This window comes from Diplotaxodon limnothrissa, linkage group LG1, assembly GCF_057381915.1.
Source record: "Diplotaxodon limnothrissa isolate DT_005_m linkage group LG1, D_limnothrissa_male_GT1.1, whole genome shotgun sequence".
In the NCBI taxonomy this organism is placed as follows: Eukaryota; Metazoa; Chordata; class Actinopteri; order Cichliformes; family Cichlidae; genus Diplotaxodon; species Diplotaxodon limnothrissa.
In genome coordinates, this window is record NC_140596.1 from 39,947,477 (window position 1) to 40,019,565 (window position 72,089).

At 43.4% G+C, this 72,089-nt stretch overlaps 1 protein-coding gene across 1 annotated transcript; it reads right to left on the minus strand.

Annotated features, from left to right (window-relative positions):
- Positions 1-23,355: 23,355 nt before the first annotated feature.
- LOC146640193 (uncharacterized) lies at positions 23,356-29,864 on the minus strand. Its single transcript, XM_085351530.1, has 4 exons — positions 29,760-29,864; positions 29,233-29,388; positions 25,930-26,022; positions 23,356-23,739 (listed from the first exon to the last, which is right to left on the minus strand). The coding sequence occupies exons 1-4, from the start codon at positions 29,862-29,864 to the stop codon at positions 23,356-23,358; spliced, it is 738 nt and encodes a 245-aa protein (XP_085207656.1).
- Between the last annotated feature and the right edge of the window lie 42,225 nt (positions 29,865-72,089).

The window sequence follows — 72,089 nt, forward strand, 5'->3', positions numbered from 1 at the left end:
GCTTGAACGACCTCTGGATTAACCACTCCAATGTCTCCTGGGTCAGATAGGTGATGTTGAGTGAAACGACGTATCCTGTCCCACTCTTTCTGAGATGGTAGGTCATCACGCAGATTGCCGTGAGGGCGTCGCAACAATGCGTCAGCATCTCCATTTTGTTTCCCAGGGCGGTAGTGGAGCTTAAAAGAGAAGGTGGAGAGTGCAGCCAGCCACCTATAGCTGGTTGCATCGAGCTTGGCAGAAGTAAGTATATAAGTGAGAGGATTGCTGTCAGTGACCACCGTAAACTGATTGCCATACAGATAGTCACTGAACTTCTCTGTCACAGACCACTTTAATGCCAGGAACTCGAGCTTGTGAGCCGGGTAGCGGGATTCACTACGTGATAACCCTCTGCTAGCTTAGGCAACAACACGCAGCTGCCCCTCCTGCTCCTGATACAAGGCCGCTCCGAGGCCGGTGGAGCTTGCATCCGTGTGTAGGATGTAGGGCAACGTGGGATCTGCAAAGGCTAGAACTGGGGATGTTGTCAGTTTGTCTATAATCATTTCAAAGGCCTGCTGGCAAGCGGGTGTCCAACGGTCCAGAAATGGTTCTTTTGGGTGGTAGTATTGCCCACTCTTGTCTTTTGACTTGGGATGCTTCTGAACAGGTGGGTACCCCGATGTCAGGTCATTCAGAGGCTTTACTATGCTTGAATAGCCTTTGATGAACTTCCTATAGTACCCGCAGAATCCCAAGAAGGCTCTCAGCTCTTTTAGGCGGTGAGGAACTGGCCAGGTCCTTAATGCTGCTATCTTCTCTGGGTCTGTTTCCACTCCCCGCTCCGACACCACATGTCCCAGATAACGAACCGAAGACTGGAAGAACTTGCATTTTTCTGGAGACAGCTTCAGCCCGTACTCCTTCAACCGGTTGAGAACCTTGATGAGTCTGGCTTCGTGTTCTTCTAAAGTCTTTGAAAAGACTATCAGGTCATCCAGAAAAACTACAACCTCCTTCAGGTTCATGTCACCCATGCACTTTTCCATCAGCCTCTGGAAGGTACTTGGGGCGTTCGTCACTCCTTGAGGCATGCGATTAAACTCCCAGAAACCAAGCGGGCAGACAAAGGCAGTCTTGGGCTTATCAGCTTCATCAACCTCAATCTGGTAATAACCAGACTTGAGGTCGAGAACACTGAACCACCTGGAACCAGAGAGTGCTGTGAAAGTGTCGTCCATCCTTGGGAGTGCGTACGCATCCTTCACTGTCTGCAGGTTCAACTTCCTGTAATCAATACAGAGGCGAACTTGACCATTTTTCTTCCTGACCACAACAATGGGAGATGAAAATGGAGACTCGCTCTCACGAATCACTCCAGCATCAAGAAGTTCTTGAAGATGTTTTCTGACGGCTTCCACATCGTTTGTGTGGATTGGCCGGGCCCTGTGCTTGAATGGTGTTTGGTCAGACAGCTTGATGTGATGCTTTACTTTATCTGTCCTCCCAAAGTCAATATCATTCATGGCAAAGACTTCAGGCATGCCATTCAGCTTTTCCACAATTCTGTCTCTCCACTCTGGAGAAATGTGAGATTCCCCAAAGTCAAAGACCAGCTCAGGTTGATCAGGGGACTTGGATCCAGGTAGCTTGGTTGGCTCCTGACCCTCCGTCGCACTCTGTTTGTGCGGTAGAATAGCCTGGATTGCATTGAGCTCAGCAATCACGCTCTTGGCCGGAATAGTGATGTCGTGCTCAGACGCATTAGAAATCACAACTGGTAGCCTGCATGGGGATCTGGTCGGTATGTTAAGGAGGCAGGTCTTTACTAGAAGTCCTCCAGGCAGAGATGATGTAGGGTACTCCACAATGGCACACTTCTCCGACTGGAGTCCCTTGACTGCTATAGTTCCCTCTAAAACAACAGTTTCTCCAGCCGGAACAACCTTCTTGTCTTTCCCATGCATCCTCACCACTCCAACGTTACTGTCATGACATTGTTCATGTCGCAGTTGTAATACTTTCAGCACAGTCTTGTAGCCATCTGCTGAAGGGTGGTGGATCACTGGACCTTTCTCTTTGTGCATGTTATATGCCACATCAAGGGTGTTAGTACCAATCAGTACATGAAAGCCAGATGTTCCACTGTCTGGGACCACTAAGGCCAAGGTTGGGACATCACACTCCTTCCCCAGGAATTGTTCTGGGAAGGTGATGGTGATTTTAATGTAGCCCAAATAAGGCACGGGTAACCCATTGGCACCTTCAACTTCCAATAGGTCATACAGTGGCTCTATCTGTGTTTTGAACAGATGTTGATCAAAGAAGGACTTGGTAACCGTAGTCACTTGTGAACCTGTGTCCATCAGACAGTTAAACTGTTTATCTTGGATCATCACTTGGCATGTACTCTTTGTACCTATCAGTTTTGGGGAAACCTTCGAAAGGTGTTTCCTGACATTACACTGGTTCAAAGCAGCACTTAATTTAGGTGTAGCGTCTTTATTAACAGGGCGCTGGTGAGTTGCTACAGCCTCAGTTTGCCCTACAACTGAGGCTACATCTAAAAATTTTCATTGGGAGTCAGATGGTCGGTTGCATCCCAAAGACGCTGCTTTTCTCTTAGCTGACTTCTTTTTTCATCAACGAGAGTGGGGTTTGGTTCGTTAGTGCAAGTTGAGGAAATGTGGCCATCCTGACCACACTTGAAACAATACCAGGCCTTTGGCCTTGCATTCTGTTTTGGGTTGGATGGCTTCCAGCTTGGTGCTCTAGGGTTAAGTTTAGGTGGTAGTGGTTGGCTGGATGTGTGCTCAGCGCTCCCCTTGGGTTTCGAGGTCTTTTGGGGTTTCTTTGACATCAATGCGGTAAGCTGGCTCTGAAGAGATGCGACCTGCTGTTTGAGTTCCGTCAATGTGTTGGACTCGGATGGAATCACTACTTGCTGGCTGCAGGCACATGTGCTTTGCGAGCTAGTAATGGCCCGCTGTCGATTTGAGCCGAGGTGCTTCTTCATGCGTGTGACTTTGGCTGCATGTCTATCCTCTTCAGTACGGATCTGTAACAGGAGCTCTGCAAACGCTGGAGGGTGACTTTTCCTTTCTTCTAGGTTGAGGTCAGAGAGCAAGATGTTGTCCCAACAACCACGGCAGAATTGCTTGAGAATATATTTGTCTGCTTCTTCAGCAGCAATTCCTCCCCTCTTAACAGCAAGGTTTAGAACAGCCTGGAGGCGGCAGAGGTAAGACGAAGCCTTTTCACCAGGATCCTGAAGAGTGTTCATAAACTGGGCGAAAGGTTCTTCGCCATCTTCAACAGTTCCAAAGGCTGCATCCAGCAGTTGAAGGTAAGTTTCAGGGGTAGCTTCAGGACTTAGCCTTTTAACAATATCTGCTGCAGGGGAGAGCAAGCTTTCAACCATTTTCCGAGACTTCTGAAGATTGGACAGAGTGGGATCTTTCCTGAGAAGCTCAGCATGTGATCGCCATGTGTCGTAGTCGGTCTCATTACTGGGTCTTGTGGTTTTTCCTGAAAATGGGTGAAGCTTGATGGGAAAATGTGGATATGTGTTACAGTCACTTTTCCTTACAATGTGTTCAACGATGACCTTTTGAACTTCAGGTGGATGCAGGTCACTCTCCCTGATGGGTAGATTTTGCCTCAGGATGGTGGGTGGCTTTGGTTTGGGGCAATCCTGACCGGAATCTGTTAAGGAGGGATTTCTGAACATCTGGTGCTCTGAGGTTTCAACTGTTTCAAGAGATGTGTCGAACGGTTTGGCTACAGATGCCTCATCAATGCTGTCTGTTCCAATTGCCTCACTGATCTCTGACATCATGTCTCTCAGCACTTCTTCGTAGTCTTTCCCACTTAATTTTGCCAATTTCTTTATCTCATTGAGGTAGGTTTTGGTAACATTGCAGCCAACCTTCGTAGTGTAAATGCTAGCCAAAGCTTGAACGAGATACCTGACACTTGGGTTCTCTTTGAGTTCATGTGTGTAAGGCAAAAGAGAAGATAAGGCTTCAATGGCGGCACCATCTTGATATTCAATAATCAGGTTTTTATAGAACTCTGATTCAGCATCAGTTACTGAAACAAGCCTAAAAGAACCAAATTTCTTCAGAAAGTCTATAATCTCCTCATCTTCTGGCGATCCAAGCAACCCACTTACAATCACTGCATTAGGGACTTTGATACCTGAGTTAGCTATGAACTCCATCTTTGGCAATGACGCTAAAACATTTAAACAACTTTTTTTTTTCTTTTTTTTTTTTTTTTTATACAATTCCCCAAACTTGAGATATGTTTCACTGCTGACACTTAACTAGGCTCCTGGCTGGCTCGCCACTTTTGTAACAGGTATTACAATTAAACAACATGAGATATGCATTAAATTGTTGTCTCGACAACTTTGGACCAGTATCAGAAAGTTCTAGGTAAGACTATGGAGCCTTGAAAGGATCAGCAGAGAAGGAACCACACAATGATAGATAAGATGTGATTTGAATAGAAACTGTATTGAAAGTTGTAAAGTTGGTGCGGCCCCAGGAATCCCCTCCCGTCGCAGGGAGAGCAGGGGGTGGCTGTTCCGGGGCTCGCTGTGGCCCTCTGGCTGCCCCAGCTCGGGTCTTCTCCGCTGGGTCTCGGCAGCCATGCTTTCCAGAAGCGAGCTGTTGTCTCGGATTACACGCTCTAATTCGCCTATGGTCGGCTCCATAGTGTCTGCTAGACACTCATGAATCCCACTTCTGACACCAATTGTAACGACCGTGGGTTAGTGGAGCTAAACTGGCTAAACTGCTCACTAGCTAAAACGGCTAGCGGGGCGCTAGCAGCTATCGCTAAACTTCACAGCGAATGGAGAGCGCTCGTGCCTCATACACCGCACGACCCCGAGCGTCTCAGCAGCAGACTGATAATCCCCGAATGATCCAGCAGGAGGCAGTAGTGGTTCACACCAGTCATTTATTTACCATCTTTTTCAACAACGTAACGCTGCTGACACCGAACCCCTTTCACGCTACCACCACATAGAGTCGCGGTGTCAGCCAACCATGCCAATTCAACCCACTCCACAGAACACACATCAACTTCACTGTGGCTTACATTAACATAACACTAACACAACATGCGAATCAAACACATAGGAACTAGCAGAATGATAGAAAACACAGACAACACAATACCCAGAATGCACCTGGCTAACAACCCCAGCCAGGTCATTACAATATGTTTAACCTGAGTAGTGAAAGACGGCGTTGGGTTTGAAAACGATTTGCCGGGAGTCCGGTGTTCTCACCGGCTCTGGTGAGCCTTGAACCCCGGCTCGCTATCGAGCTGGTGGGTAACAGACGTCTCCGAAAACGTCGGCGCGCTTTTGAAAATACGTGGTGTCTTGATAAACTGAGCAGATATTTGAAGTTTACACAGCTACATTCTCGCCTGAAAATATGTTAAACGTTTATTTTGTGACCCAGAAAGAATAATAAGAGTAACATTAAAACTAACTAGCTGCCGCCATTGTTGGAAACTGAGCAGGGCTGCGCTACGAATTCTGGGACAAGGCTTCCTCTTCTTCAAGGTTTAACGGCAGCTGACATCCTTGTACATGCAGTGCTGCCATCTTCTGCTTCAGTCCGTTATTACACCCTTAAATACTACTACTTATTCCTGCGTCTTTTGGGATCTTACAAAGCTTCAAACGACACATCAACTATTAAATTAGTCGTCGACGATTTTGATAGTCGACTAATCGTGGCAGCCCTAGTCCGAATCAGTCTTCCAGCATGATGATGACCTAAAACATACCGGCCAAAGAAGTAGTACATTAAGGTCATTGAGTGGTCTAGTCAGTTTCCAGACCTCAATTGTATAGAAAACCTGTGGAGGGAGCTTAAGCTTTGAGTTCCCAAGTGGCAACTGAGAAACCTAAAGGACTTAGTTTCTGTAAAAAGGACCGGGCCAAAATCACTCCAGAGATGTGTGCAAACCTGGTGACAGACTATACGGCTGTACTGGCCAAGAGTTCCTTCACAAAGTACCCACTTGTGTTTTACTTGTGTATCAAATACTTTTTTCACTCAGTGACATGTGAATCCATTCATAACTCTGATATAATGTTTTTTTTTTCTGTATTTGTTAAAATAAAACTGCCATTAAAAATTAGACTTCATTTCTGTGTAAGTGAGCAAACGTATAAATTCAGCAGGGATCAAATAATTTTCCCCGACTGTGTAAATGTCACTGACTTTGGCATTGTGTTGGTCATGCCTGATTGTTTTTCTTTGTGCTTTAGGGGATCATCAGAGTATGGAACGCCAGGACTGCCATAATGAATTAATTAAATACACCATTAAATAATTAATTAAATGTGGCAATAATTAATTAAAATTGGAATTAATTAATTAAATAAATAGTTATGACACATGTAATTAATTAATTATTGACACATTTAATTAATTATTTATGTATTTCACATTTTAATTAATTATTGACACATTTAATTAATTAATTATTGACACATTTAATTAATTATTTATGTATTTCACATTTTAATTAATTATTGACACATTTAATTAATTATTGACACATTTAATTAATTATTTAATGATATATTTATTTATTTCATTTTGGCAGTCCTGACGCCTGGCTCTCGTCATGAAATAATTTTATCTGTCAGCCTCACCCATCAAACTCAGGGGGCGGGGTTAACGCTGCCCATGCAGCTTCTCTAACATTTGATTGGTTGCCGTGCAAAGTAAGTCAAAACAGGTCGATCCTAGATAATCGATTGCTTGTGCAGACTTGGGGCAGCCAGTTATCCCAGAATGCAGATCAAATCACAGGCCGTTTTTCTGTCACCAGCTACACTTTTAACAGTGTTTTAGCCGCGAATGTCGCGCCGTATGTCTGGTCAGGTTGTCAACATAGAACATGTTTGCAAAAGTGCTCAGATGTTTTCAGAGATTTCACTAGCTCTGCTAACAGTTAGCATGCAGAGTGCACCGAGGGGGTACATTAACCGGTTTGTTTACATATTCCACTCTCCGTGTTCCACATGTTGCATTCGCAGATTCTCATTTTCACCGAACGATCGTCTCTTTCCGCCTGGTCTTGTGTCTCTGTGCTTCTGTAACATAAAGAAGAGCTGACATTTTTCTCACGAAACCAGCGATCAGCTCAGCAGACCCTCAGTTTACCTGCATGCATCCTCCTCCTCATCTGTCAGCTGTTTAACACCTGCTGCTAATTCAAGAAACACGCCTAGTTACCTGGTGATAGTCACAGTTTAACTGCACAAGATAAGTAAATATAGTATTTTCCCCGAGCGCAGAGCTGCTGGAGCTTGTTTCCTTACAGAGCACTTTATAGGCGAGCCAGCTTTATCAGCGGCTGATGTCCAATCACCAGCACACAGCTTTCAAACCTCAGCTGAGTTTTAGCTCTCAGTGGTTAAACGCTGGACTTCATTCACTCAGGTTCTGTCTGTCGGGTCACGTTTACTTCGCTGTTTTATTTACAACTGAGCAAATCGGTTTGGCTGAGGTTAAAGTTACGTTTCATAACTGCATAGTTTCACAGACGTTTAATGGTTCACTGGCACATGTGTTAGACTGAACTATCATCTAAATATCATCTGTTTTTTAATAGTTATTCAACTGTATTCTAAGCACCAGCTGTCTGTTAGAATGTGATTTTTTTTCTCTCTCTGTTGGCAGAGGTATAAAAATGCGCAGGAAAATCTGACGTGCATGGCGAACTTCACCGACGATATTTAGGGAGGAATAAACACACATCAAACATAAATGAACCATTTGCCTGTCTCCATAATTGAGAGCATTTTCTCTTCTTATGTCAACACTCTCTCTCTCTCTCTTTTTTTTTTTTTTTTTTTTTTTTTTTGCTTTTTCGGTCATGTTATGTTTACCTGTCAAAGGCTTGTTACAAACTATGAAACACATTGTGCAGACTTCTGGATGTTAGAAGAAAACGAATACTGCTCATGAATGAGACTAAAGGCAGGAAGGTGTCCTTTAAAACTAAACATGTTAATAGGACCTCCCTGTTTATATCATAGTTTATGATATAGCACGTGTATTTCAGTAATAGCCTGCTGAGGCCACTATACGTGCTGGCCTCATATCAAATGTGAAGGCAGACTGAGTCTATGTTTGACGTTTGTTTATATCTAATCTTCCTTTTCAAACATTTAAACAGCAGCGAGTCTGCAGCTGAGGGAATACAAATTCAAATTGTCGGAACAGGTTTGCTCGTTTCTTGGATTCATTTGGTGATTTATTAAATGTATAACTGTGTGGTGGGGCGTGGTCTGCGGTGCCGTGCAGGGAGGGCGGACGCACCTGCACGGCATCCTTAATCACGCCCGCCTAGTTAAAAACACGGGGGCTGAGGGGTTTGGGGGTGTTGTGGTGTGGTGAGATGTAAATAAAGATGACTCTGAACGTTGCTCCGTGGTCCCGCCGTGTCTTATTCACGCCACATTGGTGCCGAAACCCAGGAGGCAGCACGGCGGGTCCATATCGGAGCCAGGGAATGGAGGAGCTGGCCCAGAGGGTGGCCGAAATGGCGGCCGCCCAGCGGGAGCAGGCGGCGGAGGTGCGTCACCAGCAGGAAGAGCTGCAGGACCAGTCCGAGCGGCACCTGGAAAGGATTGGGGAGCTGGCGGCGCTGCTCTGGGCCTGGGCGCCACCCCCACAGGTGTGTCCCGAGGACAGTGAAGCGGTGGAGGAGCCGCGTGAGGCACCTCAGCAGCCGGAGGTGGCAGACGAGGCGCGCGGGGATCTGCGCCTGCCGGAGGAGGGGGAACAGCCAGGTGAAGGGCTGCTCCTGCCGGGAGTGGTGGATGAGCCGCTCCAACCGGAGGCGGCAGACGAGGTGCGCGAGGGTCTGCGCCGGTTGGAGAAAGAGGAGCTGCACGAGGGGCTGCTCGAGCCGGGAGTGGCGGCGGAGGGAGCAGTAGTGACGGAGGAGTCGCGCTATGGGCTGCTCCAGCAGGGAGCGACAGCGGTGACGGAGGGGCCGCGCAAGGAGCTGGAGGTCCCAGTGCCAGGGGAGCTTGCTCGAGTGGAACTGGCGAGCGAGGCGGGCGCCACGCTTGAGATCGCCGTGCTCGCCAGACCGGCCTCACCACCAGAGGCCTGTACACGCCACACCTCTGCCCAGCCACCTGTGAGCTGGGGCTCACGCTTGTGCCGGCCGCGCCGGGTGCACCTGTCACGTGTCCGACTTCCGAACCAGCTTTGCCTGCGCCGCTGGATTCGCGGGCGGCCGCCTGAACTCGCACCTCCCCGTCGCTTGGCCGGGGCCTGGGGGTGCCAGCTGTCCGGGCTGATTCCCTCTCCCACTGGCGGTGGGGGAGTAGGTTCGGCCGGATGGCTCCCCGGCCTCAATCGGGCGATGGGGGTATGTGGTGGGGCGTGGTCTGCGGTGCCGTGCAGGGAGGGCGGACGCACCTGCACGGCATCCTTAATCACGCCCGCCTAGTTAAAAACACGGGGACTGAGGGGTTTGGGGGTGTTGTGGTGTGGTGAGATGTAAATAAAGATGACTCTGAACGTTGCTCCGTGGTCCCGCCGTGTCTTATTCACGCCACAAACTGTTATTCTAATCTGCTGCTGAGTCTCTTACACTTTTCTTTATGCTGTATATTTTCACGTCTCTGGAATAGTTGGCAGTTAGATAGTCAGCTGGGAAACTTTGTGTTAACTCATGGAGCTGAGGATATCGTGGATATGCTGACCTCGCTGCGTGGTGTACAGAGCGAGGTCAGCATGATTAATATTCACAATAAAAATATTAGCCGAACATCATGAAGTCTGTATGTGTTTCATAGTGTCGAACAACCTTTGTACAGTTAAAGCCAGCAGTTACTACATGACGGAAACACCAACGTTATCTCTTTTATGTGTTTATACACAGGTCACGCTGATTACTGAACAAAAACCCAAAGATCAGATGTTAAACAGATTTATTTGCTCTCTCTCCTCCTTAAACATGTTTTTAATGTTAGTTATAATTCAGAATTGGCGACTGAAACACGTAGGACACATAAGAACATCAGGAAATAAAACACCGATAAATATAACCTCAGTAAAAGAAGTCAGCGGGGGTTACTACAGCTGTGTACCGGGGCCTGCGCTTTGTCGGTGGGATTGCTTGCGAGGCGAGCAGGTCTATCCCACGCTTTGCCGTGAGACTGGGACGACATCTCCGAAATCATCGAAACACTTTTGCAAAGAGGCTGTATCTTGACAAACCGACCAGACACATGAAGATTAAACCACTACATTCTCGGCTAAAAAAATATTAAAACGGTATTTGGTAACACACAAACAGGGTTTTTCAAAGCTCAGTTCTGTTAGCTTCCACATGCCGGTTGTTGTGTGCTAGAAACAATGGCCACCAGGCCAAAGCAATGGTTTTGACTCGATCAGCGTTAACCCCGCCCCCTGAGTTTGATGGGTGAGGCTGACAGATAAAATTATTTCATGATGAGAGCCAGGCGTCAGGACTGCCAAAATGAAATAAATAAATATATCATTAAATAATTAATTAAATGTGTCAATAATTAATTAAATGTGTCAATAATTAATTAAAATGTGAAATACATATATAATTAATTAAATATGTCAATAATTAATTAATTAAATGTGTCAATAATTAATTAAAACGTGAAATACATAAATAATTAATTAAATGTGTCAATAATTAATTAATTACATATATCATAACTATTTATTTAATTAATTAATTCCAATTTTAATTAATTATTGCCACATTTAATTAATTATTTAATGGTGTATTTAATTAATTCATTATGGCAGTCCTGGCGTTCCATATCAGAGTGCCTGCTCCCTGCCAATACGCCCACAAGTTGGCTTTCCTTGTGGGTCAGAGCATCCACAAAGAGCCCAATATGAAACTGGATGACCAGCTTTTCTACCTTTAAAGGCCCAGTTTACATAGAAAGTCTTATTTTGTTGTTTGAGCATAGTAATTGTTTGAGCGTAGTTGTTGTTTGAGCTCATTGTTTTTGACCCTATGCTTACATAGAAGGCCATATTTCTAGCAAAAACATAAAGAACTTTGTTTGTCCTTCAAGGGTGTCTTTAACTTTTTTTGTGACTCAGCCTTTAAGCTTTTTTTTTTTTTCGAACACAAAATTGAAATGATAAAAGCATAAACACTTTGAACATCTGTCCAGACGTGGCAACTGGATGTCCTGATCATCCATTGGAACTGTGACACCCATGTCTTCTGGCTATAACACAAAAGCAAAAAAGTAAAGACATTTAGGGCATGTGACCATTTCATATAACAAAGATGCTCACATGTAAATCAGTGTCTTCTCAATATGTCTTGTAAAGAAGGGAGGATCTGTGTATGGTTACTCAGTTAAATCTAACTAAAGCCATGAATGTTCCCAAAGATTTTAACTTTTATGTTTTAATTTGGTGTGAGTTAAGCCACATGCACCCAACAACAATTCATAGTCTCCACTACTTAATAATCTGACAGTTGATTACTTGCATCAGATTTCTTTATCCTGGTAAGCCAAATCCTAGCTTAATGTGCTAAGACGCGATCTCTTTCATGGCATGCATTTTTAATTTCTCTTTGCTATTTGGGCTGATTGGGACCTGATTAGTGTAAAAAAAAAAGATTTACCAGATTTTTGTTTCTGAGAAAAATGAGACCCACTCATGAGGACATTTGTTTTACATTTTGATAGAACAGAGGCAGTATAATGTTCTCGTAAGTGGAATTGAGACCCTCGTAGAGCAAAATTTTGTATTTTTGTCTAGACAACCTAAAATGTGACGTCCACATATGTGGAAGCAAGGTCCTACAAGGCTAAAGAAAACATCTGCAATAGCCCATGATGCACCCAGAAAACTTGGATTCAGAACAACTACAACACAATGACCAGACTGACAGCACTCTCACCATCTTTTTTGGGCCTCAGAGAGAAGTCACTGTGGGTTCCTGCTTAAAAAGATACATCATGGAATTAAATTAAACATTAACCCCACACTCAAAAAACAGATTCAGGTCCTTCTTTCAAAGAACACATATAAATTTTGTTAGTTGTTCATAAATGTAATTAAGAAATACCAAATTAATTTGATTTTCTTTGTATAAACCTAAAATTATTCTAAACCAGCAGAGGCTGATTCTGAACACAAAATGAATGAGTTTGTTGGGGCACTGGGGGTAGGAGGAGTACATTTTTGCACTTAAGTATTTGTAAACTTCAAAAAACATGCCAAAACCGTGATTTTTTTTGCGAGAATGTCTCATGACAGTGACGTAAGCAAGGATGACGTTTGTGACAACAGCTGTGTGCAGATCAACAGTGGATCATATATCGAGTACTGGAGAGAGTATGAGCGTGCAGCGTTTAAAGCGTGGAAGTACTGACCTTACTTTGAGTTTGATTCCATAAAAAGTGACAAAAAAATTAGTGTCCGTTGTGCATGGGAAGAAAACTTCTTTTTACAGCGAAAAAAACCCCCTAAACTTCCAAGCAAGCACCGAGTGCGCTACGACGTAATGGGAAATTCACAGAGCTGCCATATCCTTCCACTGACCGCTGCGGCACACTTGCACCAGGGTAAACCTCCGCCTACTGCAGTCCTGCTTTACAGGTGAAAATAGAGCAAAAGGACCGCTAGTCTTTGACTTTATTTATTTTCTGCTGTGTTTTACTTGCATCTATTTGAAAGACTGAGTGTAAACACAAAAAACTAAATAAATTTATGTGCTGGAATGTGCAGAAAATAGGTTTAAATATTAAACAAATTTCTTCCAGTCAGTGAATGTTGCATATAATTGCATTTTTGCTTGATGCATAAAGTTAAAAGGTTAAAACTGATAAAACAAGTTTTAAAAAGGGACTTTTCCATTTGATTACATTTTGTATGATGGATTATGTAGAAAAAGTAGAATTGGGCTGAGAGATCTATCGCTTTATAACCTCTTCAGGTTGCAAATCGTGTTTTTAAAAAGTAACTAAGTAACTAAGTAATTAATTACTTTTGAAAATAAGTAATCAGTAAAGTAACGGGATTACTTTTTTGGGGAAGTAATCAGTAATTAGTTACTGATTACTTTTTTCAAGTAACTTGACCAACACTGCTGGCCAACACCAGTAGGCGGTAGGGTAAATTTATCATATCACACTATATTATCCAATATTATATTACATTATATTATATTATAATATGTTATATTATATTATATCCCCTTTCACATTAGAGCCACAACAGGACCCACTAGAACATGGAAACAAGTAAAAGTGAAATATAAGAATATTCTACAGAATGGTAATATTTATCACTTTTAGTCTCTTGCAAAGAGACCCTGAAATAATCTGTTTGTTTGTTTATAACAGCAACCAAGAAAAGGGCAGAGCAAAAAAAGACAGGTGGTGGTCCTGCACAAAATATTGCTGCACATCACTTTTTAAAAAGAAGCTCTGAAAGGTGGAAAGCTTACCTTTGGAATATGATATTGTAAAACTGAATGCACACTGGTGAAGAGGGTGGCAGTTCATTCGTCAGGGTGATTGTTATCTGAACCTTCTCTCCATTTCTGGTCTCGCTACAGACCACAGTCTCCTAAACACGAGGGTTAGACACTGGATAAGAGGAAAATCCAGGCTTGTCAAAAGACCACAACTTTCCAAGCCACCAAGCAACGCCTTTGTCAACTCCTGTGCCATTTATAATATAACAACTACTACTTTGAAAGAATTACAGGAATTCAGTGTTTTGCAATCAATAACTCCAATCTCTCAAGAGATTAACACTAACCTGATCATTCAGGCTGACTGATTTATGGAAACCAACTTTTTTTACAATGATAACGAACAGGCAATTCCATCTGCGTGCACAAACACTTTCTTCATAACGCGCGATGTTTGGAGCATCACAGTACCTTGCTGTGCAATCTGTTCGGCAGAAAAAGCAGAGCTCCATTGAAGCTCCATGCTGAGCCAAGTGTTTCCTCGTGCTGGAAGAGGAGTGCAGATCTCAGGCGTCGCGACTCCATTTGTGGTTTGAAGTCCACATGGTACTGATACAGAACCCACTGAGGGCGGGACAGGATGCGAAAGAAGTTTGCGGTCAGCTGAATGGGATTACCAGTTACTCCTGAGGAAGTGAACACACACAGAATTTTAGTAGTAATTTTCAAACCTCAACACAGATTACAGAAAGTTACATTTGGCATCGTTTCGATTTAAAACTACTGACCGCATTTGGATTCCTTCACATGCTCCATTGCCTGCCTCATGTTAACGCCTGCATCATGAAAATCCCGGCGGCGTCCACTTCTTTCTCCAAGCTTTACCTGCTGAAATGCAGCTGAAATCTGTAGAAGAGCTAATGAAAACAAATGAAGACTGTTAACAGTCCACATGCACTAATATGAATGTAAAAAACAAAAAGGCAATAGTGTCGGTCTACAAATATATAATCTGCATTTTACATTTCTAGCAATGCACAGAAAGTGTTATCGAATCGGACTGCCTTATTTCTTTCCACAATTAGAAGAGATGGTTTCCTCTGCAGTGCAGTCCTCATCAGTTTACATTTTTAACTTTACTTATAAATGGAGTAAAGAAAGGACAAACAAAGATATTTAACAGAAGAAATGTAGCTCGACTTTTTGTTTGACTGCACCTTCTGCACTGAAGGGTCCTGGAGCACCTTTCTGCCTCCCTCTACCACCCAGGTACCCCGACTCTGGGGGAGGGGCAGCTGCTGGTGCTGGCTCTTGGGCCTGACTCTTGAAGAAACAAACAAAACAAAAAAACAAAACAAAAGGAAGGTTGGAGAAGTGACGTCGCTTTAAGCATGGTCATTCTTTTCACGAGAAGGAACTTAACTCTGCAGACACATTTTTGACAATTACTTTTAATGTGTGCATCCAAGAATGAGATAAATATACCAGAGAGAATGTTTTCCCTTTACATTTTCAACAGCACATTAATGCTGCAAGTTCTCAGTATTTTCTGTAGTAAATAAAGAATTACGCTTGGAAAACGTTTTTCACACCTCGGCTTGTTTCTGCATTTTATGCAACAGGGTGAGACAAAATTATGTAAAATCATTTTAATCTGGAAAAATTCAGATTTAAAGTCCAACTTTAGAAATGACTGCCACTGTGTGCCGTTTCACTTTTAACAGGTGAGAAGAACAATTACGTTCTGTAAATGAAATGCTGAGCATGTTTTATGCAGTACATGTCTTTTTCAAAGAGTATGGGCAATGACAACAGTGAGTCCTGTGGATAATGGAGAGAATTCCCACTGTGACAAAAAAACAAAAAAAAATAATGCAGAAATGCAGTCCTGACACATAATTTTTCTTAGTTTCATGAGTCACTTCTATTTTATTTATACAGAATGGGTTATAGAGCAGGGCGATATGGGCAAAAATATTTATCACGATATATATTTGAAAATTTGCGATAACGATATAACTGACGATATAATTGATGCGAGACAAAATACAACTCCACAACATTACTAGCGCAAAAAGACAACCTTCCATTTATTTTCACTTAAACAAGAAGCTGGTTTTTATGTACATTAAAGCTTTATAAAAATGTAACAGTGCAAATGCAAATTCCTTTCTGAAAGTTTAACCAAAAGGCATTTCCAGTAGAAATGGGCTGACATATCCTGAGCATAACCATGTATAATATCCACTGAAGTTAAAAAGAGGTGCTTTGCAACATTAAACTGCAGTGTGCAGTACGTATTTTTTGGACCATAAGGTGCACGGGATTATAAGGCACATTAAGCGAAACAAAGCAGTCAGATAAATCAAACTTTATTAAACTCATTCTTCTTGCTTCCTCCACTTCTGTACCATTGATTCATTAATGTTGAATTCTCTGGCAGCTGCATGTTGTTGCAGTATATTAATGACTAACCTCGTATTGTGGATGGATTATATCAGTTGTTCTCCTGACTGAAGTTTGGTCCGTTTACAGCATCCTGCCATGCGATTGCATTTGTCTCTAACTATCAGGAACGTTAACTTTTATAAGTGGAAAAGTGTTAGTGTTCGTCCTCCAGCTTCACTGTGTTTATGTTATGCTAACGTAGCTGTGTCGCTAGCGATCACGTAGCACATCATTATATACCAGCTAGCCCAACTTCAGTAACCTTACAAACGTCACTGCTGTTTAGTTTTCTGTCTTCATTTATGTTGGAAGTGATAGCAGAGCTGTACGTTTGATTTTTTTCAGAAATCTCTCAGTCAGAACATGCTATATCATGCTTAGGTAACTAGCGAAACTAGCGAGCTAACTTCCGCTAGCTTCCTGCTAACTTCCAACTCCGTTAAATGTAATAAATTTTGTTTTCATGGATGCCTGGAAGTTAAACTTCATAGTTACACCTGGTAAAGCAGCAATGCTGATCGTTTTATTAAAGATGAAAGAATTTAGACAGTTTTTAACTCTCAGTGATGCTGCAGTGTTGTTTGACCTGAAGCATACAGAGTTTAGGACCCAGATTACTCCCAGATTTAAGAGCATCTTAGTCCGACAAATACGACAATAACAACGGCCGCTTGCATGTTCTGCAAAAAATGTGCTTTGTCGTGTATCTGACGGACAAACACCAAACCAGTTCCACATCACTGAAGTTGCACCATTTTTACAAACCAATTCTGGTTCATCTGATTCACTCAACAATCGGCCATGTGCGTATGAAAACAAAGGCACTGCGCATGCGCGTTTTACTCATTCTATCACGATATTTCATTTTCCTATCGTTGCCCAACATTATACCGGTATTACCGTGAACGGTATAATATGACCCAGCCCTAATGGGTTAACAGCTAATTATTTCAAGGTGTTCCCTTTCAGTCGATTCACTCGGTACAACACATAAGTATGGGATATCACGCCCTCGCGTGTCCTGGCTGAAGAAACCTTTATTCACGCCTTTACGGCAGATGACGTGTGATGACACGCGCAAGGCCCCGCCCGCACATATAGCCGCTGCCATCACCGTCATCCCTCAGTTCTTACGCTCTTCACCTCGCTGAGAACACCTCTGCTGAGTTGGGCTAGCTAGCTACTGCTAGTTAGCTCCGTTGTCTGCCAACTTGAACCTAGCTTAACTGCCCCTGTTGGTGTTAGCCTCCACCGCCCAGCTGGTGCGTAGGCTGCCCGCGGAGCGCTATTTTCAAGTTTTTCTTGTGCAGCGTTTCGCTTTGCGTTTTGGGAATGGACTCCAAACCGAAGCGAGCAAAGCAGAAATCTTCTGTTCGCCCCTGTCCTCAGGGATGTGGTTTCTCTTTGCACGACAGCGACCAGCACGATGCCTGCCCTGTCTGCCTGGGGATCGTCCACGCTAGGAGAGCGTTGACGGAGCCCGAAGCTTGTGCGTTTTGTCGCCAGCTCCGACGCTCGACCCTGGAAAGACGGGTGACGTTTGTGGAAAGAGTGCTGGGACGCTCGGCTGTCGCACGGCATGACCCTCTTCTTTCCGAGTCTGGAGCCCCGGCTTCGTCCGAGTCCGAAGACGAAAATTTTCAGGTCGATGTCCCCGCGATTAGCTGGGCTGACCACATGGAATACGTTGACGGGTTAGCCGATGACGAACCGGAACCATGCAGGAGCGCTGACGGGCTTCAGCCTGGGTTGAAGCCCGCCAGCGCTCCCCAGGAAGACGATGACGTGCTGGACATCGGCCTGGACATCCATGGTTTGTCGGAGGATGAGCAGGAGAGCTCATTGTCGACCCAATATGCCGCCGCTGCTGCGCCGGTCGGCCACGATGACACCTCTCTTTTCTCCCTGTTTCGCCGTGCCGCTGAGAAGCTGCAGGTGGACTGGCCCTCTCCTCCACCAGCTCGGAAGCCGTCGCGGTTTGCGGGTTTTTTCCTTCCACCGGAGCCCGCAACGGCCAAAAACTGCCTCCCCATGTTCCCAGACCTTCTCTGCGAGCTAACAGCGTCATGGGACAAACCTCTGTCTACCCGCGTCACTGTGCCCGGCTATGGACAGTACATGGAATTGGACGGCGCCGAGGGAGCTGGTTTAGCTAACCCACCCCCTATGGAGCCGTCTCTGGCTGCTTATCTGGCCCCGTCCCATAACCATGGTGTCGGTGGCCCCGCAACTCTGCCGTCCAAGCACTGCAGATTCTCGGCCTCGCAGCTGGAGAAGATTTATCGGGCTCAGGCCGGCACCGCTCGAGCCATGAGCTCCGTCACCATGCTCCAGACGTACCAAGCAATGTGCCTGGCGGAGCTTGGATCGCTGGTTCCGGAGGACAGCCCGCTGTCACCTCTTCTTAACGAGGTTAGAGTCACCACGGATTACATCCTCCGTGCGTCTCGCTGTGCAGCGCTCTCCCTGGGCAGAGGGATGGCTTCGACAGTGGTGGCGCAGAGGCACCTGTGGCTGACCCTCTCCGACGTCCCTGATAGAGACAGAGCTGTGTATCTGGACGCACCAGTGTCTGCGGCTGGGTTATTCGGACATTCACTTGAAGCCATTCAGGCTAGATTCGATCTGAGGAAGAAGCAGACGGAAGCTCTGCGCGACATCATCCCCAGACGCCAGCCCCAGCCCAAGCCCACTGCTAGCTCTCACAGGCCCGCCGCTCCTCTGACAGCTGGCAAGAGACCGGCGCCCACTGCTGGAGTGGGAGGGCCGCCGGCGAGAGCACGTACTCCGGCCCGAGCTCCACGCCAGTCGGCCTGGGGCAAAGGCCCTCCCCCGGGCCCCCGACGGGACCCGACGCCCAGGAGGAAGAAGCCTCAGCCCTCCTAGCTGTGATTGCGAGTGGGGAAGGGATCCGGCAGCAGGGAGACGCTGCTCTTACCCCTCTGTTGCCGCACAAGAGGTGCCGCTTAAGTTCTGTTCAGGTTGTCAGCCCCAGAAGGCGCTGCACTTCCCTATCGCGGTCTCCCAAGCACATAACCCCTGCACACGGTTCAGATGTGTTGAATGTTCAAGCGACCACATCGAGTGTTCCCGCTGTTTTTCATTGTTATGCCCCGGAAAAGGTGCACCCAACAAAATGTATAAATGTACATGTTCCCATGTTGCAATCAATAAAGAGTGTTGTTTACTCTCAAACAATCTCAAATGCTCAACCTGCAGGCGAAATGAGCCAGGTCAGGCAGGGGATGCAGTCCCCTGCAGACACACTGGGGGGCGACGGCGCCCCGCCGTCAGTGCTGCAGGCCAGCCGGCTGGCTGCTCACTTCCCTCAGTGGCGCGCTTGCGCCCCCTCTCCGTGGGTGCTGCAAACCGTTGCCATGGGTTACCGGTTGCAGTTCCGGGTCAAGCCGCCTCGTTTCCAAAGAGTCGTGAACACGATTGTCAACCCCGAGGCAGCCTTGGTACTCAGAGAGGAAATACAGGCGCTATTACAGAAGAGAGCAATACGGGTGGTCCCCGCTTCGGAGACGGACAAAGGTTGGTACAGCCGTTATTTTGTCATTCCGAAGAAAGGGGGAGGGCTTCGTCCCATCCTCGACCTGCGAGTCTTGAACACGTACCTGCGAACGTACAGGTTCAAGATGCTAACACTCAGACAGCTCCTGAGTGCAGTCGGCCCGGGAGATTGGTTTGCGACAATCGATCTAACAGATGCTTATTTTCATGTCGCTATACACCCGAAACACAGGCAGTTTCTGAGGTTTGCATTCGAGGGCGTAGCCTACGAATACCTAGTGCTGCCGTTCGGGCTGTCGCTCGCTCCCCGCACCTTTACGAAATGTGCCGAGGCAGCGCTAGCGCCCCTCAGGAAGAGGGGCATCCGCATCTTGGCCTACCTGGACGACTGGGCTCTCGTGGCTTGCTCCAGAGAACAGGCGGAGACGCAGCTGTCGCGGGTTCTGTCACACATTCAGACACTGGGGTTCTCTGTGAACTTTCAGAAGAGCTCGCTAATCCCAGGTCAACAGATCGCTTTTCTCGGTCTGGAAATATGCTCTCTTTCCAGCCGCGCACGGTTGTCAGAGCACAGAGTGGCCGCGTTTCATCGCTGCCTCGCTCAATTTCAGCTGGGACGCAGACTGCGTTTCCAGACGATATTGCGCTTGTTGGGCATGATGGCATCTATGATCGCCGTAGTGCCGCTTGGGCTGTTGAAAATGAGAGCGTTTCAACGCTGGACTCTCTCTCACCGTTTGTGTGCTTCGCGTCACCTCCGGAGGAGGCTGCCGGTAACTGTGTCTTGCATGCTAGCTCTCCGTCCTTGGAGGGAGCCCGGGCTACTGCACCAGGGCTCTCGGATTGGGAGGGTGTTGTTTCGCAAGGTGGTGTCCACAGATGCTTCCCTAAGTGGGTGGGGAGCGCTGTGCGAGGGTGCGTCAGTGAGAGGGATCTGGTCCGCGGCTCAGCGCCAGCTGCACATCAACCACTTAGAGCTGTTAGCAGTGTTCTTAGCTCTAAAGCGTTTCCGTCCAGTCCTGCAGGGCCAGCATGTCTTAGTCAGGACGGACAATTCAACAGTGGTGTCTTATATAAACAGGCAGGGAGGAACACGCTCTCTTCCCCTGTTGCAGCTGTCTCGCTCTCTGCTGTTATGGTGCAGTGTTCATTTTCTGACTCTAAGAGCCACCCATGTCCCGGGCCACCTGAACCTGGGGCCGGACCTTCTCTCCAGGGGGGGTCCTCTGGTGAGAGAATGGAGGTTACACCCTTCAATAGTGGCTCAGATTTGGGATCTATTTGGCGAGGCGCAAATAGATCTTTTTGCTTCCAGGGTGAATGCTCACTGCCCCCTGTACTTCTCCATAATCGACCACGATGCACCCTTGGGCTTGGACGCGCTAGCGCACCAATGGCCAGACGTGCTCCTGTATGCATTTCCCCCAGTGGAAATGATATCTCCAATTCTGGAGAGGGTGCGTCGGCATTCCCTCTCTCTGATCCTGGTGGCCCCTTGGTGGCCCGCGAAGTCGTGGTATGCAGAAATAATCAGCCTGCTTGCAGCAAGTCCTTGGCAGCTTCCTCTCCGCAGGGATCTCCTCTCTCAGGCGGGGGGGGAAGTGTTTCATCCGCGCCCGGATCTGTGGCACCTTCATGCTTACCTGCTGAGAGGTTAAACTTGGTTGCTAAGGGTCTGCCACCTAGTGTGGTAGCGACGATTCAGAGCGCCAGGGCCTCGTCTACTAGAGGCTTGTACGCTTACAAATGGCGAGCCTTCGAGCGATGGTGCCAGGACCGCCACACTCTCCCATTTCAGTGCTCTATTGTGGATGTTTTGACATTCCTGCAGGAGCTGTTGGATAAAGGCCTTTCGTTTTCGACGATCAAGGTTTATTTAGCGGCTATATCTGCTTGTCATATCGGTTTTGACGGGGTGACACCAGGTGCGCATCCCCTCGCCGTGCGTTTTCTGAAAGGGGTTCGCCGGCTGAGGCCCGTGCTTAAGTCCAGTGTCCCGGCTTGGGACTTGTCTTTGGTGCTGGAGGCCCTTTGTGGCCCTCCGTTTGAACCCGTTGAGTCGGTAGATATGAAACTTCTTTCGTATAAGACCGCATTACTTCTCGCTTTGGCCTCGGCGAAGCGAGTGGGGGACCTTCATGCGCTGTCTGTGCATCCTGCCTGCACACAGTTTTCTCCTGATGGCCGCAAGGTCGTATTGCGTCCGAATGCCGCCTATCTTCCCAAGGTCATGCCTGCATCTTATAGTTCAATGGAGTTTGAGTTGCTGAGCTTTTGCTCCCCTCCTTTTGAATCTGAGGAGCAGAGGAGGGTGCATTCTCTTTGTCCGGTGCGTGCGCTACGCACCTACATTGAGCGCACTCGGGATGTGCGTTTGTGTGACCAGTTGTTTGTCTGCTTCGCTAATCCGAATAGAGGTAGAGCTCTGTCCAGACAGAGGCTGTCCCACTGGATTGTAGAAGCTATCTCGCTGGCATACAGCACCGGAGGTTTTGCGTTGCCCCACGGGGTGGGAGCTCATTCCACCAGGGGGATGGCGACCTCATGGGCTCTTTTTAGAGGGGTGCCTGTGGCTGATATTTGTGCAGCGGCTAATTGGGCGTCGCCGCACACTTTTGTGCGGTTTTATCGGTTGGACGTTACAGCCCCTTCGGTGGCTCATGCTGTCCTTTCTGCTGGGTCTACCACTCACTAAGGATGTGGTGGTCCCGTTCCGGTTCGGTGGCTGCTCTGCGGGGCGTGTATATAGGTCCCATACTTATGTGTTGTACCGAGTGAATCGACTGAAAGGGAACGATTAGTTATGTCTATAACTTCTGTTCCCTGAAGGAGAGGAACGAGGTACAACACAGGGTGGCCCCACTGAGCAGTTGGCTCGGTGAAGAGCGGCTATCGAACTGAGGGATGACGGTGATGGCAGCGGCTATATGTGCGGGCGGGGCCTTGCGCGTGTCATCACACGTCATCTGCCGTAAAGGCGTGAATAAAGGTTTCTTCAGCCAGGACACGCGAGGGCGTGATATCCCATACTTATGTGTTGTACCTCGTTCCTCTCCTTCAGGGAACAGAAGTTATAGACATAACTAATCGTTTTATATAGTGAGGTAGATCTTGATAATACAAGCACAAAAACAAATGGAGCAACCCTGCTGGTGCGTGTTTGAGGCAAATTTCAGTATACACTCAAAAAAATAACTCTTTAAATGAACATAAAAAAATCATGGAAAGAATTTCCACGTGATTAAATTGCTTTATTTTAGCACCATGCAATTCTGTTACTCCAACTTAATCCACTCAAGTTGGACCAACTTAATTAAAGATTGATGAATCAACGTATTTACTGCATTTTGATCCAATATATTTTAATAGTGTTGATCCAACTTAAAGATTTTTGTTCAAACTCAATTCAGTAGGTTTTCTCCAACTAATTTACTAAATTTGGTCCCAGCTTAAGTTAATTGAGTTGAACCAACTCATACAAATTAAGTTATTCCAACACAAGTCTTTAATGTTAATAGAAAGCAATTTAATCACGTGGAAATTCTTTCCATGATTATTTTAAGTTAATTTAAAGAGTAATTTTTTGGAGCATTTAACAAAGTCTAGAGTCTGGTTAACATACATTTCACTATTACATCTAAAAGGTAAATTAAAATTTGTCATACACATCTTTTTGTTTTCTCCAATTTATTGTATTTATAGCAAATTTCACATAACATGTGAAGAATACATCGAATGCAAGTTATATCACAGAAAAAAAAGTAGTGGAGATGGTGGAAACTTAACCTGTTCAAACCATTTTTTAACTACAATGAACGGCTGAATCAAGTGATTTTGAAGGTCAAAGAGATGCACTTTCAAAAAAAACAAATATCACCAATTTTGTGTATCTCAAAATGAATAAGAAAATGCATTGTATCATCTGTCTGCAGTTCTTTCTGGTACATGTTCCAGATACATGGTGTAGCTGTTGTATTGGCAACATTTCTCAACGAGAAAGAGAGTTTTGAGAACCTGTACTTTGTTGGATAGTTTGTGTGCATCCAACTCCATAAGAATCTTCTGCAGAACCTCAAAGGTGTACCTGAGTTCAGGAGGGTAGCTCAGGTTTAGTGAGTAGACCAGACCAAGCAACATTGCCACTGCAAAAGCTACACTGCCCAACTCACCCATCACTTCCACCCCCTCTAGAACAATCATAACATCCTGAGGGTCATCGCCAGGCTCCGCACCCTCTGATCGAATGACACAGATTCCAAAGACTGTCTCTGCTATGGCAGTGGCGATGCTTTTATCAACGTCCTGTGACAATTTAAAAAAAAAAAAGAGAGAGAGAGATAATTAATGTAAAATACCTAAAAGCTTTATTCATTCAAACTTTATAATAATGTAAATATAATCAAAAATGACTGCCTGATATTTTTTCTGACTCAAGACAATCTAATTCAATACCTCAACAAAGTCCCGTCTTTTAAGATATTGAGTTAGGGGTGGCTGTGGCTTAGGAGGTAGAGCAAGTTGTGTACTGGATTAATCCTTGGGTTCTCCAGTCTGAATACCAGAACTAACCATGGGTAAGTTTAAGTTACTAAACCCTAAGTTGCTCCTGATACATTCATCAAAGTGTGAATGCTACATAGAAATACTTGTATGAATGTGTGCGTGAAGGGGTGAATCATTATATGATATTAGTTCTGTGATGATATTATTTTATGAGGTTAGTATAAAACACTCAAGAATGGTGCGTGCAGTATCTAGTGAGAAAAATAAAGCCCTTACTTTTCCTATTTTTAAAAGGTAATTTTTAAAGCCACAAACTTCTTGCATGTAGCTTTTTATATGTAGTTTGAGCCTATCTTTGATCATCTCCTTAGATAAGGATAACTGCAAATTAACATACAGTGGGGCAAAAAAGTATTTAGTCAGCCACCGATTGTGCAAGTTCCCCCACTTAAAATGATGACAGAGGTCAGTAATTTGCACCAGAGGTACACTTCAACTGTGAGAGACAGAATGTGAAAAAAAATCCATGAATTCACATGGTAGGATTTGTAAAGAATTTATTCGTAAATTAGGGTGGAAAATAAGTATTTGGTCACCTCAAACATGGAAAATCTCTGGCTCTCACAGACCTGTAACGTCTTCTGTAAGACGCTTTTCTGTCCCCCACTCGTTACTTGTATGAATGGCACCTGTTTGAACTCATCATCTGTATAAAAGACACCTGCCCACAGTCAGACTCCAAACTCCGCCATGGCCAAGACCAAAGAACTTTCGAAGGACACCAGGAAAAGTATTGTAGACCTGCACCAGACTGGGAAGAGTGAATCTACAATAGGCAAGCAGCTTGGTGTGAAAAAATCAACTGTGGGAGCAATCATCAGAAAATGGAAGACATACAAGACCACTGATAATCTCCCACAATCTGGGGCTCCACGCAAGATCTCATCCCGTGGGGTCAAAATGATCATGAGAACGGTGAGCAAAGATCCCAGAACCACACGGGGGGACCTGGTGAATGACCTGCAGAGAGCTGGGACCAAAGTAACAAAGGTCACCATCAGTAACACACTACAACGGCAGGGAATCAAATCCCGCAGTGCCAGACGTGTTCCGCTGCTGAAGCCAGTGCATGTCCAGGCCCGTCTGAAGTTTGCCAGAGAGCACATGGATGATACAGCAGAGGATTGGGAGAATGTCATGTGGTCAGATGAAACCAAAGTAGAACTTTTTGGTATAAACTCAACTCGTCGTGTTTGGAGGAAGAAGAATACTGAGTTGCATCCCAAGAACACCATACCTACTGTGAAGCATGGGGGTGGAAACATCATGCTATGGGGCTGTTTTTCTGCCAAGGGGACAGGACGACTGATCCGTGTTAAGGACAGAATGAATGGGGCCATGTATCGTGAGATTTTGAGCCAAAACCTCCTTCCATCAGTGAGAACTTTGAAGATGAAACGAGGCTGGGTCTTCCAACATGACAATGATCCAAAACACACCGCCCGGGCAACAAAGGAGTGGCTCCGTAAGAAGCATTTGAAAGTCCTGGAGTGGCCTAGCCAGTCTCCAGACCTCAACCCCATAGAAAATCTGTGGCGGGAGTTGAAAGTCCGTGTTGCTTGGCGACAGCCCCAAAACATCACTGCTCTCGAGAAGATCTGCATGGAGGAATGGGCCAAAATACCAGCTACTGTGCAAACCTGGTAAAGACCTATAGTAAACGTTTGACCTCTGTTATTGCCAACAAAGGTTATGTTACAAAGTATTGAGTTGTAATTTTGTTATTGACCAAATACTTATTTTCCACCCTGATTTATGAATAAATTCTTTACAAATCCTACCATGTGAATTCATGGATTTTTTTTTTCATATTCTGTCTCTCACAGTTGAAGTGTACCTCTGGTGCAAATTACTGACCTCTGTCATCATTTTAGGTGGGGGAACTTGCACAATCGGTGGCTGACTAAATACTTTTTTGCCCCACTGTACCAGGTAATCCTTCACCAGCTTCTCTGGATCTTCATTCAGGTACACGCAAAGACCTTTGAGGATGCATTCTCTTCTGACTTCAACAGCAGCAGTCTTAATACACAGAGGGAAAATACATAAATTACACAAATATACTCTATCTCACTCTCCACACATAGATATACACACACATATATATATATATATATATATATATATATATATGTATGTATATATATACACACATATATATATATATATATATATATACACACATATATATATATATATATATATATATATGTATATATATTAGGGGTGCAACGATACACAAAATTCACGGTTCGGTTCGGTTCGATACTTTGGTGTCACGGTTCGATATTTTTTCGATACAAAAAAAATGTTCATGCCTTTTTAATTTGTCATTTATTAAAATTATAAATATATATTTGGCAAAAAAGTACAGTTTTTAAATTTAACCCTAACCCTTGTACGTGTTTTTTATTTTGACAGCGAATGTGCTCCACTTATGTGCACCCCTGGTTATTTAGCACAGCTTAACTTTCTGTCTCGCTAGCTTGCCCTGCGCTCTTCCTTCTGATGATGCTGTCTGTGTTGAGCGCTCAGTGGATCTGCGCTGGACAGTGCAGCCTAGGCGGAGTAGTTGAACGCAGATTCACTGAGCGCTCAACACAGACAGCATCGTCAGAAGGAAAGTTGATAAAAAAAATTACAAATTTTGTATTGTTCTTTTTTTTTCTCCCCTTTGGTTTTCTTTCTTTCTCTCCCCTCTTTCTTTCATTCTTTCCCCCTGTCCTATCCCACAGTCATGTCTGTCCCGTTTGCAACTGAAAATAAAATAAATTCATAATTATAATAAAGGTCAATCAAATGGACCAATATGATGATCCACTTGGTAAAATAAATCCGCTTGGCATCTTTCTTGGCCTCAAGACAACAATTCTGATGGCTATAGATCCAAACGGGACAACAAAAAAAATAAATAAATAAATAAATTTTTAAATTGTATTGTTCGATACATATGCGTACCGAACCGAAAGCACTGTATCGAACGGTTCGATATCGATACGAATATCGTTGCACCCCTAATATATATATAACACACACATATCTAGCAGTGGGGTTAAAGAACATTTTGTGAGAAATTTAGAGGCTATTGTTCTGCAATCTTTACCCCTTTGGAATAGAATAGTCTTTATGCATTTTAGACAAATCTGTCATTGTAATATTATTTATTACTTTGTCTATGAGTTTAATCATGCCATACCATCCCCAATTCAAGAAAGTCTCAAAACTACATGTCACTTACAAATAAACATATTAAATTTTTAATCTGGGAAAATTTGATAATTTTTAAGAAAAATATTAGCTCATCTTGAATTTGATGAACTGGCCTGCCAGCTCTCCAGACCTCTGACCACCCCCATAACATTTGAATGACATTACATTCTTCTCCCAAACGTCGAGCAACAGAGGCCTATACTATGAAGCGAGTTCAACATACCCAGGGTATCTTTCCCTTATCTGGATTAACACTGGTGATCAGGATATGCACTCACACAAAGTTGGTTATGAACTCGTTAACTTAACCTAGGATTTCCCCGGCTTGTTTCCATAAAAAGGGTGGTGTTAGCTAGGGCTGGGCGATATATCGAGTTCTTTAAAAATATCGATATATTTTCATACGAGATATAAGATGTGACAATATCGTTTATATCGATAAAGTCTATGTTACGTTATAATTATACTTGTGGAGCCGCAGGTTTGCCTCTCTTTCGTCCACTTTTGTCTCTACGCAACGTTACTCGGCCTCGCCTCTCCTTCACTGAACCCAACTCCCCCTCCCCCATAGCTTCACCTGCAGGCAATGACAAGATGAAAGCGGAAAATCTCCGTTAGCGAGTTACCGCGGATTGCCCCGTGCGTGGGGCTGGACGGCGTCAACGTGTTAGCGAGCTAACCGCGCTAACGACATGCATGGCCTAAAATCCTTTCATTTTCTCAAAAATCGACAGTGCGCCGCCTTATGTATGAATTCTGGTTGTGCTTACTGACCGCGAACCGATTTTATGTGGTACACAGCGCTCAGCAATCTGTCAAAAATGTTTTAATATGACTTTGCTAAGCTACGGAGCTGCACCGCTTGATGGATTGTCGGAGGATTACGGCTACCGGGGAGGAGCCTCGTGGAGTGATATGTACTGTGCTTCAACGTAATATTACCATACTGTGTGTGTATAAGGACCACAAATGGCACCTGTTCAGAGACGTGGTGCAGCTGTGAAATCTGTCTCTTTGTTATTATGCTCAGCGTCTATTAGTTTACATTTTGACTGCACAATTGTGAGCTTTTTGTTATGCACAAAAACAACATTGTTTTCTTTTATTTATGGACCATGATTATTTAATAAATGCTGATAATTTATTTTAGAGTAATTTGTTCATGTACATCTACGCTGTATGTAAATAAAAGTGCCCGTGTGACATCTGGGACACAGTGTGACTAAGAACTCTCTTTTTGTTCTTAACTTATGGCTTTAAAAAAATATCGAGATATATATCCTTTATCACCATCCAGCTAAAAAATATCGAGATATGAATTTTGGGTCATATCGCCCAGCTCTAGTGTTAGCAATATCTAACCAATCTAAAGGAGCGTTTCACGGGTCATATGACTCTTCTTCCATGAAATAATCCCTACAAGTGTACTCTAGGGACATTATCAGATAGGGATTAACAATCTATAAAGAAGACTAAAATATAACAGTAAAAAACACCCATGCTGTTTAGGGACTAGTGATGAATGGTGCAGCAAATGTTGAATCTGATGTTTTAATAAACAGAGCAGTAAAATAAACATTGTAGTTCCAGTAAATTATTTGCTTAAAGTGCTGTTGTTTATTTGTAAGGTGATATCAGAACATTAGGGTCTGACAATTTAATCTGGGCTCACTTGAACACTAAAGGTTACCATCACGCAGCCTGATAAAGGAAACATGGAAATCACATTAGCTTGTCTCCATATCAAAGTGAAATCAATGTCACTGAACAGATATTTAAGGTGAATTACAAATTTAACTGGTTAGTTCAGCTGCAGTTTAAGGAGAATAAAAATGACTCAGCAGCAGATTAGAATCAAGTACAAAAACATTTACAAATGTTTCTAACTCACCAAATTTCTATGTTTATTTGTAAGTAAAAGATGGTTTTGAAATGCAAATCACTGCATTTTGGTTTTAGTTACACTTTACACAATATCCAAACTTTCTTCAATTGGGCTTGTATAAATATATCTTGTCATACCTGGGTTGCAGGTGCCATGATGGTCTTAATGTTTCTCCCTTGCACTCCACCCTTCTTGGCATATATCTTCATAAAATTTGCCGAATAACTATCCAGCTGGGAGAAGAACTTAGACTGCAAATGGATTGTTGTAATCCTCTTGAATTCTGCACTCACCTGCAAAAGGCAGAATAATAATCCAACAGACAAAACTAATAATAAGAATACATTTATAACTGAGATTTACACAGCACCTTTAAAAAAAACCCCAGGATACTTAACAAAGGCAAATACAACCACAAATAATTAACAGAGGATTGTGTTGTCATTATTCAGTCCACTTAAAAGTGAGTCAAGTCTGTTCAATACATGTGAATGCATAATCCATTAATTTCTTGTATATTAGGTTCCTGCATTCATATTTGTAGCTGAGCTAACACAGGCTGCTTTAGCTGATCTTCAGTAAATCCCATGTGGTCACAAGTTACTTTTATATAATAATCCAATGGAAGCAAAATATTGCTGTTGTTTTAAACCCATTCAATTACCTCATACACATGGAAGAGAGCTGGCCACCTCATTTTGAAATCAGCAATCATCGGTGCTTCACGTACTACCTCTTGCCTTCTGAGAGCAAAGGTCTTCTCCATCATTGCAGCCACCCTGTGGTCATTGTTTTTTTTCTTAACTTCTGACAGGAGGTCCACTCTGATTTCTTCCAGTGTCTCTGCAGTTTCACCAGCTGGATAAGTGGGGCAGTAATTCACTTCAGCTTTTTTTGGCTTCTTCACGCCATACGCAGGAGTACATTTGCCATCAGGTTTATGTTTTAAGGAATTCACAGTAACTTCAGGGCAACCAAGCCGTCTAAGCTTAGTTCGGTAGTTAGCAAGTTTATACTTCAAGCTTGTTTTCCATCCGCCATATCCAGTGACTGAACCAGGCTCTTTCAAACATGGATGGGTTGTTACAAGAGCTTCTGCGACCTCATCAAACTCCCTGTCAGAGAGGTAGACCTTGTACTGAACAATTGTTTCAGCTAAACCATCAAGAATGGCAGACTTAATTTTATGATCAGGATTCAACAAAGCTCCAGTTTCTTTGAAAGTAGCATTGGCCCTGTCCAGCTGTAGTTGAGTATCATAAGAGAACCGGGGAATGGGGAAGACATCGGGCCATGCAGTGGCTCTTGAGGAAGTAGATTCAGGAGAAGACAATATATCTGTATCAAATGAGTTCCCAGGAGATGAAATGGATGAGGAGTCATCTAGAGTGCGGGAAGTGGCAGCAGGTGAGTAAAGAGGGATCAGTGGCTCACCAGGCTCGACAGGTGCAACTGAGCTAAAGATGATCTTGATGGTACTTTTGTCCTGGATGTCCGACATTGACTCCAAGTTGGTGAATTCATTCCCAAATTCTGCATCCATGAACTGAAGTCTGAAGTCCCCATTAACTCCACACTGTCCCTTTATCTGCTGAACTAGCTCACTGACAGACTCTGGCATCCCATTTGGAAGGATCAATCTCCGGGAATCATTTTCGGAGAAAATGATTCTGAGTTTCACCATTGCAGCCATTTCACAACAGCCTAAAAGAGGAAATTAAGACAACGTTAACCGTTTCAACAAGGGTAAATCTGATTTCAACAAAGCAATTCGATAAAGGTGTGGCAGGCTATGTCCATTAAAACTGATATAAATAAAATAATGCCACATTAATTGTCAATACATTTTAGATTTATTAGACTGCCTGTCATAAAAATGAGTTAATTCCTGTAATTGGGACTCTTTCCTTTTCAGTGAGTTCAACATTTTACCATGTTGAACAGGGATGAAGAATTTCAAAATGAATTATTCACATTTTTATAATCAAATTTAAACTGGAATTCTCTCAGGAGTAAAATTAATAAAGCATAACATTCTCTTCAGAAATTAAAATAAATAATTGTTACTTGGCATCTTAATAATAATTTGCTTTACCATTTATTTCTAGTTCTAGTTCTGTAAGATAATATATTGAAAATTAAATGCATAACAACATTAATTGTACTATAGCAATAAAAATATTTAGATTATAGAGCTTATACAGATTATACAGCTATGGCCTACACCGAGTATTGGCTGATGATTTAATAACTATGTTAAGCACGTGTGTGTGTGTGTGTGTGTGTGTGTTCTCGTATTTACTACCTGGTGGGATCCACAACCTGAGATTTCACTCACCTCGTGGGGTCCAATTTTTCCGGTGGGGACCGAGCGCCGGTCCCCACAGGCACAAGCATTGCAATGGATAGAAAACAGCCTCCTGATATGCCTAGTGCGATTTTTTTTGAAAAGTAAAATTGGTCCCCTGGAAGTGACTTTTCCTGACAACGTGTGTAAATGTGTGTGTCGACTTGACGCCCTACTGTTGAAATGTGGTATTGCAAGTGTGTAAAATTGGACCGGTGGGGCCATTTTCCTGACAAAGTGTAAACTTTTAAACTAAGTATAACTTTATATTTTATGAATGCATTTACATCAAAAGCATTTCTTAATGATCTGGGTGCAGTTTTGAAGGGTTGAGCATTCTGATATGTCACTCCTACGCGAATAGGCCCCCCAAAATGTACTTTCAAACTTCCCTATGCAATTGCATTGCCTTTTCTCCTAACTTTGCGGTCATGCTGTGAGTCACAGGAGGGGCGTAGAGGGTCAGAAATCGGGTCACTTCATCGCCAAATCACCCTCTTCAAGACATAAGTGTTTGCATTCTGATACGTCACTCGTACGCGATTAGGCCCCCCAAAATGTACTTTCAAAATCCCCTATACATTTGTATTGCCTTTTCCACTAACTTTGCGGTCATGCTGTGAGTCACAGGAGGGGCGTAGAGGGTCAGAAATCGGGTCACTTCATCGCCAAATCACCCTCTTCAAGACATAAGTGTTTGCATTCTGATACGCCACTCCTACGCGATTAGGCCCCCCAAAATGTACTTTCAAACTTCCCTATGCAATTGCATTGCCTTTTCTCCTAACTTTGCGGTCATGCTGTGAGTCACAGGAGGGGCGTAGAGGGTCAGAAATCGGGTCACTTCATCGCCAAATCACCCTCTTCAAGACTTAAGTGTTTGCATTCTGATACGCCACTCCTACGCGATTAGGCCCCCCAAAATGTACTTTCAAAATCCCCTATACATTTGTATTGCCTTTTCTACTAACTTTGCGGTCATGCTGTGAGTCACAGGAGAGGCGTAGAGGGTCAGAAATCGGGTCACTTCTTCGCCAAATCACCCTCTTCAAGACTTAAGTGTTTGCATTCTGATACGCCACTCCTACGCGATTAGGCCCCCCAAAATGTACTTTCAAAATCCCCTATACATTTGTATTGCCTTTTCTACTAACTTTGCGGTCATGCTGTGAGTCACAGGAGAGGCGTAGAGGGTCAGAAATCGGGTCACTTCATCGCCAAATCACCCTCTTCAAGACATAAGTGTTATTAAAAAAAATTTGACAGATTTTTGAGCACTATGTACCAAATAAAATCGTTTCGAGGTCAGTAAGCACAACCAGAATTCATACATAAGGCACACTGTTGATTTTTGAGAAAATTGAAGGATTTTAAGTGTGCTTTATAGTGTGAAAAATACATTATACAGAAGATAAGAATATATCTATATATATGGTTACCGCTCATGCTTCGAATTATACCGCAATATGGATTTTCGGCCATATCGCCCAGCCCTACTTAGAAGTAATTTTCCTTTATATGTTTACTGTCTTTAGCTTGTTAATACTATAAAGATAAAGTTAAAGAGGTAATATCTTTAAAAGTAAGGGGGGAGAAACTCAAGCTTGCATTCAAAAGTGGACTGTGGGGTATTTCATTTAAAAAAATTTTTATATCAATCAATCAATACTTTATTTATATAGCACAATTAAAGACCAGAGGTACACCATAGTGCTTCTAAATAGTAAAATATGAAATAAAATTAATTGGGTATGATAGCAGAGTATACACTTCCTGAAAAAAAACAAAGCAGTAATTAACCTGGGAATACTATGTTAAAAGAAATATTTCACTCCTAGTGTAAAAAAAACTAGTAAGACAATAGGTTGAAATTAGATACAGATGCAATAAAAGTACAAAGTGTACATCCGATAAATCACTAACCGAAAATGCAAGATCAAATAAATACGTTTTCAACCGTGTTTTAAAAGACTGAATAGATTCCGACACGCGAATATCAGCTGGAAGACTGTTCCAGATATTAGGTGCAGCAATGTCAAAGGCACGATCACCTCTGTTTTTTTAGCCAGGACATAGGTTGCGCCAAGAGCATTTGACTCGATGATTGAAGTGCTCTCCTAGAAGTATACAGGCTGAGAAGTTCAGTTAAATAGCAAGGCGCAATATTATTTATGATTTTGAATATAAGCAATAAAATCTTAAAATCAATCCAATATTTAATGGGCAGCCATTAAAGTCAGCCATTTCTAGTACCAGTTAAAAGGCGTGCCGCTGCATTTTGGACAAGTTGTAGTTTAGGAAGAAGGGCAGATTGGAGGCCCAGGTAAAGGGAGTTGCGGTAGTCTAATCTTTAAGTAACAAAGGCATGGATACGTTTTTCAAGATCCATTTGCGGTATGCAATGCTTAGCCTTAGAGATTTGTCGTAGTTGGTAAAAGCTAGACTGTACTACAGAGGACACTTGTTTAACAAGTTTAAAGAAACTGTCCAAAAGAACACCTATGTTACATACTGTATCAGAGAGGGAGGTAGCAAAGGGCCCAAATATATCAGCTAATTGTCCCCGCGGCATGTGGCTAACAAAGACAATAATTTCCGTTATCTTTTTAGTTAGGGAGTTACTCGATAACCAGCCTTTGACCTCCCTCATACAATCAAGAAAGCAGTGTAGTGAAGTATTGTCAGTCAGGCAAAAATAGATTTCAATATCACCAGCATAAAAATGAAAAGAAACGTTATATTTCTCAAATATAGAGACCAAGGGTAGCATGTACAATGAGAAAATTGTACAGAACAGATTACTGGGGCACACCACAACGAAAAGGGGTAACAGAAGAAGAGTAGCTCCTCATCGTAACAGAAAAGGTGTCACGGTTCGCGAGGTGAGCCGTATGAAAATATTAAGGACCCAAGATGTGGCACACCTGACGTGAGGAAGCTTTATTGGTGGAGCGTGCTCATACAACAAAAGGTGAGAGTGGCGAAAAACAGAACCGAGTAAACTGGGAAAACTAAGCATAGAAAACAAACCTGAAACCTAGAGACACAAAAGAAGATGCAGGGAGATGTGGCGAAAACCACTCTGAACGACGGAGGGGAAAAACGCAGACGAATCAGCAACGAGGACGAGGTAACACACAGTATAAATACACACACCAGGAATCAGGGGATGGGAAACAGGAGGGGAACACACCTGGGAGACATCACAGCTGATGAGGCAGGGGAAACGTAAACAGAACGCACTGACATCAGACAGGGACCTTCAAAGTAAAACAGGAAACACGTACTGTCATGGTTCTGGGTTGGTTCGACCCAGCATTTTGAGTTCTTATGTTTTGGTTTATTTTTGAATGATGGACTGTCTTCTTTCTCTGGTGCTTTATTGATTATTATTATAAGCTATGTTTCGGTTATTCTTTTTAAGGGATTAGTTCTTATGTTTTTGGTATTTCTCGGGATTAGGATTTATATGCTGTTTACTTTGTGATACTGTGTTTATCATTATATTAGTAGGTTTTGTTCAGTGTCAAGTCCGTCTCTCTGTCTAATCCGTGTCTTAGTAAAGTGTGGTTTCTTGTTTCCTGTTTTGTTGTGAAGGTCTGTGTCTTATGTTAGTGTGTCTAGCTTCGCTCCCTCTGTCTCGTTAGCCCTGATCTCTCCCAGCTGTGTCTCCCTCCTGTCTTCCATTCCCTGATTACTTCCTACTTCCTACCTGTGTATATTAGCCCTGTGTTTGCCCTTGCTCCGTGTCCGTATCATCAGATTATTCCTGTGTGTCTCTGTTCTCTGTCACCAGTATTCTTTGTTCAGTTCCCATTTTGTTTTCTCCAGCAATAAAGCTGACGTTCTGAGTTTAAATTTAGGGTCTGAGTCTCGCATTTGGACCCAGGACCATGACAAAAGGACCTATCCAAAAGGTACAATTTAAACCATTCAGGGGCGCTTCTTTTAATGCCTACTAAATATTCTAGTCTTGTTAGCAGAATGCTGTGGTCCACCACATCAAAGGCTGAAGACAAATTCAGTAAAACCAAGAACTCAGGGCTCCATAAATCTGCAATTAAAAGGTCATTAACAACTCTCAGCAGAGCCGTTTTAGTACTATGATGTGGTTTAAACCCAGACTGAAATCTGTCACTATTTAGATTAGCATCTAAAAAGCCCGGTGATTGCTGAAGAAGTACATATGCCTGTGCTTAAACTGCTGTTTTATAAATAAGTGATCCATTTTCCTTATTTGGATTTTTTTTAATAATATATTTTTGATCAACAAGAAATATGAAAAATACACAAAAACAATCAACAGTGTAACAAAAGCAAGCCTACATGAAACAAATGTGTGCAGATGAGAGTAAGCTGACATTTCCAGACTTTTCTGGTCCCCATGATGACCATGCCCATCCCCCCATAAAGTGTGTGCCTCAGCAGGAGGAAAGAATCTTGTTTGCAAAGGTTACACACTTCCTGAATTTTGCGGTCCCCACGTTACCTATCAGTTTATCCCCTCCCCCACAGACACTCAGCACGAGGAGCCATGTTGGATGGAGCAAAGCAATTTTAATTTCTGCAGAGACTGATTACATGATGGAAACCAGGTAAGTCCTCTCAAAACTTTAATATTGCTGCTCTCAATAGATGCAGAGACGTTTCAGAGATATATTTTAGCTTTTTATGAGTTTTTAACTGCAATATTTTTCATACATGGTGTGTGGTTAGCTAATATTGATTAGCTCTGTGGCCTGGAGGCTTACTGAGGGATGACACTGGTTTGGTTGTTTATTCATGGTAGCTTAATTTGACCTATATTACATTTGTACTAACTTTAAAAGCCTGAAGTCTTATTGAAATGCTCAAGTATGCAGTGGTGGAGGTGGTGAAGGGGGATTGAAGATCAGAATACGAACACGCATTAACCTTGTTAGCATGTTTCATATTCCATTGCAGTGATTCTGGGCAGTTTATCTTCTAAATTATTCTGATGAGTTCATGTTTGTTTTAAATCCATATAGCTTTTTAATGTTACACGGTGGACACGCGCCTGTAGACCACGGTCACGTGCATGAGGCCCAGTAAAATTATATTTGTGTAGAAACATGGAGTCTGGTCAACCTACTGTCATCTCAGCAATTTTATTGAAACAAAATAGATGCTTCTGCTCTCCATGCCTGGCGTGTGACATGGACAGAACCATGGGTTTTTCATGCAGCTGCAGACCCTGTTTGCAGCTCTTCCTTCTGCAGAGCTGCATTGTCTTTATTAAACATTTGAACATAATACAACATAAACTCTCGTAGAGGAGATAAAGTCAGAGAGGTACATGTTTTGAAACGACAAGGATCAGGCGCATTTAGTACACCTAAAGCAGTCGCTAAAAAACAATATACAAGCAGAGCTCAGCAGCCAGCGCAACAAATTCTGGATCCTTCGCTCTTAGTTAGCGGTGAGCACAGCGCATGTTGCGTCCGATGTGAAACTGCCTTTATGCTGCATAGTGTGACTCATAGCAGTGGTCCCGGGTCAACCCTAAATTTTGTGTTAAAGTAATACTAAAGTAATAATGGTGTTTCTGAAGACTGGTATACCACAACTGTATACTTTCAACAGCTACCAAAAGTTAAAGGACCTTATGAGTATTATGGGATATTTATATAAAGATCCTCCAGCTTCAACTGTATTACCCTTCAAGGACCTGCAGTTCAAAAAAGCTTCCCTCCGACAGCCAATCTGTTCTCTGATTGGATAGTTCCATTTGTGATTGACATGACATTGACCAATCAGCTGAAAGGAAGAAAAATAGGGTCAAAATTCGTACTTGTAAGTTGAAACTTGAGTGCAGAGATTTTTTGGCTATGTCCACACACAAATCTTTTTTACGTACACAGAGATTCTTTTTGCACAAACAAATCCTGGTACAAAAACTTTATGACCACAATTTGAGGCCATAGAGGTAAAACAGTAGGGCTGGGTATCGTCACTGATTTCTAGAATCGATTTGATTCCGATTCACAAGGTCCCGCGTCGATTATTTTCGATTCAATTTGATTTGAATTGGGGAAATTTTGCCTCAGATAGTCAGAAATATCATAATTCAGATCATGAAAGCTGACACTTGACTTTATCAAAGGTGTGAGCATCACATCAGATGCCTTTGTGTCAAAGTAAATGAGGATAAAACACAGAAAAACATGAAGGCGATTTTCCTGGCCTGGGATTTTATAAAAATATTCTGCAGTAGATCAAAAACGAAAGAAAACCATTAATCAACATATGAACTAGAAAGAGAGCCAGGGACAACAACGTCACATTAGAAAGGTATAGTAATCATCCACAACTATTTTCGGTTGCAGATGATAAAGGATTCATAAAGTTTATTCATGCAGGCCCATATGACAGAGAATATGCATCTTCTTTTTGTTTTCATATTATAATTTATATTTAATTGTGTTGTGGTTTGCAGTGTTTTGTGTTGTTTTCACTTTAAATTTGTAAAAGGAAAAAGCTGAAAATTTAAATAGTTAAAAGTTGAAATGTGAATAGTTGATTTTTGTATTATATGATTTATTTATTACATTTTATGTGGAGTGAAAAAATAAAAGTATATTTACAGTGGCCCCTACAGACAAAGCACATGAAGCACATTACAAACTCCAAAACACGTAAAAACACGTACAAACTCCAAAACACGTAAAAACTCCAAAACACGTACAAAAAACTCAGAAGCACATAAAAACTCAAAACACATACAAAAGACAACAGAAGTGCTCCAGGATGCTGGGCGTAGTGTTGAGCTTTTGTTACCTAGTGGCTACACAAGCCAGCAAGTACCAACGACCGGATTTGGTGTGTGGTAGTAACAGGTAAATGAACTTTTTTTTAAAATTATTTGAATATATATGAGTGCCTGTGTATAAATACACAAACAATACACATATGCTTTCAATTGTGTAATTTAAGTGATCTAGTAGCTCTGCTTTGGAAGTTCCGTTCATGCTAGAAATGTGTTTTGGAGTTTGTACGTGTTTTGTCTCTAGGGGCCACCGCATATATTTATATATAAACATATACAAATAAAACCCCTTTTTTTTACGTTAGTAATTCCTTTTGTGCATAATTTTATATTATTGTTAATAATAAATTAATTAAAGCAACAAAACAACCTGAAGAGCCGGTTCGGAGCCGAAAGAGCCGGCTCTTTTTAGTGAGCCAAACCGAAAGAGCCGGATCTCTAAAAAGAGCCGGAAATCCCATCACTAATTTCCAGTGGAAATTGGCCGACATATACTCAGCACAACCATGTATAGTAACCACAAAACTTAAAAAGAGGTTATACACAAAATGTGGTAATATTATGTTGAAGCACAGTACGTGTTACGAGGCTCCTGACGACGGTAGCCGTAATGCTCTGACAATCCATCAAGCGGTGCGACTCTGTAGCTTAGCAAAGTCGTACTAAAACATTTTTGACAGATTTTTGAGCGCCATGTACGACATAAAATTGGTTCGGTAATAACGACGGCCAATTTGCATGCTCTACCAAAAAATGTGCTCTGGTGTGTATCTGACGGACGAAAGCCAAACCAGTTCCACACCACTGAAATTGCACCATTTTTACAAACCAATTCTGGTTCATCTGATTCATTCAGCCATCCGCTTTCTCCCTTCTCATTCTCCGTCGCCGCCATGCTTTTTCCGCCATATGCATATGAAAACAACAAAACGCGTTTTACCCATTTTCTATCGCGATATTTCATTTTCTTATCATTGCCTAACATTATGATATTTATTATTATTATTATTATTATTGGCAGGATGAGAGGAGTCCCTGAGAACGATGCGTGCTTGACATAGACATCTCTTCTCTTGGACATCCTCAGTGGCAGGAGGTGGAGTTCCTGTAATGCATTTTCACTACCCGCTGCAGTACCTTGCGGTCAGCAACAGCGCAATTCTTATACCAGTTACACAGTTGGTCAGGATGCTCTCTATCGCACAGCGGTGGAAGTTACGCAGTATGTCAGCAGACAGGTGATTCTTCTTCAGTGTCCTCAACAAAAAGAGGCGCTGATGGGCCTTCTTGACCAGGCTGGAGGTGTTAGTTGACCAGGACAGATTCTCAGATGTGGGTCCCCAAGAGCTTGAAGCTGGAGGCCCGTTCAAGAGCTGTTCCATTTATGTAGATGGGGACATGGGTGTCTGTTTTCTCCCTCCTGAAGTCCACAATGAGCTCTTTGGTTTTGCTGGTATTCAGAAGCAGGTTATTGTCAGCAGCACACAGCTAGGTGCTTTACTTCTTCCCTGTAGTCAGACTCGTCGTTGTCACTGATGAGACAATCACCGTAGTATCATCTGCAGACTTGATGATGGAGTTTGGAGGGAATAACTGTACTGAATGCTGAGCTGAAGTCGCCGGAGAGTGTGGCGTCCAACTAGCTCGATAGAGTTGTGTTTCCATTATTATCATGACATTACAATCCATTAGTGTCCTGTTGTTAGTGATCCACAGTCATAACTCATTCATTTTATTCACCAGGTGTTAGCCTTAGATTAACTGTTAGCCCTCTGTGTTTCCCTTGCCTTTGTTTACAGTCTCTGTGCCGTCTTCGAGCACTTCCGGCTGGCCGAGCAGCCTGCAAAAGCATCGGTGTTCTTCTTATTTCCGGGATGAGTCAAAGGTTGCTGATAAAACAGTCGAAGTTGTGTAATCCTAAATCCAAAACCTCTAGTCGGGTGTAATATGTAAAAGCGAAGCTGTTCTACAAGAACAGACCCAAAATAAGCAGGAATAATACAGCAAACTTGTAAAATGTGAAGAGACACTGTACCTAGTGTGATGCACGGGCCGCCATCTTGGTATTAGGCCTGACTCCATCTCCTTGTTAATTTATGACACACTTAATAAACACTTCACTTCTGAAATGACCAGATTTATGCATTTGAATTTAATGTTTTGTTTTGTTTAAACAGGCCCTTTGATCACAACAACATGGTGGACCGAGTCAGAGGGTGATACTCCTTTGAAAGGTATTGTTACAACAAATGTACACCTCAAGAGCTAGGGTGATATTTTATTTACATTTTATTTAAATCTGCTGTCTGATATTCAGCTTTTGAAGTCAAACCAAAAGTCCACAGCAAAGAAAATTAAACCTCTTCATGTGACTCAAAAACAAAGAACTTGGCCTAACTGTCCAAATTCTTTTGCAGGCGACGGTTTAATTATTTCATTGTTCCCTGTTGCCTGAAACAATTTTATCTTCAGTTGATGAATTTGTTGAACACAGTTAAAAGATTGTTATGGTACTGTACAGGTTTTTATTTAGCTCTGGAAGTATGTTTGAGTTATTACAGCATTTGTATAACACCATACAGCACAGGTGTCGAACTCCAGGCCTCGAGGGCCGCTGTCCTGCTTGTTTTCCAACTAACCTGCCCTTGTAGCTTCTTATTGGCAAAGCACACCTGATCCAGGTAATCGGCAGCAGGTAGGGCAGGGATATCTCAAAAACAAGCAGGATACTAGCCCTCGAGGACTGGAGTTTGACACCCCTGCCATACAGGGAAGTTTGTCAGTTTTGAGATATGTACATGCAGTACAATATCTCCCCTGAAATGGCAAAAATAAATGGGGGCTACTTTTTATTTCACTTGTTCACATGTTGTATTTTACTTGTTCGGTTTCCTATTTTCTTGTCTGTCCCTCACACTAGTTTCACCACTATGCTCTCGAAATCACTAGCATCAGAAATATCACTTCACCTCACAGGCCCCTTCAATTAAAATTAATTATTACTATTAATACTTTTGTTTGTTCTCAGGAGCTTCACAGAAGAGAGGCTGGTCTGCAGCAGAGACTCTTGCTGTAGAAAAAAAGAGAAAAGGTTCCTAGAAGGTGGCAAAGTTCCTGGTAAGGTGGATTGCGTGTATTGAAACTTCACCAAAAGAACTTGAACAAAGGACGTGGAAAGCAGTTAAGGTCTATGTCACAAACAGAATTGGAGCACTGAGGCACCAGAGTGCTAAAAGACTTTTGGTTTTGGTTTAAAACACATAGTTGCACATTTCAGAGTGCTGTTTTTTCATGTTTCATGTTGAAGCTCATATTTAGTTTAACCACGGCTGGCCCAGTGTAAACTAAATTGAGTACTTTACATATTTGTGCACAATGGCACTTTTCATTTCATTATGGATTGTAGGAAGGTCAGTACAAGACAAAATAATAATGTGAATTGCTGTTTTTACATTATAAAACATTTGGATAAATGGAATACTTGGGATTTTTTTTGTTTAGAAATAAACAATCACTGTCCCATTTGCAGTTTTTTGTTTTTGTTTTGTTTATTAGGTTATGGGATATATGGCATGACATTTTGCTACCATGCAAAATATCTTGTGTTTTAAATAAAGAGCTTAAACACAAAAAAAAGTTTTGATTGAGAAATTTAAGTGTGTTTGAGGTACACTATCACCATAGCTGCTGTAGTATTGTAGCTGTTCTGTTTAACATGGTAGGAAATGTTAATTATTTGTGGTAAAAAGTAAAATTGCTCATTTAATATAGGAGGGTCCCCACAGAAATAGCAAAATTCAGGTCATTTTTTTCATGTGAGTGTTTTTAATATATCAAGTGATTTTCCCCTTCACAAAAAATTTACATGAATTTAGCAATTAAAATCAATTTTCTAAACCATGTAGAAAAGGTGGATCCCACCAGCACCCTCCCAGTCAGGTGGTCCCACCAGGTAGTAAAAACGGGTGTGTGTGTGTGTGTGTGTGTGTGTGTGTGTGTTGCTGATCAAAGGGTCAAACATCCTTGGTCAGGAAGAGGGTAGACTAGACCCCCCCCCCCCCCCCCCGGTGAGGAAGTCCAGCAGTTCATCTAAACAGAAAAGCACTTAGACTAGAACAGACGTAGCTACGTTAATCCTACCATAAAACAATTAAAACAAGATGCGACCTCTTCCCGTGCTCCCAGGATGTAGGTGTGCATTCTAGTGTGGAATGCACACCAAGCCTCTGTAGCCTGTTAAAGATCACACAACTTATCACTACACAATTGATTATACACCTCTAAGCATCTATGGTTAAATATTTCTAAGCATAAATGACAATCAACAATGCAAACTCTAACATTCCCCCGTTTTTGACCTTTATGCTAGAAAGTTCCCAGTTATGCATACCTCATGTCTGACAGTTTCAATGTAAACATTTTTTTACTCAGCATATGTCAAATCACCCTAAATTACTGTAAAAGTTACACAGTTTAATAAATGTATTAGCAGTTACCCCATTCATTGAGCTCATCTCATGGCAAACTGCATCTTACGAGCAACCAAAGAAATTGTTAATTTAATAGTGAAACTAAGAAAGTAACATTTTCAAAAACATCTCAGCTTGGTGATGCTTCCTCCGGGTGTGCAAATCACATGTCTCTCTGCAGAGTGGTTTGAGTTCTGCAGGGCGTCATGAATGTCTCTTCTAGTTGTTTCGTTGTCCATAGGACCAGAGTCCAAATGTATGTAGAATAAACATTCAAACATACCAGTTAGTTTTGTTGTTTGTCAACATGGGTCTCAGCTATTTCCAAAGCTGCAGACCTCTCAGCACTCTAGTTTTATGGCCTCCCATCACCTCACTTCAGGCCTTCATCCTGCGAGGGGGATATTTATGACTCCTTCATTGTCCACGCTCTGCAGAGAAACACCTCTGTGGAAAGGGTGCAGGGTTCAGTTGTCTTACTGCTGTTATGATCCCAGCAGCCTTCAGAGTGTCATCGTATGCACAGTATAGTGGCACAGCATTAGGTGATGTTCATAGGAAACTGCTGTCATCACCACCATAGCTTCTGGTTCCTGTGCTTTCACAGAATCATGATGTCATCCTCGAACTCCTTCTGCGCTGTCGATGGAGCTTGGCACGCTCCTCATCCCTCGAGTTTTCATGTTCCAACGCTGCTGAAGGTTTAAGGCAGAGCACGTCGTACACCTTAGTTGTCTTCCTCAGCGTCAATATTGAATCTTTCATTTTATTTAAAATCTCCTGGAAGCTCAGTAGCACAGCTCTCTGTGTGATGTCTGCTGTGCTGAAGATGATCTCTGATCCTCCTGAAGCCTCTCTCCTGGCCTCAGCTCCCATCTTGTGGACGATCCTCTCCTCTATTTTGCAGGCAGTTTCATGGTCCTTGCTGTGGCTCCAAGGTCTGATCTCATGATGGGCCCCAACCAGCTTGACCTTTGACCTCAACCACTGCCTGGCTGTCGGCTATGCCTGGAATGGTTCACGCTTCTCACTGGGCCTCTGAAGATTTCTCAGGAGATTACTGCTGCACCTGTATTTCCTTGCTAAGAAGAAAAACTTCTATTTGGAGAGCATGTCAACAATCATCAAACCACATTCTTTAGTTCAGTGAACTTCACTTATAGGCCATCAAAGCCTCATCTGAACATGGATGCACCACTTGCATAGGTTTAATACTTGTAAATAAACGGCTAATCACACAAATCACTGCAACAATAATAGTAAACATTGTTTAATGTTAATCCTTGCACTCCACCTCTTGACGCATGGACATTCCCATGCGTCAACTCACCAAACCTGGATCCCTGTCTTAAAGAAAAAGATTAGCTAGAACATGTCCCAGGCAACATCAGGGCACCTCCTCCGGAGTAGCTCCGTAACCCTGCAATAAAAGATGTTAGCGTGCGTTGCATATTAAGTTTGCTTAACACCTGGCTCTCCCAGGAGCCTGTATACACACCATCACGGCCTGGAAAGCAAAATCTGGAAGTGAAATCAAACTTCATACCTGTAAACAATTGTATCATAAGAGTAATAAGCATTCAACATCAGCAAGACAAGTGTCATGTGCAGGTTTTCTCAAATCAGTAACTACAACTATTACCCTAATTCACCTCAGACATGGATTATCCCATGTACTCTGTTAACATTAATGTAATCAGTGACTTCTCTTAAGCAAAGTCACTCCACTCATATATTATTATTATGGGTTCAAAAGTGGCCAGCAAATGAGCCCATAATAAACTATTCCATAATTACCGTAATCTCTTATTTGTTTTACTCATGTCACTTGTCCGCTTCAGCTGATTCTTCTAAATGCAGTCTCAGAAAAACAAACATTAGCAATACACATTGACCATCCTGGTGGGCAGGCGTCGGCCATCCACATTCCAGAGGTGCCATAAAACACCATAAAGTTAACACTCGCTGTGGAAAAAGTAACACTGGTCTCATCACAGTATGTCTCAAACTATATTAATTTCTCCATCAACATATAGCCTGTAACTACAGTTTTCTTCACACATAAACCCAGAAATCTTGTAGTAGAGAAACATTAGCCAGTATTCCTATAAATCACATGATCAAACACATGAAGAACCGTAATGCTGTAAAAACGAAAATGCAAATGTTAGCGCTTGCGCAGGCGTATGCATACTTTGTCACAGTTATCTCTGTGAGCACACAAGCTAGTGAATGACACACACATAGTAAATTCACAGACACAGAAAATGGCATTTAAAATGTTAAATCATCACGCAACCTCGAGTGTTGCTGTCATCTTTCTGCTCCTGTAAAGGGAAGCACACACAGACTCATCTGCACCCCTGCCAGGCGGGGGTCAACTTCACACAGTCGTGTTACATCAGTAAAGTCTTGTCAGCTTTTGTCAGCTTTTACCAGTCAGTCAGTTTTGTTTTTCTTTCACTCACTCATTCATGCATTCATTCTTTCTTTCTTTGCTGATAGTGGAACCTATCGTCGCATTTAGTTTCCACTCTCAGCAAAATGACGTCATTTCAAAAAGAAAAAGAACTTTTAGATGGGATTACCTCACTGAATCCTTTTTTTTTTTTTTTTTTTTTAGGCTGGGACACTTATAATAAGTGGTCTTCTCCAAAGCCCAAATTAATGTGGAGAAAACTCACTTGTCACAATTTTCTCGACGACGTGTAGCGCTTTTAATTCCCGACGTGCAGATCTGCTTAAAGAACAGAGATTATCAAACAAAACTTTCAGTGCACTGTGAAAGTATCAAAATAAAAAGGCCTTGTTAAGTCATGACACAAACTCCTCATCTCAGGAGGGTAAATCATACCATTAGCATGGTTTATCATACCATCATACTAATCGGCAGGCTCGACTTCACAACAGAAGAAGAAAAATCATCAGCTAGATTCACTCCAAATCAACCATCAGCTGCACAAAACAACATAACCTTAATGCCTTATTAGCTATGAGTTTAATCCCCAGGTCTGTGCTCTTCACTCATTTAGGTCACAGATCTATTTTATTCAATTTACCTTTTTCCTTCATCATAAAACATGTGACATGCTGTCATGCACTTCACAAAAGACGTTTGTTCTGACGTATTCAGAGTTGTGTATCTAAATACAGGAATCACTCGCACATCAAAGCAGGAAACTCAGTGTTTTAGAGTCTCTACTCAACACACAACAAACTCCAACACATCTCATTCACTCGTGCTAGAATTCAGTCACCTTTCATTAATCTAAAACCAATCAACTAATTTGCATATCAGCTATTAACCCACTAAGTTGACAGGACGACAGAAAAGCATGTTCAAAATAGTATCACAAAAGACAATTTCCCTCATACAGTAAATTACTTATGCTGCCTCAATCAAGCAGGAAGCTTCTCCCAATTTACCATTTTAACACTAAATCTATTGTCTGATCACTGATTTATCAAACCAGGATTTTTTTTTTTCCCACAAAAGTTAAATTGTTGTCCTGCAACTTGGAGAGTCAATTTTTTTCTTTAGGATAAATTCAGCATTTGATAACAAGTGTCTGCTAAATTGACACTATTGTAACACTGATGAAAGATAACAAGCTAATTTTCATTACATGTGTTTGTGTTATTAGGCAGGTCTAATGCATGTCTGTGGAGCTGCATCTCCAGCAGAGCATGTTCTTAAAGCTGCCTTTCCTACACATTTCTCTGCTATTATTTAATCATTTCTTAACTAATGTGCTATGAGTCTTCATGAGTCATTTTGTGTTTGGAATTGTTAGTAGGGTTAATGCATGTTCTGCTTGTGTGTGTGTGATTTTGTATATGTTTCTATTTTCGCAATGTTTCAGACTCCGTCTCAATTTTCCAACTTAAGCAGTCAGTTTTCTTTTCCCCAGGTTTGCTAACCCAAATTTTGATTTCCCACATTAAATAATTCCTATGTGTTCTCACCTAGTCTTCTCACTCTGTTGTCCTCTCCCACTTCAACAGTCCAACAGCCGGCAGTTCTCCTTCAGCTTTGTCCTGTGTCCCACTGTCTCTTCTTGCCATTTTACTCCACAGGTGGCAAATGTCAAACTCCAACTGTTCAGTTCTCCTCAAACGTTTTCTTCACATGCACAGTGAAGTCACAGCCACTCTCACTATTGTCCTGTCCCTCCTCTGATGCGGTTGACCTTGTGCTAGTGTCTGAAGTGCTGCCGCTGCCTTCTTGGGCGACTTCTTAGCAGCTGCTGCCGGTTTCTTGGCTTTGGCCGCGGCGGGCTTCTTGGCTTTGGTCTCAGTAACCCTGTTCATCTTGAAGGATCCGGAGGCCCCGGTGCCCTTGGTCTGCACCAGAGTGCCCTTCGCCACCAGACTCTTGATGGCGGTCTTGACACGGGCCTTGTTCTTGTCCACATCGTAGCCTCCGGCAGCCAGAGCCTTCTTGAGAGCGGCCACAGACAGGCCGTTGCGCTCCTTGGAAGCGGCCACGGCTTTCACAATCAGCTCGCCCACGCTGAGGCCGACCTTCTTGGGCTTGGAAGTCATCGTCTTCTTCTTCTTGGCCTGAACCTCGGCGCAGGGCGCAGGGCGTGTTTATGATGGAGCCTTTCCCACCACAGCGCTGGCACGTTGAACGCATCATGAAGGGTCCATTTCTTTCATGTGGCTTGCCCGAGTCACTCAGTCCTTTTTGAGCATTTCGACATGCTGCCGCCGCAGAACCTGGCCTCAGATCCAGCAAGCTTAGCGCGCTGATCTCCAAAAAAGTCCCGAAAGCCAGAAAGACGTCAAATAAGTGTCTCGTGCTGAGAACTCAAACAAAAACTCTTCTTCACGCCGCCATCTTGCTCGCCCTTCCGTGGAATTCATCCAATCAGACAGGAAGATGGGTTTGCTTTCTTCTTCTGCTGCTGTTTATCCACATTGCTGCTGCTTGTTGGGACTTTTTTGCTCAGGACTTGATGCTGTCTCTTTATCATGTTATTGCTTTGGAGCTGCATTCCTTGTCTTCAGGGAGGGGTGAGAGCTTGCTTGCTTGTGAGGTTGAGAGACACATACACATTGCGCTTTAAATAAGTCAGCCAGAAACTTGGCCTGCATGTTTCCAATGATGTTAAACTATAACTTTCTTCCGACTGCTGCATGTGGAAAATTGATTCAGGTCTGCTTTTCACCTGAAAGTGACAAACTAAAACATGTTCATTATTATCATCACTGTTTAATCAACACACATCTCTCTCTCTCTCTCTGTCTGTGTTTGTGTGAACAATCCTTTCTTAAAAGCAGAAAATGACATTGTAGTTGTTTTTCGGCTGATCAACACAAAACCTTTTTCCTATGATTATTTCTCTTCGTCTACAATGTAATTTGTCTCTTTTTCACTCTTTTTTTTTTTTTCTTCACAATAGCTGGTGGTCTGCAAAATCACCGCTCTCACTCACAATCAGAGGCAATCACTTTTGCACAGTGCACAAAAACACTGTGATGTCAGACACATTCACACTCACTTTGTCAGCTGCATAAATAAATCATATGGCTGGAGATATGTGCCATGGTGATCCATAGGCATGATCACACGTTTATTTAATTATTTCCAACCCAACAAAACAAATAAACAAAAACATGATGCTGATGCTATGAACACTCCACACACAAGAGTCAAGATTCAGGAAAACTGCTCATGGAAACGCTGCACACTCCAGTTATCACAGTTAACATAGTGCTGTTTCCCTCTCTTAGAGTAGTTCTCAAACAGCTCTCGATCTGATAATGTGTAGCCTGCTCATCAGCTCAGAAGAGAAAAAAAAAAACTGCAACGCAACATCACACAGTAGTTGCTCTGCCCACAGCAGCAAAGTCTTACACTTTCATATTCAATTCAGCTTCTCCATCATGCGCTTTTAGATGTTTCATACAGGGTTGAGCATATTAGTTGTTTTCACAGATGTGCTCTATATCTCAACAATGGCTCATAATAAGACGACAGTCTTCCACACAGGTCAAGTGCCTCTATGCACTTCATTAGTTTAAATATTTATCTATATCACTTCACCTCACATGTCATTGTACTGAATTTAAGCAACCACAAGCTTAATGTAGATTACTTTTAACAACTATCCACCTCAATTACGTCCATGGTCTGGCACACAGGCTGTTAACATTTTGTGTCAGGAAGGGGTGGGGGGAAAGCCACCCACCAGAGCACAGCTGCTGATGTGGGCTGGCCTTTTCCACACACTCCTGGTTGCTTAGGAAACCCATGATAACAACAACAGTCGGTGTCACAGACCACATGTTCTGCTCCGCACACACCCACACAACAACAACAACAGCGACGACGACAACAACGAAAACAACACAAAATAGACCTACCGTCCAGCACAGTCTGGACCCCGCGGAACTTCTCAACGCCCCACAAAGTGGCGGAGAACTCACCTCTCGCCACACAAAGTAGCGAGGAACCTCTTGCTCCACAAAGTAGCAAGGAACCCGGGTATCGCTCCACAAAGTAGCGAACTTCTCAACGCCTCACACAGTGGCGGAGACTGCACAACCACACGGTTATAGAGTCGGGCTCTTCTCAACGCCTCACACAGTGGCGGAGACTGCACAACCACACGGTTATAGAGTCGGGCTCTTCTCAACGCCTCACACAGTGGCGGAGACTGCACAACGACACGGTTATAGAGTCGGCCTCTTTAAACTTACTTGGCATTGCTTAGAGTGTAATATCAGCCCGAATCCCGCCGACCGTCATTCATCGAGGAGAAAAGACAGACCGCGAATCCACAGGAACTTCCTGGCTGACGTCAGTCTTTCAGCGTGCCTCTCCTCCCCTCGGTGAATGCGATTCCAGGGCTCCGGCATCGAAGGACCAATTAATGATAGGTTTGTAGCATAAACCTATTCGCTGGAACGTTAAGACAATATAATTACACTGCAAGCAATACGCAAGTAGGCAAACTTCTTCATGGTACTCGTGCACGGGAGAGAACCAGACAAACGCCGTTCCTTCGCTTGACCCCAGTAGCTCTCATCCGTCCTCCCGTAACACTGTCCTTTTATTGAGGTTACATGAATATGCATAGGTTCATTAACATACCGACGTCTACATACAAACAAAGAGTACCTTGCCTGTGTGTGTGTGTGTGTGTGTGTGTGTGTGTGTGTGTGTGTTGCTGATCAAAGGGTCAAACATCCTTGGTCAGGAAGAGGGTAGACTAGACCCCCCCCCCCCCGGTGAGGAAGTCCAGCAGTTCATCTAAACAGAAAAGCACTTAGACTAGAACAGACGTAGCTACGTTAATCCTACCATAAAACAATTAAAACAAGATGCGACCTCTTCCCGTGCTCCCAGGATGTAGGTGTGCATTCTAGTGTGGAATGCACACCAAGCCTCTGTAGCCTGTTAAAGATCACACAACTTATCACTACACAATTGATTATACACCTCTAAGCATCTATGGTTAAATATTTCTAAGCATAAATGACAATCAACAATGCAAACTCTAACAGTGAGTGACACAGCAGGTGAGGAGGCTTCCTAGTCACTATCAAAATCACTATCAAAAGAGCTCACAGTACCAGGCATAGTGCAACGATCCAGTGCTGACTGCTGTCAGGACACACCGTTAAATACCTCAGCCCAAAATGGAGGATGGTTAGCGGCAGCTGCATGGACAATTAGGCGCACTTGTGTTGGCTGTCGTGCGGAGCTGCTTCCAGGTCAGAGGCCACCATGATCTCACTCTCCTGGAAGCACAAGCTTACATAAAACAGCCAGACACAGGGACAGAGAGAAACACACTCACAAAGAGAAAGACATTACCGGCAGGTTGTCCGGGGAGGATCGTCCAGCCGTGACAGGGACATTTATGCTGTCACATAGGGCCAGGTAGACTGGGATAGATGTTACCACAGTAACGAAGTAGAGCACATAAAGCACTGCAGGACTTTTGCTGTGTTCTGTTCTGTTTTGAACACTTCCAGCAAACCTTTTAATATTTCCAACTGGCTAATTACACTGAAAAATGGTGTTTATGTGAGCATGAATGTCTGTCTCTCTGTCCTGTAACAGAATGGCGATCTGTCCGTCAAACCTTCCGCTGCACATATAACTCCAACATGTCATGGGAATGATAAGTATGTTTGCCGGTGGCAGAGGCTGACTTCTTGCCTATTGATAATTGATAAAATATCCCTAAAAATACAACTGTTGATTAATAATTGATAGCTGCCTGAACATGCTCTGCACCGTGTGTTACTGCCTACGTCATTCCATCAGCTCACAGAATTCCAAAGGAAGCAAAAGTAAATCACTCAGCTACATCCTGGCTCCTCATTGACCTTTTTTTCTCTGTAGCAGCACAGAATGTAACACAAGCTTTGTGGTATTGATGTACTACAGTGGAAGGGTTAAGTGTTAAGCAGTTACATAAATATTCATGTTTTGGGTTCTTGCATCGTATGCATGGCTGCTCCCCTGGCCTCTTAGTGATGAGAGCTTGTCTGAAGGATACTATAGCTTAAAAAGATTTAAAAATGCTTTACATATGATAAACTTAAACATCAATAAAGTGAATCCACAGATTGACTTTTATAGCACAGTGGATTATGAAACTGTGTGTTACAGATGACTGAGTACTATCTGTAAGGAACGAATGATTGATGGTTAATTGTCAATGTGCTTGAATGACTTAAAGCATCATTAATCAGTTTTGTGTTTAGATAGACAGAAGAAAATAGAAAAGCCCAAACATACATCAGTTTTTAAGGTTAAAGTGTCATATTTTTGAAAATTACTGCCTTTTGTTTAAAGTTCAACGGAACATGTAAAAGTAGGGATAAGGATGTTAAATATGACCTTCAATCTTTGATTATTTGCCACTACAAGTCTTTGAAACTTATGATTGTTTTTCACTAAATCATAGAAATGTAAAATCAAACAAACAAGCAAAAAATAAACAGAAGTAGCTTTTTTAGACATTTCTGTTCTACAACATTAAATGTTAGGTTAGCTGGATTACACAGATGGATTACGTGGCAGAAACACACACGGACGCAGAATAGTTGGTGATGCAAGTTTTATATATACACAAGTAAGGGGGAATATTTACAAGGGAAAGGGGCTATATACAGTGATAAATAAAAATGTGCCAGCAGGAAAACACCGAGGCGATGAGATGGAGCCGAAGCATACAGGTAGGTAGCAGACGCACCGGAGCTACCTGACAACAGGGAACAAAACAGGGTTTATGGCATACCGTTGATAGCCGAACGTTAAACACAAGTGGACGGAGAGAGTTGGAGAGCTTACTTAACCACCCAAACCACAGCCGCTGCGGTGATCGCCGCCTGATGGTACGTAGCACTCCGTCGCGGATCCAGAATAGCCAACACAAAATCCTAGGTAGGCGGGCAGGCGATGGAACAGGCTAAGACAAAGAAAAGTAGGCGAACCGTGGATCCTTTAAAACATACAGCTCCACAGCGTAAAATCAACAGATGCAGCCTGTGCTAACTCGTTACCACTTGTGACAGCGATAATACTCCGACACCAGACGTCCGTGACTCTGCTCCCTAAAAGCGCTCACTGATGACGTCCGATGCGTCGCAGGTGTGTTGGAATGCCATCAAGCCCCGCCTCGCCTACCTATAACCAAAAGGAAAACAAAACCCAAACAACAACAGTACACCTACCCACCACCTCCTAACATTAAATAGGTAAATATTTAAGCAGATACATCATTTATAAATTTTAGAAGCTTTTACGAGCTGTTCTGGTAGACCTCCTGCTATTTGTCCCTGTGCTGACTCGCAGGTTCCTGGTAATCATACCTCATGAGCCAGACCACCACAGTACCCCATCTTTAGATCTCAACTAGCTATTTAACATTAAGCTAACTTCTAACTTAATTAAACCTCGAAAAAACCCTTTTTTCATACCTGCTCTTTTTTGTATACGTTGAAGAACTTAGGAGAGCAGCTACAAGGATCATTATATTGAAGCTTAACTCTAATTGGTGCCTCACTGCCAGTTTGCTTTTGGGAAATAAAGTAGCATTTGGACTCACAAGTATCTAGTGTCAGTCTTAAAAGGATTACTACTATATCTATCAGAGATAATAATGTTAATGTCTGTGGATTTTTGACCAGGACATGTCCTTCAGTGCACATATTAAACAAATATGTAAGACTGCTTTCTTCCATTTGCGCAACATCTCTAAAATTAGAAATATCCTGTCTCAGAGTGACACTGAAAAACTAGTTCATAAATGTATTACTTCCAGGCTGGACGACTGTAATTCATTATTATCAGGAAGTCATTAAAAGCTTTTTTACACTTAGGTTTAGCATATGATCACGTTGGTCATTTCATTGGAGCTAAAAGAATGCCGTCAATCTTTAAATCTGAGGCGTCTCATTTAGTTAACAAGCAACTAAGATGAGCTGTCATTGGCAAAACATAGTTTTAGATTTACTCCTTGCAATTACGTTTACATTTCAGGAATCATTCAATTGTCATTTATAATAACTAAAAACAAATTTAATAAGAAAACAACAACAACAACAACAAAATATGTACAACTGTAATACATTTTTATTTTTCACAGCCTATTTCTGTGAACAAACAAAAACCATTGCTGGCTTTTTGTGATGCTAACAAAAAAGAAAGATCCCTTACAAAGAAAAAAAAGCAATAAGAAGGCAGGTTTACCATAGATGGTCCCTCAAGTGCTGAACAGAGTTCCTGTGTTCTGTGTTGCCAGATCCACAGATTAGCTTGTAAAGATGATAACCATTAATATCACAGTCAAGAGGCTATCTGCTGAAAGAACACAACCAAACACAGCATGAGGGCACAATAAGATTTTTTGTAGCTTTTCAAAAGAACAAAGAACAAAAAGAGGGGGGAAAGCTGTAAAAATCGATTTCTTTTTTTCTCAGAGATGCAGCAATGTGTACAGCAAGGCAAATGATGAGATGTCTTTTTAAAATAATGGATGGGGAGCAGAAATTTTCAATTCAAAGCACTCTGCAGTCCTTTTCCATTTCTGAGGTCCACTGTGGGGTGTTTATAATGAAGCAGTGCTGTGATCTCTCAACATAATTACTGAATAAGAGAACAAGGAGAGACGAGAGTTGATTTAAAAGTGTCTTCAAAAGCTTTCGATTGTGAGGGGGAAGGAAGACACGTGGCACATAATCACAGTTAAGGTGATTATTTACACAACTGTGGACTAAAACAGTGGAATTTCTCCAACAAATAAAAAAGAACAAAAACTTTGTCTAATATGTGAAATCCTGCTGAGATGTTTGTAGATTTCATTGGTTTGAGATCAGCTGAACAATCTGAGACACACTGTGAAATTTGCATTGTGTGGGTTTTCAGTCTCATTTTTGAACTAGGCGGTCATGCAAAATAAGTAAAGGCTCAAGTTAGTGGACTAATCAAGTGCAACTATGATAAAAGATTAATGAATAGAGTTTAATTGTGTTTTTTAAGATATTTACTGCTGCCATGGAGCAGAATCAGACGGTACGGAGAACTCTGGCTTGGACAAACCAAATGGTGAGGAAACCTCAGGTGGAGACAGAGTTAGCTGGAGCTGTGCAGTGCACACAGCCTGACCAGGTGGCTTCTAAGGTTTAGGGAGCAATGTGGAATTTGTGGCTGGCTGGATAAGCTCGCCCAAGCTCCCAGCTGATGATGGAGGTTGAGACGGCTTGGCAGAGCTCCCAGAACCTGGAACCTGGAGGATGAGACAGTTGCACTGGTTTAAAAACCTCCAGAGTTCCAGAGGCAGCTGAAGCTACAGGCTCAGCCTCCATGTAGGCTCCGGGAAGACTTTTAGTCTCTGCGTTAAACCGTTTTTCAGGACAGTCTTAACGCGCACAGTTTTTGCAGTTATAAGATTCAGAATTTGCTTTGTCAGTATTAGCCAAAGCAGACTCCTTTTTGATCTTGCGATGCAGCAGGGTGTGATGGCTGGTGTTCTCTCCACCTGCGGGCGAACCTGCCAACCTCCCAAGTGGTACCCCAGTACTTCCCTCTGTCCAACCGCACACTTCTTCAGGTTGGCCATCAGCCTCACCTGCCTCAGGGACTCCAGGATCGTGGCCACTCACTGCACATGATCCACCCAGGTGTCACTATGGATGATGATGTCATCCAGATGGGCAGCACCCAGTCGATGAAGCACTGGAAGGTGGCTGGGGGACCGAAAAAGCCAAGAGGAAGTGTGACAAATTGGTACAACTCGTACGGAGTGGAAAAGGCCGTTGTTTTTCTTGGCACTTGGTAAGTAACTTTGATCTAGAAGAACGGAGCAATACACGCACTTTATGTCCTAGTAAAAATTTCCCGAGACTATCCCCTCTGTTACACAGGCACTGATGGCATTCCTGGGCCTGGAGCAAATTCTCTCATGATAACCTCCTCAATGTGTGTAGCTTTGGTCTAAGTTCAAGAACGTATTGAATTCCATTTTTAGCTGGGTTTGGACCTTCCGCCCAGTTTTTAATTAGGTCCAACACCCCCTGCTGCTTCCTGCTGAACAGTAACTCAAAGGGAGAAAATCCCGTGAAGTCCTGGGGTACGTCCAGCACTGCGACCAACACAAGGACTGACCAGCAATCCCAATTGTGTTCATCCTCGTGAATTTACGAAGGCCTATATACAGCCCAATAGCCCTTATCTATTAGTACCTACTCTAATTGGCTTGACTGAACTTGGTTTTTAGGGTTTATCATTAAGTAGCAGCACCTGGTACCAGGTACTTTTTAGTAGCTATATGGCTGCGGTTAAAAGCGATCTGAGTCATTCTGAAAATATGATGTCAAGAGACTGCATGTTAGTCACGGTCACACTCTCAAAATTAATGAGAGCTTCTCCTTCACTAAAAACAAAACCGCCATTTTTCAAACCCAACAACAAGGGAAATGGCTGCACAAAAAATAACATTGTTTGGCCGCATTGCTATAATGACCCAACGTACATTAGGTGGTACTCAACTGTAATGGTCAAGTCAAGTTGTGCCGATCAAGTAGGCACTAATGGAAAATCGCTATTCTATAGGACTGGAAGTCTAGATGGCTGTCACCAACAGTGGTCTTCAGACAGAATGCAGGTTTAAGGCACTGTCACAATGGCTTCAATATTCAGACCAGGAAGTTACCTCCTAACTGTTTTGGGGGGTGTTTCAGCAGGGTGGGAGGTGAGTTCTGGTTTGGCGAAGCTGGCGAAGCTGGTCCAGAGGTTGGACACGTGGCAGGTAAATGGCCTGTATTTATATAGCGCTTTACTAGTCCCTAAGGACCCCAAAGCGCTTTACATATCCAGTCATCCACCCATTCACACACACATTCACACACTGGTGATGGCAAGCCTACACTGTAGCCACAGCCACCCTGGGGCACACTGACAGAGGCTAGGCTGCTGGACACTGGCGCCACCGGGCCCTGTGGACACGGCACAGCAGAAGCAGATGTGAGTCCCGGCTCACAGGCAGCTGGACCGACGTCCAGTGTGCAGGATCAACTGGCGCACCGGCCTCATGCGCACCAGAGGCCGGTGCACCTGCTTCTGTTGCGTGGCCACAAGTTCTTCCACCATTTGGGTCAGCGTCTTCTCCGATTGGCCTGGTCGTGGTCTCCCATGCCGACTCCTGGGTTTTGGCACCACTGTGGCAGGTAAGAGGCATGACGCGACCACACTTCACCACACTTTAACATACAGTGGGGCAAAAAAGTATTTAGTCAGCCACCGATTGTGCAAGTTCCCCCACTTAAAATGATGACAGAGGTCAGTAATTTGCACCAGAGGTACACTTCAACTGTGAGAGACAGAATGTGAAAAAAAATCCATGAATTCACATGGTAGGATTTGTAAAGAATTTATTCGTAAATCAGGGTGGAAAATAAGTATTTGGTCACCTCAAACAAGGAAAATCTCTGGCTCTCACTGACCTGTAACGTCTTCTGTAGGAAGCTTTTCTGTCCCCCACTCGTTACCTGTATGAATGGCACCTGTTTGAACTCATCATCTGTATAAAAGACACCTGTCCACAGCCTCAAACAGTCAGACTCCAAACTCCGCCATGGCCAAGACCAAAGAGCTTTCGAAGGACACCAGGAAAAGTATTGTAGACCTGCACCAGACTGGGAAGAGTGAATCTACAATAGGCAAGCAGCTTGGTGTGAAAAAATCAACTGTGGGAGCAATCATCAGAAAATGGAAGACATACAAGACCACTGATAATCTCCCTCGATCTGGGGCTCCACGCAAGATCTCATCCCGTGGGGTCAAAATGATCATGAGAACGGTGAGCAAAGATCCCAGAACCACACGGGGGGACCTGGTGAATGAGAGCTGGGACCAAAGTAACAAAGGTCACCATCAGTAACACACTACAACGGCAGGGAATCAAATCCCGCAGTGCCAGACGTGTTCCGCTGCTGAAGCCAGTGCATGTCCAGGCCCGTCTGAAGTTTGCCAGAGAGCACATGGATGATACAGCAGAGGATTGGGAGAATGTCATGTGGTCAGATGAAACCAAAGTAGAACTTTTTGGTATAAACTCAACTCGTCGTGTTTGGAGGAAGAAGAATACTGAGTTGCGTCCCAAGAACACCATACCTACTGTGAAGCATGGGGGTGGAAACATCATGCTATGGGGCTGTTTTTCTGCCAAGGGGACAGGACGACTGATCCGTGTTAAGGACAGAATGAATGGGGCCATGTATCGTGAGATTTTGAGCCAAAACCTCCTTCCATCAGTGAGAACTTTGAAGATGAAACGAGGCTGGGTCTTCCAACATGACAATGATCCAAAACACACCGCCCGGGCAACAAAGGAGTGGCTCCGTAAGAAGCATTTGAAAGTCCTGGAGTGGCCTAGCCAGTCTCCAGACCTCAACCCCATAGAAAATCTGTGGCGGGAGTTGAAAGTCCGTGTTGCTCGGCGACAGCCCCAAAACATCACTGCTCTCGAGAAGATCTGCATGGAGGAATGGGCCAAAATACCAGCTACTGTGTGTGCAAACCTGGTAAAGACCTATAGTAAACGTTTGACCTCTGTTATTGCCAACAAAGGTTATGTTACAAAGTATTGAGTTGTATTTTTGTTATTGACCAAATACTTATTTTCCACCCTGATTTACGAATAAATTCTTTACAAATCCTACCATGTGGATTCATGGATTTTTTTTTTCACATTCTGTCTCTCACAGTTGAAGTGTACCTCTGGTGCAAATTACTGACCTCTGTCATCATTTTAGGTGGGGGAACTTGCACAATCGGTGGCTGACTAAATACTTTTTTGCCCCACTGTATTTATTCCGGCTGTCATCTCTTACAGCTCACGGCTGCAGCTCCCTAGCTGCCAGCCACACACACACAACAACACAATGACAGGACCCTGCCACGCAGGTGTGTCTGCCTTTCCTGCCGCGGCACCGCCACCTACGCCCCGCCACACACACTAAAATGTCATACATCAGGAAGGTGATTGTGTTGAATGGTTGGTTAATGATTTATCAGCCTATTATTCCTCAAGCTGCAGCCATCTGGGAAACAGAGTTATTCAAAACTCTGTCAAACACATTCTGCATGGAAAGCACAACCTTTACAGCTGCAGCTGATTAAAATCTTGCCATGGTGATAGAGGGAACAGGGCCCCAAGGAGCTGTCGACAGACCGTCTGTTCACATACTCTACACTGTTCATTTGTCAGAGTTTACCCGAGCTCCCGGGCCTCGTTCTGTGTGCCATGTGGCTACTTCAAATTGTTGTTTTGTAGTAGTTGTAGCAAGTAGTGTCACAAAAGAAAGGAGATCATTCGTTTTCCTAAAACTGTTTACTCGTTCAAATGGATGATGGATATTAAGTACAACTTGAACAGTGTTGTATTCATATAGCTGCAATGCTTTACAACAGGTGACTCAAAGTGCTCACAGTAATATTAACCCTAACTATTCACCTTCAGACAAATTAAACTGGCAAAACATTAGCTCTAAGCCTGTTTCAGTGGACTGCTACTTGTATCGTGCTTTTGTGCTCTAACAGAGAATTCAAAGTGCTTTTTACTCTCATTTACCCAAAAATAAAAACACTTAGTTAAGCATGTTGTGTAACACTCACACACACACACTCAATCGATGCATCCAGGGCCACTCTTGGTTCAGGAATTGATCTACCAACTTTCTGATTGGTGGATGACAGACTCCACCTTCGGAGCCACCAGGTTGTCTTCTTCTTCTGTCTTGTGTTAAACATTTGATAGGTTTCCTATCTTCCATTTTTGATCTTGTTTTTATATACATTTCAAACATCATCCCAACATTTAGGAAATTAGGGTTGTATGACTGTAGACTATGGTGTTGTATATAAAAAGACGGATATGTTGACATCACCCATTGGGTAATGAAGTCATCTTGCTTGTGTGATTTTTACCACAATATTACAAAATGTAATTTGACTTGAACCTAACTATTGAGCTCATAAACTCTAAAGGAAGTGCATATTGGGGTCCCCGAGCACAGCTCAAGTCCATTTTCATATCCGGTCTTTAAGTCTGACGTCATTAGCCGTGTCCACGTCCAAACTCACTCAGACGAACACTGCGATATCACTGAGAGTTAAAAAACTGTCTAAATTCTTTCATCTTTAATAAAATGATAGCAGGAAGTTAGCTCGCTAGTTTCCACCTAAGCATGATATAGCATGCTCTGACTGAGAGATTTCTGAAAAAATTCAAATGTACAGCTCTGTTATCACTTCCAACATAAATGAAAGAAAACTAAACAGCAGTGATGTTTGTAAGGTTACTGAAGTTGGGCTAGCTGGTATATAATGATGTGCTACGTGATCGCTAGCGACACAGCTATGTTAGCATAACATAAACACAGTGAAGCTGGAGGATGAATGCTAACTTTTTTCCACTCAATAAAAGTTAACGTGAGGGTTCCCGATGGTTAGGGACAAATGCAATTGCATGGCAGGATGCTGTAAACGGACCAAACTTCAGTCAGGAGAACAACTGAGATAATCCATCCACAATACGAGGTTAGTCATTAATATACTGCTGCATGGGCTGGGCTGGAGTTACATCGTAATGCTGGGCATACACTGTGCGGTTTTTGGCTCATTTTGAGACGATTTTTCAGTCCTGCGACCGTTTTGGTGATCGCCCTGAGTTTCGCCTTCATCGTGTGTCATGCATCGTGTAGTATACGTGGGCTAACAAGAAGAGATAAACACCTCACAACCAGCTCCCGATCATCAATCGCTTGGTCGTAAGAAAATCAAACATGTTTGAAATCCTGTCGCCCGTCGTGAGGGTGTCAATGCAGCCTCTCACACTGCGCACGCGCAAACACAGAAATGAAAGTGAAAAGACGGAGCAGTGATGGAGCGATGGAGGCACAACTTGTAGAACTTTGGCTCATCACGACCACAACAACCGTGAAAATAGTTGGATGGAGTTTACTGCTCAATCACAGCTGCCTGATCAATGTATTTCATTCGCAATTTAGCAAAGTCTCTCTCCTCCAAGTCTCTGTTAGTACATGACTTAATAATTGATCAACAAATCGATTTACTCTGCCTTACAGAAACCTGGTTGCAAGAGGATGATTATGTTAGTTTAAATGAATCAACACCCCCGAGTCATTCTAACTACCAGAAATCTCGAAGCACAGGCCGAGGGGGCGGTGTGGCAGCAATTTTTCACACCAGCCTATTAATTAATGAAAGACCAAGACAGACTTTTAATTCATTTGAAAGCCTGATGCTTAACATTGTCCACCCCAGCTGTAAAACTCAGAAACCAGTCTTACTTGTTATCATCTATCGTCCACCTGGGCCTTACTCAGAGTTTCTGTCTGATTTCTCAGACTTCTTATCTGATTTAGTTCTCAGCTCAGATAAAATAATTATTGTGGGTGATTTTAACATCCATGTAGATGCTAAGAATGACAGCCTCAACATGGCATTTAATCTGTTATTAGACTCAATTGGCTTCTCTCAAACTGTAAAAGAACCCACCCACCACTTTAATCACACTCTAGATCTTGTGTTAACATATGGCATAGAAACTGAACATTTAACAGTGTTTCTCTCCTGGCTGATCATTTCCTGATAACATTTACATTTACAATAATTGATTACACAGCAGTGGAGAGTAGACTTTATCACAGTAGATGTCTTTCTGAAAGTGCTGTAACTAAGTTTAAGAATATAATCCACCCACTGTTATCATCTTCAATGCCCTGTACCAACCTAGAGCAGAGCAGCTATCTGAACGCTACTCCAACAGAGGTCGATTATCTTGTTAATAATTTTACCTCCTCACTACGTACGACTCTGGATACTGTAGCTCCTGTGAAAACTAAGGTCTCAAATCAGAAGTACCTGACTCTGTGGTATAATTCTCAAACACATACCCTAAAGCAGATGACTCGTAAGCTGGAGAGGAAATGGTGTGTCACAAATTTAGAGGATCATCATTTAGCCTGGAGAAATAGTTTGTTGCTTTATAAGAAAGCTCTCCGCAAAGCCAGAACATCTTACTAGTCATCACTGATTGAAGAAAATAAGAACAACCCCAGGTTTCTCTTCAGCACTGTAGCCAGGCTGACAAACAGTCAGAGCTCTGTTGAGCCAACCATCCCTTTAACGTTAACTAGTAATGACTTCATGAACTTCTTCACAAATAAAATTTTTATCATTAGAGAAAAAATTACCAATAATCACCCCACAGATGTAATATTATCTACAGCTACTCTTAGTACCATTGATGTTCATTTAGACTCTTTTTCTCCAATTGATCTTTCTGACTTAACTTCAATAATTACTTCCTCCAAACCATCAACGTGTCTTTTAGACCCCATTCCTACAAAACTGCTCAAAGAAGTCCTGCCATTAATTAATTCTTCGACCTTAAATATGATCAACCTATCTCTAATAATCGGCTATGTACCACAGGCCTTCAAGCTGGCTGTAGTTAAACCTTTACTCAAAAAGCATCTCTGGACCCAGCAGTCTTAGCTAATTACAGGCCAATCTCCAACCTTCCTTTCATATCAAACATCCTTGAAAGAGTAGTTGTCAAACAGCTAACAGATCATCTGCAGAGGAATGGTTTATTTGAAGAGTTTCAGTCAGGTTTCAGAGCTCATCACAGCACAGAAACAGATTTAGTGAAGGTTACAAATGATCTTCTTATGGCCTCTGACAGTGGACTCATCTCTGTGCTTGTCCTGCTAGACCTCAGTGCAGCGTTCGATACTGTCGACCATAATATCCTATTAGAGCGATTAGAACATGCTGTAGGTATTACAGGTACTGCACTGCAGTGGTTTGTATCATATCTATCTAATAGACTCCAGTTTGTGCATGTAAATGGAGAGTCCTCTTCACACACTGAGGTTAATTATGGAGTTCCACAGGGTTCAGTGCTAGGACCAATTCTGTTTACATTATACATGCTTCCCTTAGGCAGCATCATTAGAAGACATAGCATACATTTTCACTGCTGATGACACCCAGCTCTATCTGTCCATGAAGCCAGATAACACACACCAATTAGTTAAACTGCAGGAATGTCTTAAAGACATAAAGAACTGGATGGCCGCGAACTTTCTGCTTCTTAATTCAGATCAAACTGAGGTTATTGTACTTGGCCCTGAAAAGCTTAGAAATATGGTATCTAAGCAGATTCTTACTCTGGATGGCATTACCTTGGCCTCCAGTAACACTGTGAGGAACCTTGGAGTCATTTTTGACCAGGACATGTCCTTCAACGCACATATTAAACAAATATGTAAGACTGCTTTCTTCCATTTGTGCAACATCTCTAAAGTTAGAAATATCCTGTCTCAGAGTGACGCTGAAAAACTAGTTCATGCATTTATTACTTCCAGGCTGGACTACTGTAATTCATTATTATCAGGATGTCCAAAAAACTCACTGAAAAGCCTTCAGCTAATCCAAAATGCTGCAGCAAGAGTCCTGACAGGGACTAGAAAGAGAGAGCATATTTCTCCTGTATTGGCTTCCCTTCATTGGCTCCCTGTTAAATCCAGAATTGAATTCAAAATCCTGCTCCTCACATACAAGGTCTTAAATAATCAGGCCCCATCTTATCTTAATGACCTTGTAGTACCATATCACCCTATTAGAGCACTTCGCTCTCACACTGCAGGCCTACTTGTTGTTCCCAGAGTATTTAAAAGTAGAATGGGAGGGAGAGCCTTCAGTTTTCAGGCCCCTCTTCTGTGGAACCAGCTTCCAGTTTGGATTCGGGAGACAGACACTATCTCTACTTTCAAGATTAGGCTTCAAACTTTCCTTTTTGCTAAAGCATATAGTTAGGGCTGGACCAGGTGACCCTGAATCCTCCCTTAGTTATGCTGCAATAGACGTAGGCTGCCAGGGATTCCCATGATGCATTGAGTTTTTCCTTTCCAGTCACCTTTCTCACTCACTATGTGTTGATAGACCTCTCTGCATTGAATCATATCTGTTATTAACCTCTGTCTCTCTTCCACAGCATGTCTTTATCCTGTCTTCCTTCTCTCACCCCAAACAGTCGCAGCAGATGGCCCCGCCCCTCCCTGAGCCTGGTTCTGTCGGAGGTTTCTTCCTGTTAAAAGGGAGTTTTTCCTTCCCACTGTCGCCAAAGTGCTTGCTCATAGGGGGTCATATGATTGTTGGGTTTTTCTCTGTATCTATGAAGCGCCTTGAGACGACTTTTGTTGTGATTTGGCGCTATATAAATAAAATTGAATTGAATTGAATTCAAAGTTGATGGTGGTGGTGTGCGTGTCTGTGTGAGTGAAAGACAGAGCGACAGATTTTCTGTTATAACCTTCATCTTATGGACACACAGTGTGAGCACTCAGGTCACATCAGAGCATTGGGCTGTATAATGTAGGACCCTGCATCGTGACCTATGACATGGAACTCTAATAATAGACATAAACATTACCATAACACGACAAGAGAACAAGAACACAATCCCTGATGCAAACTTAAATCAAAACACAATAAACTCAAAATACTGGGTCCAACGGACCCAGAACCGTGACACCCAGACCACAGACTCATAATACAAGTCAGAGCTTTATAAAAAGAAAAAAGAAAAAAAAAGAAAGAAAAAAGAAAGTTTTGTTTTCAAATTTGGAGTTCAAGTTATTTTTATTTCCAATAGTGTTAACATACTGCACAGGTCATGAAGAAAGATTTTTTACATTTTCATTGTAAGTGGGCTAAAATAGTTAATTAAAAGTAGTCTAACATAAATAGAAATACTTTAATTTGATTATTTTAATAAACCATGTAACTTGCATGGATTCGATGCTGGTGTGACCACAGTGCACACGTCTGCTGTTGCTCACAGTGGTCCAAGGGATCGCTCAGGGAGTTTGTGTGTTCGCTCAGACACATGAAAAATTAGAGGGAACATTGCTCCAGAGTGCCACCAGCAAGTGCTGTTGAAAAGTCACCAATGCTTTGTTGATTCAATACCTGCACAGTTTCAAGGGTCAAACATTAACATCAGCACACCAACTGTGTGCCAGGAGCTTCGTGACATGGGTTTCCACAGCCAACCAACTCCTGCAGGTGTAATGTGTAGGTGGCCCAGTACTTTTGTCCATCTTTTGCACACAGTATTTGATCTGAACACATCTTGACAGGAAGACAGAACATTCTTATTTTCAGTTTATTCACGTCTCTTATAGATTTTCAGCTTTGAAAACTCCAGAGATACACTGTGCACACGAGTCCTTTTGTTCCTGAGGATATGAAATGTTGGTATGCTTTTTGTTTCATCTCCACCAATTCACCACCAACTATAGAGAGGGCTGCTGGACAAGCTTCAGCTTGTTCCAGTGAGTGTCACATCTTTCTTGTTCTCAAGTGCAGAGCAGATTTTGCTTTCATAGGACTGTGAATACCACAGAAGTCTCAAACATCATCATGAGCATAATGTTTCATTTAGACTTCTGGAGGTAGAATGAGTTATTTTTTCAAATAACCCTCCTACAAGAAATAAGAGTGTTCCACTTTCTGCGTTTTGGTGGAGAAAATGTAAATGAGTTAACATTATTCTTCCCAAATATCCACGTTTTTCATGCAATGGGACTTATTATGGATGCAGACCACAACAGCAGATCTCCTGTGTTCATTTTTGAGGCAAATTTCCGTTGAGATAAAATAAAATTGAGACCACCTGCCACTACACAAAGCCTTGCCATGTGTGCAGGGGGAAAAAATTACCAATCTGAGGAATAATTTCATTACAAGCTGCTGTTTTTCTTTCTTAAGCTCTGCTGACAGGTCCAGCTAAAACTATCACATCTACTCCCAGAGCCAATTTAGTTTGCAGTGAATTAGGCAGAGCTACAGTGGCCCACATACTCACTACCGGTCTACAACAGTCCTTCCTGCGCGCACACACACACACACACACACACACACACACACACACACACACACACGGTGCAGCTAGTCTGAACACAGCTGTCACATGTACTCAGTGTAGTTGTCGCCATGGCCTCTATTTCTGTCCTGTACCAGGTGTGTGAGAGCTGAGAACAATCTCCTCGCTTTCATTATCCTGAAATGGCCAATCATACATGCATGTATCCATACATGCAAGTAATCCCACATGGGCTTAAAGACATGCTTTGTGATTCTGAGCACATTATAACCTCAAGACTTTCACACTTCATTTGTTAATTAATTTGTTAATGTGATCTCTGCCTGCCAGCTTTTTTTATTACCCAAGCACACATATTTAGTTCTTTATGCTTGGGTTACAATGTAGCTATTCTTGACATCTAAAAAGTTTAATTATTCTTTCAGGTTCTACAGTTTCTATGAGACTTGTTAATTTCTTAACAACCACAAAGCTGTTGAAAACAAATTCAGGGTTAAATTTAATTCTAGCCCCATTTAAGCAAACATAGGTTTGAAAAAAAAATACCTGCAGTACAAGGTGATTTTCAGAAAAGCTGACCTCCGACCTTGAGCTCCAGATCACAGACATTTGAACTTCATCCATCCTCCACTTATCGAGGGGGAGATTTGAACTCAACCGATTTTTAGTAGATGCGATCGTTGCTTCCTCCCGGGCAAAACATCCGGCGGGCCGGGAAAAACCTCCGGCGGGCCGGGAAAAACCTTCACCGCCCGGCCGGGAAAAACCTTCACCGCCCGGCTGGGTTGGGAAGCGGTAGCGGCTGGAGGATGGAGGTGAAGTTCGTGGAGAACGTAATCCTGCACGAGCGGATGCAAAGAGTCCAGTAGCCAGGGATAACAGGTAAGGAGGTGTCGTAGATCGGCTTCAACGGAGTGAAGAGGCGCCCCTCCCTCATGCTCAAGCAGCCGGTAAACCAACTTAGAGGCGGAGCGGATAACGGCCTCCTGAAGCTCCCTGGGTGGGGTGACTGCCGCTGGATCCATATCTGGCTGGTCCGTACTGTCACGGTGAGTGAGGTGAGCCGTGTGGAGGAAATGAAGGAGGATCCAAGTGCAGGCAGTCGTGAAGGTGTAAAGGTGGTTTATTGAACATGAAAGTAAATACAAACGGAAAAATGGAGCTGGAACTAAACTATACTGGGAAACAACTAAACTACAAAGCACAAACCTGAATGAGAACGAGCAGAGGAGAATGACGATGGACAGCAGGGAGAGCACACGGATGTGACATGGTAGATACACAGATGACGCAGGGTGGAATACACAGACGGACCAGCAACAACAATGACTGAAGACATGACTTAAATACACAGAGAACCACAGGGGAATTACACACAGGTGGTGGACACAGCTGGGAATAATCAACAAGACGAGACAAAGGTAAAACTGAACACACTCACATGAGACGCAGACCTTCACAATAAAACAGGAAACAAAACACACTTTACTAAGACACAGACTAGACAGAGACAGACTTGAAATGACATATGAAACTAAACCCACATCTTAAACCCAGATAAACAGAACATGGAACTCTAATAATAGACATAAACATTACCATAACACGACAAGAGAACAAGAACACAATCCCTGATGCAAACTTAAATCAAAACACAATAAACTCAAAATACTGGGTCCAACGGACCCAGAACCGTGACAGTACCCCCCCTCTAAGGGCTGGCTCCCGACAGCCCTAAACAAAATAAAAAAGCAGGAAGCACCAAGCCAGGGCGGGCGGAGGGGGTCCAGGAAGGAGGGTCCGAAACAAAAAACAAGGAGTACAGAGTCCAGAACCAAAACACGACTGTTCACTAGTCCATAACACAGTCAGGAGGCCAACCGTGCACACGGCAACGGCGGCGACGGGCAAACAGTTCTGGAGGCCGACCGTGCACACGGCAACGGCGGCGACGGGCAAACAGTTCTGGAGGCCGACCGTGCGTGCAGCAACGGCGGCGAGGAAGCAGGTCCGGGGGCCAACCGTGCGGACGGCAACGGCGGCGCGAATGCAGTTCTGGAGGCCGGCAAGAAGGCGGGGGTGGCAACAGAAGTCCGGAGGGCGGCCACGATGCCAGCGGCGGCGACAAACCTTTTCCGGAGGCCGTCCCCGAAGGCCATGATGCCACCTTATAGGCCTGGAAAATGGCCGGCAGAGGCTAGGCGGAACAGGTCGAGCTGGCTCTGACGGCGGCGTGGCAACCACAGGACCAGGCGAGGCAGGACCAGGCGAGGCAGGACCATGCGAGGCAGGACCAGGCGTGGATGAAGACGGCGAGGCAGGACCAGGCGAGGCCGGACCAGGCGTGGATGAAGGCACGGAGGCCGGACCAGACGAGGCTGATGAAGGCACGGAGGCCGGACCAGACGAGGCTGATGAAGGCACGGAGGCCGGACCAGACGAGGCTGATGAGGATGCTGAAGCTGGACCAGACGAGGCTGAAGCCGAAGCCGAAGCGGAGGCTGGACCAGGCGAAGCTGAAGCTGAAGCCGAAGCGGAGGCTGGACCAGACGACGGCGTGGGCGGAGCTGATGGAGCAGCAGGCAGCTGAATGGGCCCCTCGGACCCTCCAGCGGAGACGGGAGGCTGGACGGGCCCCTCGGACCCTCCAGCTGACGTGGCATGAGGCTGGTGCGGTTCTCCTGAACCCCCAGCTGACGTGGCATGAGGCTGGACGGGCTCCTCGGGCCCTCCAGCTGACGTGGCATGAGGCTGGACGGGCTCCTCGGGCCCTCCAGCTGACGTGACATGAGGCTGGACGGGCTCCTCGGGCCCTCCAGCTGACGTGGCATGAGGCTGGACGGGCTCCTCGGGCCCTCCAGCCGACGAGGCAGGACGCTGGCTGGGTTCACCTGAACCCCCAGCTAACATCGCTTGAGCCTGGACGGGCTCCTCTGGCCCTCCAGTGGAAACAGACACTGAAGCAGCAGGTACGGAGACCTCTGCCAGTGTGGACACTGGCTGGGACTGAGCAGCACAGTGGCTAAACTCAGGCAGCAACAGTGGGATGCAGTCCTCAGAGGGCTGAAAGTGTTCCCCAATACGCTCAGCAGAGGACTGAGGCGGACAGGTGAACTCACTTGAACTCTCAGGGGGTGCTGAGAGCTGAGACTGGTCAGGTGAGTTCTCCGGTGAGGCTGCTGGCACTGGCGTCTTGACCTCTAGGGGTCCAGAGTTGGCTGGTGACTGACACCCAGCCTCTGGGGAGGCCCTAGAGGGAGCAACTGTCTCTGACATGGCCAGCGTAAGAGAACCAGCAGATGTTGTGGTGGAGTGTGTTCCCTGCTTGTAATGAACAGATGAAAAACAGTTCTTTTCGGGTTGAATGGACTTAACTTGTTGTGCAGGAGGAGTTGGTGAAAATGATGGCTGAATAGGTGGCTGAGCTGATAATAAGGCTGATGAGTCTTCTACCAACTGAGCTATTGACTGGGCTATGGATTGTAACATAGTGTCTACTAAGTCTGGCTGAGACTGTAACTGGGCTATGGGTAGTGAGGCTGAATGTGATGGAGGTGACGGCTGGGCAGCTAACTGAGCTTCTGGCTGGGAAGCTAACTCAACAAACCCAGCCCCGGTATAAACAGTCACAAGATCTGGCGAAACAGACAGTGTGTCTTTTCCACTCACCACAGCCGGCAACTCAGGAGTCCTAATCTCCGGCTGTGGGGTGACGCGCTGGCGGCGCGATCGTTGCTTCCTCCCGGGCAAAACATCCGGCGGGCCGGGAAAAACCTCCGGCGGGCCGGGAAAAACCTTCACCGCCCGGCCGGGAAAAACCTTCACCGCCCGGCCGGGAAAAACCTTCACCGCCCGGCCGGGAAAAACCTTCACCGCCCGGCTGGGTTGGGAAGCGGTAGCGGCTGGAGGATGGAGGTGAAGTTCGTGGAGAACGTAATCCTGCACGAGCGGATGCAAAGAGTCCAGTAGCCAGGGATAACAGGTAAGGAGGTGTCGTAGATCGGCTTCAACGGAGTGAAGAGGCGCCCCTCCCTCATGCTCAAGCAGCCGGTAAACCAACTTAGAGGCGGAGCGGATAACGGCCTCCTGAAGCTCCCTGGGTGGGGTGACTGCCGCTGGATCCATATCTGGCTGGTCCGTACTGTCACGGCGAGTGAGGTGAGCCGTGTGGAGGAAATGAAGGAGGATCCAAGTGCAGGCAGTCGTGAAGGTGTAAAGGTGGTTTATTGAACATGAAAGTAAATACAAACGGAAAAATGGAGCTGGAACTAAACTATACTGGGAAACAACTAAACTACAAAGCACAAACCTGAATGAGAACGAGCAGAGGAGAATGACGATGGACAGCAGGGAGAGCACACGGATGTGACATGGTAGATACACAGATGACGCAGGGTGGAATACACAGACGGACCAGCAACAACAATGACTGAAGACATGACTTAAATACACAGAGAACCACAGGGGAATTACACACAGGTGGTGGACACAGCTGGGAATAATCAACAAGACGAGACAAAGGTAAAACTGAACACACTCACATGAGACGCAGACCTTCACAATAAAACAGGAAACAAAACACACTTTACTAAGACACAGACTAGACAGAGACAGACTTGAAATGACATATGAAACTAAACCCACATCTTAAACCCAGATAAACAGAACATGGAACTCTAATAATAGACATAAACATTACCATAACACGACAAGAGAACAAGAACACAATCCCTGATGCAAACTTAAATCAAAACACAATAAACTCAGAACCGTGACACCCAGACCACAGACTCATAATACAAGTCAGAGCTTTATAAAAAGAAAAAAGAAAAAAAAAGAAAGAAAAAAGAAAGTTTTGTTTTCAAATTTGGAGTTCAAGTTATTTTTATTTCCAATAGTGTTAACATACTGCACAGGTCATGAAGAAAGATTTTTTACATTTTCATTGTAAGTGGGCTAAAATAGTTAATTAAAAGTAGTCTAACATAAATAGAAATACTTTAATTTGATTATTTTAATAAACCATGTAACTTGCATGGATTCAATGCTGGTGTGACCACAGTGCACACGTCTGCTGTTGCTCACAGTGGTCCAAGGGATCGCTCAGGGAGTTTGTGTGTTCGCTCAGACACATGAAAAATTAGAGGGAACATTGCTCCAGAGTGCCACCAGCAAGTGCTGTTGAAAAGTCACCAATGCTTTGTTGATTCAATACCTGCACAGTTTCAAGGGTCAAACATTAACATCAGCACACCAACTGTGTGCCAGGAGCTTCGTGACATGGGTTTCCACAGCCAACCAACTCCTGCAGGTGTAATGTGTAGGTGGCCCAGTACTTTTGTCCATCTTTTGCACACAGTATTTGATCTGAACACATCTTGACAGGAAGACAGAACATTCTTATTTTCAGTTTATTCACGTCTCTTATAGATTTTCAGCTTTGAAAACTCCAGAGATACACTGTGCACACGAGTCCTTTTGTTCCTGAGGATATGAAATGTTGGTATGCTTTTTGTTTCATCTCCACCAATTCACCACCAACTATAGAGAGGGCTGCTGGACAAGCTTCAGCTTGTTCCAGTGAGTGTCACATCTTTCTTGTTCTCAAGTGCAGAGCAGATTTTGCTTTCATAGGACTGTGAATACCACAGAAGTCTCAAACATCATCATGAGCATAATGTTTCATTTAGACTTCTGGAGGTAGAATGAGTTATTTTTTCAAATAACCCTCCTACAAGAAATAAGAGTGTTCCACTTTCTGCGTTTTGGTGGAGAAAATGTAAATGAGTTAACATTATTCTTCCCAAATATCCACGTTTTTCATGCAATGGGACTTATTATGGATGCAGACCACAACAGCAGAGCTCCTGTGTTCATTTTTGAGGCAAATTTCCGTTGAGATAAAATAAAATTGAGACCACCTGCCACTACACAAAGCCTTGCCATGTGTGCAGGGGGAAAAAATTACCAATCTGAGGAATAATTTCATTACAAGCTGCTGTTTTTCTTTCTTAAGCTCTGCTGACAGGTCCAGCTAAAACTATCACATCTACTCCCAGAGCCAATTTAGTTTGCAGTGAATTAGGCAGAGCTACAGTGGCCTACATACTCACTACCGGTCTACAACAGTCCTTCCTGCGCACACACACACACAAACACACACACAAACACACACACACACACACACGGTGCAGCTAGTCTGAACACAGCTGTCACATGTACTCAGTGTAGTTGTCGCCATGGCCTCTATTTCTGTCCTGTACCAGGTGTGTGAGAGCTGAGAACAATCTCCTCGCTTTCATTATCCTGAAATGGCCAATCATACATGCATGTATCCATACATGCAAGTAATCCCACATGGGCTTAAAGACATGCTTTGTGATTCTGAGCACATTATAACCTCAAGACTTTCACACTTCATTTGTTAATTAATTTGTTAATGTGATCTCTGCCTGCCAGCTTTTTTTATTACCCAAGCACACATATTTAGTTCTTTATGCTTGGGTTACAATGTAGCTATTCTTGACATCTAAAAAGTTTAATTATTCTTTCAGGTTCTACAGTTTCTATGAGACTTGTTAATTTCTTAACAACCACAAAGCTGTTGAAAACAAATTCAGGGTTAAATTTAATTCTAGCCCCATTTAAGCAAACATAGGTTTGAAAAAAAAATACCTGCAGTACAAGGTGATTTTCAGAAAAGCTGACCTCCGACCTTGAGCTCCAGATCACAGACATTTGAACTTCATCCATCCTCCACTTATCGAGGGGGAGATTTGAACTCAACCGATTTTTAGTAGATGCACATATGGTAGGAATTTGTAAATCCAAGCTAACAGCGTTCTTTAGCTATGACATTTACAAGATTTTTTAAAAGACTGACCTCTGACCTTGAGGTTGAGCACACTGAGAGTCTAACTCTTCCAAGATTTTAAGTAGATGCACT

What these genes read in the sequence shown, in the direction of transcription:
- LOC146640193 (XM_085351530.1), bottom strand. Translation starts at nt 29,864, where the DNA reads ATGATGGAGAAGACCTTTGCTCTCAGAAGGCAAGAGGTAGTACGTGAA. An exon ending in TCATGGCACCTGCAACCCAG is followed by an intron (nt 26,023 to 29,232) that starts GTATGACAAGAT and finishes CTGTGTATTAAG; the next exon opens with ACTGCTGCTGTTGAAGTCAG. An exon ending in AGCTGGTGAAGGATTACCTG is followed by an intron (nt 23,740 to 25,929) that starts GTACAGTGGGGC and finishes AAATTGTCACAG; the next exon opens with GACGTTGATAAAAGCATCGC.